This window comes from Scomber japonicus, chromosome 14, assembly GCF_027409825.1.
Source record: "Scomber japonicus isolate fScoJap1 chromosome 14, fScoJap1.pri, whole genome shotgun sequence".
Lineage (NCBI taxonomy): Eukaryota > Metazoa > Chordata > Actinopteri > Scombriformes > Scombridae > Scomber > Scomber japonicus.
The window spans coordinates 12,989,862-13,061,950 of record NC_070591.1 but is presented as its reverse complement, the minus strand read 5'-3'; the positions used below and the strand labels follow the sequence as shown (position 1 = coordinate 13,061,950).

Sequence of the window (72,089 nt, the reverse complement as noted above, 5' to 3'; positions counted from 1 at the left end):
AAGCAATAAGGTTGCTATGCTCTGTAACAATGTTAATGAGGTGCTCAATGGCGTTAAAAAGCACTGGGGGGTTGCTTATGTTAGAATTTATCCAGTTAGAAAAATAAAATTATCCTGCAGTCCGAAGTGCTTTATTATGATTTCTTAATTTTACTGATAAAAGCTTTTCATGCAAATGTAACTTGCCATCTGCACTCTGTGATCTAACAGTCCATTTTTAATTCAGTGGTTACATAATTCTTCCATGGCATGCTCCTATCGGTCTGTCTGTCTGTGATTTGCATATCTCTCGAATCGTTCATCCGATTGATGGCAGGTGACAGGTGTCTTGCTACGGGCACGAGTAAGTGCAGTGCCAAGTTTGATGTTGTCTGGATAAGAAATGTAAAAGATATAGATAAATATATCGATAAAAGAAGCACACATTTGCTGTTGCCGCTCTAGCCACTGGCCACTCCCCCTCTCACACAGCACACTGAGCACAGCGTAGGACCAGAGTTAGAGATGCTATAAGGCAGTGGAGCTTTGGCAGCTAAAATGGGAAATACACTTCAGACCTTCAAAAAAATGGATGAAACTGAAAACACTTTGAATAGCCCAGACAACTTTGTAGTAAAAACACATGCAGACATCTCAACTGTCCCGAAGTTCTGGAAGTCTCCTGCATATTGATAGCGGCTACTTGACGCCCAAAAATGAGATCCAATCTCCCAGAATCTGGATCGAGGAAGCAAGAGTACGCTGTAGAAAGTGACTGCGCACTTGTGTGTGTGTGTTTGTGTGACTATCAATGCAGAGCGTGTGAGAGCAAAACGTCCTGATAGCTCTGTGTTGCTGCTTATTAGAACAATCACACCCACTGGACCGACACCCCCCCTGGAACAGAGCTCGCTGAAATGACTTTTTGCAGGTTGGGATGTCACATGCAAAAAAAAATCCTAAATTTAAGAGCAACAGCATTACAGGCTGTAGCCAACATTAATGTTAATTGTATTGAGATGACAATTGAGTGGGAAATTTATATAATCTAGTTTCTAGAAATATATGCCAAGAAGTTTGAGCTCTCTTCAGGAGGAAAATAGTGTTTTTTGCCACTTGCCCTATAGAAGCTGGCAGTGTACAATAAAAGACCCATATGAAATTAACAGGTCCAAAGAGTGACCTCTGAAGAAAAGTGTTGCTGGTGCATCCAGTAAGAAACAGACAATCTAGCTCACTGTCAGCAATAAGGTCCTTATACAAAATGATTTGTTGGATACTCACCTTGCATTAAAACAGTCATATTTAATTTTGATGGCATTTGTACTATTCCTTATTAGCAATTTCAAGAGCTTGTGTTGTAGATGTACACAGGATTTTTCATGACAGTACCCTTAAGTCTCTTTGTCAGACAAGGCAGGTATTTGGTCTGGTGCCATCATATATTTATACAAGGTATTTTTTAAAATACCAGGAATATTCCCAAAAGAGATGGACAATTGACAATAAGAGATACATAGACAATCATTTATGTAAAGGAGTCCATGTGTGGAGCAGTGTGAGTGGGGCCATGTGTGCAATCAATCTGGCCAATTCAATGACCTGTTGTAGGAATTGGACCAGAGATAGAGAAACCTTTCCCATGGTGGCCTTTCACCAAGTTAAACAGAAAGGCTAAAATCAGATGTTATTTGTACCAATATGTAAGCCTATCACAAGCTTTTTTGCTGTGGCGTGGTTTTCCAAGACATTTTTTCAGCAAAATTGTTCACAGTAGCTCCAGAAAAGAAAAAAGTTTTTGCCCTGACATCTCTGATGGTGGAATCGCCAGTGACCAGTATTGTTGTAATAGGGGATTCGGAGGCTCGAGTTTCTGTGTGGAAGGGAGAGATTATTCCAGGTGTAACCTGCTGAGCTCTCCTGGTTATGATCCTCCGGGGGGGATGAGGTCTAGGTAAGGCACCTTAACTGCCAGGCCCAGGGTGCAGCAATTAGTGTAGCATGTGTGGAGTTGAGCAACCATCTGGGGAGAGATCAGATGGCATAGACCAGAATACCTGCCAATCAGAGGCAGTGGGGGTAAGAAACCAGTGGGCACAGCACCATTACGTCCCTTGTGTATGAAAGTTGGTATTGTTGGTTCTTCCAGCACAACAAAATTGTTGTCAACCCCTTGCCCAGAGAAGCTGAATTTCCTCACCTCCTCCAAAGCAGTGGACCAGTTACCTACCTGTGTGCGGTGGAGAGCGAGCCAGTGTTTGCTCTTCACTGAGACCCATGCCTCCTGTGTGTGTGGAGTGGAGCAGGTCTGGGCAAGGTAATCTGACAGAACCAGAGGCCCACAGGATGGAACAGGGTCTCCCTGGAGGTTATGGAGCTGGACCACAGCAGCATGACATCAAAGTCCTGGGAATCAGAGGAAACAGCGGGTAGGAGAGACGTGCTTCTGTCCATACAGCCAGATGCGCCCAAAGCAGTTGATATTCATTGTGTGAAAGGAATGCATGAGAGTTGTAGTTACATATTCAAGTTTCCTTCCACATTAATGGCCTCCTGATTCACTGAGGGTGACCTTTTTTGGGGGGTATTTTTGTAAAGTGAGTCTTGGAACACTACACTGTTGAATATTTTCTAGTAACCCTTTTTGGTGTTGCACTATTTAGATGGTCCCTACACTCTTCTCACAGCTGCTGTACAATAGAGACCAATGTTGTTAGTTCAGTATGAAAGACAGCTCGTTTGGGTAAAAATTAGGTTGTTGCTGGTTTCTACCTTACTACGCCAAGAAACAGACGTTGTTTGTATTTTAACAATGTTTCACTAATGATTTATTGATCCAGGAAGTTCAAATCTGTACATATTTTTCCAACTTTACAGAGGTGCTGTTTATTGCCTGCCACAGCTTGTGACATGTGTGTATGTATGAGACAACGCTGCAGTGTATAGTGACATTATGAGTCTATGCCATACTGTACAATCATTTTACTGAGCATACTAACTCAGTAGTGTTAAATGAGATAATATCTATCTATCTTTAGAAAAGTGACGCAGGAGTTGACTGTATATGGAGTCCTATACTCAGGGGCCATATTATAAAACAAGACTCCAAGGCCTCTCAAACTGAATCAATTTCAAATAAAAGTAATGTCAAAAACAGGTCATGAGCAGATAACTGGTAACTACCCTGTGGAGCAAGAGGGAAGAGGCAAGATTTTCTACATTTCATTGTCCCTAACCTCAGCTTTCTTTGGTGTGACAATAATAGGCTTCTGTTCCATTTTTGTTAATCTCTTATTGTACCTCTGTTGGCTCAGCTAGGACTCTGACAACAATCATACAGTAAAGTCATAAGTGGCAGCTTCTCCATAAAGGAGGTCACATACATCTAAGTCCAAAATTACAATGCACAGTTTTCACTCTACTCCTCAGTTTTTCACAGGTAATTAATGATTTCTCATGACTTTGACACTGGTAGTGTGTCTACGCATTGACATGGTGTAATGTGTCTCAAATCACATATGAAATAGGCCTACATAGTCTTAAACTGTTCTTTAAATTGCAGCTAATTGATGATGACAGCGAAAATGAAAGCTTCCACATTAATCATAGGCCAAACAGAGTCACAGTAGAAATTGATGATGAAAGCATAATTGCATCCCTTAGTGGTAGGTATTCAGATTGGGAGTGGGGATTAAAATGAGCTCTAAAAAATGCAATGAATGACTGCAATAAAATCACTTACGGCAACATTAACTCATGAACTTGCTTCCATTGCTTATTTCACCTGGAATTGCTGGGTCAAATCTTTAAAGGGAAAGGCACTGGCACCATTTGTGGCTCAGGGAGCTTGCTGAGAAGAAGCCCTTCATGTGCTATCAATGTCTGGAGAATCACCTTTGTCAGTGGCAGACACTCAGACTGAAATGGTATGCTACAACTCACCATTTACACAAGTGTCAGTGGGAATAGGGCCATAGGTGCAGTTCTACAACCTATGTATGTAAATGTAACGTTTAGTAAAAAATAAATAAATAAATGGAATGACCAGTATAACCTTTTCTTGATTAGTTTAATTGTTTAAAATTCCTGGCCTAGTCTTGATACTTAACTCATAATCTTGGCTGCATTGATTTATATTAGGTAAATCGAGACCATTGTTTGAGAATATTGTGGTTGTCAGTAAATACCACTCAGCTCACAGCTACCTAATATATTCTAAATAATGCTGATTTAACAATTGTTGACACTTTTTTTTCAATTTTCAGTGCTTAGTGCTGGAAAAGCATAACTAAATGAAGCTGCTTGATTAAGATTTGGCACTAGTACCCATATTATTTCTCATCTGTTTTTTTGATGTGCCAGATGGTTGTTACACAGAACCATCTGAGTGGTGATAGAGGTACTTGGCAGGTGATTGAATGAATCATCTGTCTATCATGTCTATTAATGTCTTACCTTGCAAAGCAGCTAGATTCGAGGGGCTGATTGGTCCAAACCACATAACCTCAAGCCCGACAAGATGGGTTCTCACCTGCCCTTGTGTTGTTGTGATCTCACAAATCCAACTGCCTCATAAAGGCAATTAACAAATGTAGTTATGGAAGAATTTCCAAATAAATCTGCTTCAGAAGTGCAGGCAGCAATGAAGTGAAAATTCCACAATGAGATGTTTGCAAAGAAAAAGTTTGATTTGCTTGGTATGTTCATTTAGATTTGGCAATGTGTCAAACAGTTTTGACTAAAAGGGGACTGTTTAATTATTTTAAGTGATATTCTTATGTGATATTGTGCTCAGAATATTCTTTCCTAACCCTTGCAACAGGTGAGCAGCAACAAGGTTAATGATCCACACATGACATTATAAAAGGAAGAGAAAATAGAAAACCGATCGTCTGTTTAAAGCTGCAGTTGGTAAGTCTTATAAAAGTAACTTTTTGTCATATTTGCTAAGACTGTCACTATGTAAAGACAGCATTACATGAAATTAGTAATCTGTAAAACCACTGGTCCACCGCGGCCAGACAAAAAGAACCAATCAGAGCCAGGATTGTGTCTGATGGAGTGTCTGACAACTGTCAATCACTGCTCACGCCCCCTCCCCCTTCCTTCTCAGCTCGGTCAAGCTCATATCTCCGAGAGCGGCTTAAGGAGCGTAGAGAAAGTAATGGCGCAGCAACAACCAGGGAGGGGGAGTGATCTGAAAGTTGTACTTCTTCAAATTTGATGCTAAGTCCTATCTCTCCTCAAAGTTACCAACTGCAGCTTTAATTATAGCTTTGCGAGACAAAATTCTCTTCGACGAGAAATATCATTGTGTTTTCGTCTCACGGCACGAGATCTCGTCACACCCCTAATAACTAGTGATGGCATTATTTGAATATAGTTTAACAAACAATGTATTGTGTAGTGTATTAAAAGATAGATGATGTAAGATGTAAAAGATAAAAAAAACATTACAATTTTCTGTACATAAATTACACTATTATCAATTAAGAAGTAAGACTTAAAACATGATGATTCAACCTTACCTAAGTGTACTTAAAAATAATTAGAAATCCCATAAATAACATTTTACAAGTGTATTTGTAAAATATTTCAAAATGTTGCACAGCATTGCATATATATCAGTTGTCTATTACAATACTAGTACATTTCCAGTATGCTTGAAGTGCAATTCTAATGTTATTGTTGTACTCATAAAATGTACTTCACTGCAAGTACAAGTACAGAATCTATGAAAATACACATTTGCAGTAGTATGTTTGAAGTAAGTGCGTCTGAAGAAAAGCATTGTGCTTGAAACATCACACTGGTGATATCCTAATAAATACCTGCTTTGGGAGCTACAGTGTGCTGACTTCTCTCTTGTCAAAGTTTTTTGATACCCAAGTATAGATGAAATAAACATCAGAGATGCTTTGCTACAAGCAGAAACTGCAGGAGCTACATCACTTATGGTCCAACCCATAGCCTGTACTTGCCTGAGTGGGGCAGTGAAGACTAAATCAGGCTTCACCTGCAGGCGGGTTCCAACTGCGGCTCTCATCAACCACAACCATCTTGAGCTGGTCTCAGCTGCCATGGCTATCTCCCCAGTGGTTTTCTTTAGTTGTTTTGGTTCCAAATATTCTGTAAGAAATAGCACACTGATGTTGCTGGGAAGCTGCAGCAGCTGACTTCAATGGGGAGTGAAGGCTGTGTGCCATCCTTTGACAAGAGTCTTATCGATTAAATCCTGGTACTTGACTTTCTTCAGTTCGTGAGTATTTGGTGGAAAACTTAAAACAGTCTCATTTTAGTTCAGTTTTATAGATATTATATAGGGATATATATATACTGTATATATATATATATAGGTTTTATAAATAAGCAATTACAATAAATTTAAATAACAAAGCAAAAGAAGACTCACCATTCTTCTTCCATGGATATTTCTTGCTACTCTTGACTGATTCCAACAGTTTTTTATCCTTCTGTGCAGCCAGGTAGAAGTCCTAACCCTCCCCATTGCCTGTTGTAGCTGCATAGTCTTTTTGGTTTATTGGAGAGGTTCAGGTCTGTTCATTTTGACAGTGGCACACTCGTGTCAACCGTCTGAGCGCACGCGTCTGTGTTGGCCACTTTAGCCAGTGATTCAAACACCGCCCCCCAAAATCAACTGTGACTCCTAGAAATGTTACGCAAGTTTGGGCACGTTAAATGTATACTGACCAACTATTGGCTAGCGAAGCTGCCTGTGACTTAAATTCAGGGCAGGAGCTGTCCCTGATGGGACAAATCAAAATCACCCAAAATACGGGATATCCCGGCCAATACGGGATATCCCGGCCAATGCGGGATATCCCGGCCAATGCGGGACGGTTGGCAACCCTAGGTACACTAACACTTAAAGTTAATCTTTTGTACTAGTTTTGTACAACTAATGCATATACTAATTATGAGTCTGTCTGCTAGTACACTTTAATGTGCTGTAGAATACTAACATTTAGTATACTTATACTATACAGAGGTATGACACTGTTGCAGATGCTTCATTGGTTGGTTGTTTATCACTCATACTTTTTGAATGCACAGCAGCAACCAAAAAACAAATGTGCCTCAGCCTATGCATTTGTCACCTTTTACCAACACATTTGTTTCTTTGCCCGCCGCTGCGCATTAGAAACACACTGTGATATGTTTTGCAAGTGCAGACAGTTCATCTTTCAAATGCTTTGAGTTGACCCAGCCATCTTTATTTAATGTGATCATTCATCATCTTGTGATGGCGCACAGGCCCAAAAACATAAAGGTTACTTCTGAACTATTGGTTTGGACCAGAAAAGCCCCGTTTCTGGTTAATGGTTGCCCACATGTAATATTAAATATTTTTATGGTTCTGGCTGAGCAGAAATCACAAGCAAAATGTGAGTGTACTATATATGCAATGCAAGAGAGAAAAGTCCACCCTTAGATGTTCTTAAAGCTTGTATCCACTTTTTGTTAAAATAAAGTATCTTCACCTGCATTAACACAAAAACCCACATTTACCATGGTTGGAGCTGCTCCTTATACCCAATAACATACTTATGATGCCAATATATTCAGGTTTCACACCATGTTTGTATTTTCACTCTTTAAAAATTGCTCTTCCTCAACCATCCACAACAACTCTGTCATTTTTGAACATTATTTCAATTATCACCACCACTACAGAAGATGATAATGTGCAGAAAGGACCCGATACCACAAATTTGTGAAGTATATTTTGGGATGTACTTTACTTTTCTCCACAAAATGTATTGTCTACATTTACTTCACAGTGACTCCCCACATTTCCTAGAATAACTTTCAACAAGGTGTAGACAAAAAAAAAAGTGTGAAATTGTTGAATTTATCTGTGAAGGGAGAAATAGCGATACTGACAGGTATAGCAATGGCATAATGAGACCTAGGCATTTGCAGTTTTTTTCCTGTCAATAAAAAAATGAAAAAAAGTGAGAGTCTTTTTACTCCCATGCCACACATCTTCTCAATTGCATCATGCTCTATTAAAGGTATTTTGCTGTTGGAGATACTGGCATCTGTACTTCTGTTATGATCTGTTATGTATAGTCTGTGATAGATTTCCTCCTGTATGATTCTTGACTATTGGTGCACAGTGCCAACTCTAAAAAAGAAAATCATTCTAAAAGTGGATGATTATGTTGCTTTAGATGACTAAGTGTATGTTTTAATCAGCACAATAGCTACAATGGAAATGTTTCATAGTTAAAATCCAGTTACAACACAAAAAAAATAGACTCATAACTGCAAAACGCATGACTAATAACTTTGTTTAACACCATTAAGGGAATGAGTTCCTGTAATTACACTTTTTATGCAGCATCAGTATACATTTCTTTACATAGCAGTTTTCCAGTGAAAACAATGTACTTTTTCTTAGGAGTATTAATAATTAGTAATTAAAACATAAATACTATATAATTTATATGAACTGATTCATGATTTTGTTGTGCCTGGGTCCAGGCCTTTGAATCCAACCACTCCACCAAGTTGAGATAACTGAATCTGTTGGTCTTGCATCATGACAGGGCGGTTGAAAAAACGATCAATCCAGAGTGCTATGGGGGTGACTAACAATTAGCCAATCAGCAACACAGGCGGGACCATTGTTAAGCTGGTGTCAAGCTGTGCACCAAAGCCAAGGAGGAGTAAAACTGGGCAGTGCTGATCAAATATGAATCAAGATTCTGTTAATGCATTGCCTATTTCTCGCCTGTAAAATGAGAAAGTTATAATATAAGAAAGTTTGCGACCCAGCAGCCACGTTAAAAACATACAAGCCAAAACCAGCCAACCAGAACTTGCAGCACATCACCAAAGTCATCACCGGCCAGAGCTTTTAGTGGTGATGGAATTGAATCACCTTCCTCCACGGAAATCGAAGTGTAGGCAATGTCAGACTGAACTTGGAAACGGACTGCAATGAGTTGACAATTCTGTCTGATATCAGGCAAGATTTAATCCCTTGGTGCCTGTAAATTGCAGTACATCACAGATTAAAATCTTCAATCTTTGATTTGTAGCCTTGAGAAAAGTCATCCGTGTTTACAAATTTGAATTACAGCTGCCTGAATTCATAAATAAACATGACTCATTCTTATTCATAATGGATCAATGCTTTAATTTTGATGGTGGAACAGTTCTTTCCAGCACATGTTGAATTTAAAATTTCCTCATTATGTGTTCCTGACCGGTGAAGACTGGAAAATGAGTTACCTGAAGATACAGAAGGTAACAATACTGAACTGAGAAGTATAACATGCCTGGAGGGTGCTCATCATCTCTTTATTCCATTCAGACTCTAATGAGCACACCAATCTTTTACTTTATACAAGTTTTCATGCTTGTCAATGCACAATAAGCACAGAAATGGCTAATTAAAAGACACTGCACCTTTTCCCTGGATTCCTTATTATACATCTGAAAGACATTTGGATTTTGATGATGAATGCAAAGAGGTAAAAGTTGTTTGCAGGACTTCTAATAAGGACTTGGGTTAGACCTGCATCACATACTGACATTAGACACTAGAATATGTACTGGAATTGTTGTGCTGTTAGGGGTTGTAATCAGTGAGGCTAGTAGCAAAATACCACACATGGGAGATGCAGCCCTGAAAGTTTGCCTCGCTCTGAACTGTTAACACTCTCACAGGGAATTAACTGCTTGTGTGCAAGTGTCATCAGCTTAAAGGAAAATCCAAAACAGGGTGGTGAAAGAAAAAAAAAAGTTTCTCAGAGTAAAAGCTCTTAGCAGGTTAGTTCAGTTTAGCGTGTTGAGAAAATCCTAAACTGTCTAGCTGTGAATCAATTCAGGCAAGATAAAATGCAAAATATTATTCCACTTGGCGACAGACAAGACAAAACAACTGATCGATGCTTTCCTTTGTTAAAAGCACAACCACAAACTTTTCCTCACCCTCAGGGGGCTAAACTATTTTATTTTTAAACTATAAAAAAGTTTCACGTTTCCTTTCTTCTTTATTTTCCCCTGCTCTACAGTAGCACCTTTGTAGCCAACAACATGCATCTCAGGAGTATCGCTCTCCCCAACCAACAAAGAATATGTGTATTTCCAAAGGAGTACCTGTTTTTCACAATAGTAAAGACATTCCACATAAACATATTGTCAGCTGTTTCTACATTTACCATTAGCCTGACTTCATCCTTTCATGCAGGCATTTCAAAACCTTTATCAACTGATATTAATAGAAAATAAGAAAGGGAAAAAAAGCTATAGTCCGAGCCTCCAGGCCTGTGATAATGGCTCCCTCTCATTTCCTTTACACATTTTACATTCAAAAGATTCAGCAAATCCCCCAGAAAATCTCATTCCCTTTACCCTTCCCTTTATAGAGCAAAGTGCTATAGTATCCTGGAAGTGCAGTGTTCACAAAATTGGCTCTATATGTAACTTCAACAGAATCTGCAGCCTGCACTTCACAGCACAAATATATGTACATGAATTCATTTGGCAACTTACACTTGCTGCTGCAGTTTTCTGATCTGTTGTAACATACATGCCACCCCTCCCCCCATTGAGCTCTCAAAAGGCTCTAAAGCACCATTTAGCCACTTTCCCTATGAAGCTGGATGTTTTACTTGAAGAGGATCTTGGCATGTTCTCCCCAGTGTGTCTCTATGTTCTTCCCCAGGCACTACAGCCTTGCAGGGCACCCTGCCACAGGAAAGGATTAATATTAATTCCCTTCAAATTACTAAGAGATTCAATTATGCAAGATAATGCAAATACTGACTCTTTCAGGTTTGTTTGACTTCCTGCGCACACATACACACACACAACATAAAAAATCTGCCAAGTGAAGCAGCATTGTCTGACTCTGCTATATCTTTTTTTTCTGCTTATTTGCACCTTTAGTGAGCTTTTTGTCTGTGTTCATAAAATATCAGGGGGTAAGGGTAATGACATTTGGGAGATATTGCCACACCTATTGTATAATGCAACTAAAATGTTGCCTTCAAAAGCAGCTTCAGTATCCAATGCCTTTTCGTCTCGTCATCTCTCAGTGCTGCACTGAAAGTTTTGCCTAGCTGAACGCCAGCCTCCAGGGAAGTATCACAGGGACCATTAGATCAGAAAAAAAGGAGGTCTTCACAAACTACCTTTAGAGGATTGTGCTGCCGACGTTTTGGTTTGCTTTTCTGAAGCCACAGGGGTATCCACTAGTTCAACTGGCATGCCCTCAAATGTTTCACAGTTAATCACTTAGATTTCAAGTAACAAAACTGGCCATGCCAAGTGAGAAGGAAATAAGATGAAAGACGAAAGAACATGACAGTCAGACAGAGAGACTAAAGGAAGAAATAATGCAGAAAAAGAGTTAAAGGAAAAAGACAGTAATTGTAAATGTGGCCAGTGCAAACAGATTGATAGCGTTTCTCTTTTAACCCTAATAAGTAATTGGGCCAGATGCAAGAAACACTTGTACGCAGGATTCGTTCTTAAATCATGCATATGAGTGACTTACAAGGATTTTCCGCATTCACCAATTTTCTTGTATTTTGGATTTTCTCTAAGGTACGAACAAAGCTAGCGCATTGTTTGAAATGATTGCTGCTATCTGAACAAGCAGAAAAATCAACACACATTTAATTGCCAATCAGTGGTGAGCTATCTTGCACCCTGGAAATTGCAATAGGAGCACTTCAGAGTTTTCTCTTCTGGACACAAACATGTCACCCAGTTACATTACGTGGCCTATTGTTTCAAGGAGAAAAACAACAAACTTTTAAAAGAGTGATGGTTTGCGCACAGTTATGAGATAGGAGTCGACGATACAAATATGTCTTCTGAACATAAAACCACAACACTGTCCCAAACGAGCTAATAAGCTAGTTTGTTAACACAGAGAGCTATTTTGCTTTCAAATGATGCACAAGCAAGAACAAAATGCCAGGGTGAAGTAAATGTCACAAAGAAATTACAGGATTGATAGGGCATCATTTTGGGTCCAGTATCCTCCAGCTTTATAAATACATCCATTGTGAAAATTGAAAGAAGCTATTGTTTTAACTTGTGCTAGCATATTCCCAGATGGGTAAAGTGTTAGCGGTTAGCTCGCCAATCTCAGTAGTTAACCAACTATCTGTGTGAGTTGTCACATCATGGAGATTCTCTAACCAAATATTTTGCAGATTAATTTTGCTTTCTGAGATAAGAGGGCCTTTAGTAAAGATGAGTTTCACCCAGCATGTAAAAACGCCTAGCTCATTCACTCATATGGTGCCTATTAATGATACACCTGGCACATGGGCCAAAAAGTTTTCCAAATTACCTGACAGACACAGAAAAAAAAACAAAAGACAATAACTTACCTTTCCTTACAGGAAAAAATAAGGTGAACAGAACTGAACTGGAAGTCAACCCATAGCTATTACCACAAAAGAAGCTAACACATTCAGGACCAAGACAGAATAAAATGTGGCTTGTTGCAAAATGAGTAATGCACCAATGCCATCTTGGTCTAAAAGTCTGAATCTCTCAGCCTCCCATACATTGATTTTTAAAATGTGTCTCTTGTGAGTCCCTTGACTTTATGGAAGTGCAATACTATATCACTGGAGTACCCCTTTAAAACTACCATAGCCCCAGTAAACAGAAATGATCTGGAAATGTTACGTTATCTGCTATCTACAGTGAAAATAAATGTGTTACCGAGGTTAAACATGGCAAGATAAATTATAAGTACAGGTGGTTAGCCTACCTATGGATCCAAGATACTTCTAAGATAATGATATCAGAGATAAAATACCCTGAAACAGCAATATCCCTGATTCCGATCTGAGCAGCCAGGAGCCTTTGTTCCACTTTATTCCCCACTGTTCCTCCTGGTACATTTCTCCTCAATCTCCATAAATCCTTCAAATGAAAGTGAAATAAGGGCACTTGATAGTGTGCAAAAATGTTGGCTCCAAATTAGTGGTATGGAACAGTTATGGTCTACAAAGAAGGATAAATCTTTATATGTGTCATTAATTACTATTAATACATTCTCTCTGTTGGACAAATTTCTCTCTATCTCTCTCTTGATCTTATGATCTTAGGATGCAATGCTGTGAATAAGAAAGTGTCCCTGAGCTCCACATAACATTCTTACAACCCAGCCCACACTCTTAGTCTCCTCTCACAGAAACCAGCCTCAGAATCAGGTATGTATAAAATCAGAGATAAATTATTGGCCTGCTGCTGATTTGTGGATGTGTATTCAGAGGGGTGTTCTGTAGGAATTGCCTTGTGTATGCAGGCAGTATATGTTTTTAGGCACAAACAGATGTGTGTCTGTGATATGTGCAATGAATTAAAAGAAACAATATCCGTGCCGCTGATCCAAGACCTGCCACTCAAAATCAGCTGAGCAAGCTTTCAATGATGTTGGTCTCTAATGAACAACCTCCTGTTCCCTTAACACACACAAACACACAGACACACAGCTGCACTGCCGACTCCACACTACACTTCTCAGCCGCCACCCTGCCGCCACAGACAGAGAGAAGGCTGACTGGTGCCTGGAGGTGGAGAATAGCAAAAGGCAAAGGCAGTGTGGGATAGTAATACTACCACTCTGCTCTGCTCCTCATCTGGCTCGCCTGTGGGCAAAGCCCATCCTTTAGAGTGCAGCTCACGTACACCAAGGAATACAGATGGGCTGGTGAGTCTCTTTACCCTGCCACTCAATGATTTAGGGGGTGAGATTAAACAAGAGGAGCTACCTACATGTGTATGAGCAGAGAGGGATGTGTGTACTGGCTTTGTTTTGTTAGTTGTTGTTTTGTTTTGTTGTTACACATTTGAGGTGATGCGCATGTACCTACAGTTGTGCCTTTGTCGAGTGCTTTTATTGTGAGGTGTTTGCAAGTGTGTGTGTGCATTTTTTTCATACACTTGGCTGCCTGTGTTTATACCTCCAAATGTGTCCATGCGTGTGTACTTGTGCCGGAGTAAACAAGACAACAATAAAAGCATCTATTCAGGCTGCAGTGTAAAAGTGTGCTGTGGTAGCTGAATAGGGCAGCACTGGTAGACAAACTGTTTGAATTTAAATCCTTTAGTAAAAGCAAAATAATACTTGTACACAAGTCATTGAGCGCCATCTCTATCCACACCCAGCAGTGTGGTCAAGTGCAAAGGTCTTCATTCAGTTGACAATATGGTGCTTAGGGTTGGTTCTAGGTTCTCCTGCAGTTTCAAGATAATATGCCCGGATCACCTTCAGTGTTTACCCTCTGACTCGATCTGTCTTGACATACAAATTGAGGAGCAAGATGTAGAGGGAATAAAGTTGGTGTTAACAGCAGTAGCAGAAAGTAACTACATACAGTTACCCAAGCACTGTTAGACACTTAAGTACAAATGTTACTACTTTACACTTCTACCACTGTAAATACTCCTCTTTTTACTTGATTTTATGTATTTTGCAGCTAGTTTCTTTGTGAATTAGGACAAATGACAGATCATAAAAACATTTATACAGGATTATTAACACACCAACAAAATACTATTTGCTTAGTTAAGATACTCCTTATGTTAATGCAGAAATTATAATAATCCAGTAAGACATAACACTCTGTCTGTATGAATGCTGTTACTTAAATTAAAATAATAATAATGATAAATGGGGTATTTTCAGAGATGTTTCAGTTTTTTCTTTTTGTTAACAAATCCCATGAAAAGATTAAAACCAACAATGAAGTGAACCACCTAATAAGTAGCCAAAGCAAGTGTGATATAGTTTATTTTTACTGTGCTGCAGATGTTCATTATTATCCACTATTAAACTATTAAAAACGCATCATTGAGTGACACTACACTGCTGCACTGGGAGACATGCTCCCTCATTTTAATAAACATGGGCACAGTCATAAATCAATTCCTAACACACTGTTCAGCTGCAGTTAATGCTCACAATCCACAGCTGACAGTCTCTGACAAATGCATAATTTATTCGTGTTTGAGTAAAGTTGACTAAAAACTACGGTACCCAGCTGTTTCGGACATCACTGACCCTTTAAAAAAAATAAAGCTACTACATGTATGTGTGCTCTCGTGTCTTCAGGAATCAATGAGCTTAGTGCTGTGAACAACAGGCAAGTAAGTCATTAAGTAAAATATTTTAGGTTTAAGCACATTTTGCAGGCAATATTTCTGTACTTCAGTAAAATGTTGAATGCAGGACTTTACTTATTGGAGTATTATTTTAAATGTTTACTTTAACAAATCCTGGTCAATGTGAGATGTTGGCTGTATAACTTCAGGTAATGGTTATTGAACTTGGCCACAGAAATAATTCACCAGTGTTTTATATTTCCTTTGATTAGGATTTTCTTAATACTAAATAAGAATGGGCTTGTATCCCCAAATCCTGAAACGGTTGTAAGCAATTCATCACACATCATTGAATCAACATTGGAGCTGTCTGTGTCACTTTGTTGGAGTCAGGAGAAGACTGTCCCCCCTTACATTTATGCCTAAAAACTTGAAAACTCTCAGCGCAGCTGTTCACGAGGGAGAAAGAAAGAGAGAGAGAGAGAGAAAGAGCGAGAGAGAGAGAGAGAGCTGCTACATCAACAGACACTGAACTCTAACTGCCCAACTGAGTTATTTGGTTGCTACGCAACAAGGGTAAGCTCCTGCAAGCCATGTTGCTCGCTTCCATTTTTAACTAGCTTCATTTTGGTTGACTAAGCTTAAAGGGGATACATTTATGTATGTTAAATATATTTTGTACTGTCACTGTACATAATATGAGAATATTTATAACTGTAACTATGTATAATAACTAATTGTTTGTAACTTGTATATCTCATGATTCTTGTGTAGTGTGTCAGGATTGGAGAGAAATGAGTCTGCCGCGCTTGGTGCTCTCTGCCAGTGTTGGTGTGCTTCCCATAAGCAGTGACATCATGCTTGAGAGAGAGGGGTTTGTGCCAGCAGGGCTTTCAGCAGTAAATGACAACAATGTAAATAATGGGCCCAGAGAAAGTTGTGCATATGATAATGTTTATTCTCAGAGTGGTTACAATGTAAATTCTGGTAGTGTAAATGATAGAATGGGGCAGAACACTTTATAATGCGAATCAGAGTACAGCACATGGGGGATAACTGCCTCAGATAATTCTGCAATTAGGGGCATTTATTGCTTCTCAGTTAATTGCTAATGGCTCCATTCAGCAAGGGAATAACTCCTCTCATAATAAACCCCCCAAACTCTGTCCCATGGGTTCAGTAATGGCACAACCAGTTCCAATGCACTCCATCTGTACAAAGACAATCTGGTGGTGAAACCACATATCAAAGAACCCCACATATAGAAGAGATCACACTGACAAATACACATATGAGTGGATAATGGAAGTGATGATAGTTTCACTAAGAAGTCTCTAAAACTTTGAGTATAATCCAGAGGCAGTGTTCAATGTTTTCAAACAGCACTTTAGTGAAGCCATCTCTTCATCAACTTCCATATTCAACTTCTATGCCACTCTGCCAAGCTCTGGTGAGAGTTTGATTATTGGCTCTGCCTTCATGTAACTATGGACCATGTTGTTGCTCAATTGATGAACCCGGAGTATCAATGCAGTTCATCTGTCATTGTGCTGATGAGCCTGAAGCAAGCCTTTTCGGAAAAATGGTCTGTGATTGAGGTGCAGGACATGCTTGAGAGCTGCCAGCAAGCGCTCAAGTAGAAGAAAATACATAATTCCACATCATTGCATGTCACAGCCAGAGTATACTGTGAATACTCAGTCCCTTGAGTAGCCAAGGCCTTGCCCCCATTGAGTGCACCTAGCCTCTTGTCTCACAGCTAGTCCCTCTGTCCAGCAACCAAGATGTTGCATTGCTGTCTTACTTGATAGACATGCTCTCCAAACTCCTTTGTGATCAGCAGGCTCAGAATAACAGGCTGAGTCTTTCCTTTAACCCTGAATTCCACAACCCCAGGCCCTGTAAAATATGTCATGTCTGTGACAGCATGAGTAACAGCACAAAAACACAGTGTGTTTGTGAATGCCTGTGCTTCTCATGCTTTTCAAAACACCACAGCATCAAAGACTGCCCCAGATGCCAGCACACTGTCAGTGCCTCTCCCGGTCATACTAATGCCAGTGCTACTCTGATGGAAAACTAGCCTGTCCATATTCAGACGGGGAGAGTGTGGGAATTGATTTTGCCCGAAGTTCAGATAAAGACGATCTTCAGTTTGTGTATAGTTATGTGAACAAGAAGATGATGATAAAATTATATTTAAAAGAACACAGCTCCAGTAGCCCACTGGTTAAGATGCCTGTCATACAACATCTGCAGTTTCAATTCTGGTTGCAGACCTTTGTTGCATGTCACTAAAGCCTTACAAAAGCCCCCTGAAAAACATATATATAAAAAAACAACTGTTGAGACAGCAAGCACAGTTCAGGACTTAAACACAGCAGCAGCGGCGCTATAAATGCTAAGACTAAATGTGTCCTCCTTAAGTGACATTTCCCATAGCAAAGACACAGAAGCAATTGTCATAGGCTGTGGATGAAACTTAAGTGCTTGTATGACTTGAAAATGATCATGTATGGCATTCAGATAATGGGTCCTTTTATCATAGGCACCAATGCCATAAAACATTTCCTGCATTGCATGAAAAATTACAAGGTTTATTGAAAACTTCTGAAAAACTGGAAATGTGGGAGAACGTGCCAAGTTTCTGGGATTGGTGGCAAACCTTGAGCGTGATGGCTAGGTTACAGCCCTCAACCCCTTGGATGAATCATTGACCTTGCAGCATAACTCAGAGGTGGCAGATGTGTCCCCTGTATTGCCCTTGAAGACCTTAATCTGTCAACCTGTGCTCGTAGCATTTCTCAGGAGACCCAACAGGAAGGCTTTGGTGGCATCAGAGTGACCCATGTGCATGTGAAGGACTGCTCCATACTCCAGAAGCTTGAGAAGGCTGGGCTGGATCTCTGCTCCTGTGAAGTGAGTGAGTCATGGAAAGCCAATGTCCAGACTTGATGTTAAAAACAAAATCGTCTTCAGATGATCCCTGATGGGTTAGATACATCGTGGATATCTGTTTATAGAGATTAGTGAGTGGGTGTCTCCTGTGATGTTAGTCTAGAAGAAGAATGAAGACCTTCAAGCGTGCCCTGATTTTAAGGAGTTAAACAGATGTAAAGATACAGTGGGGAGAACAAGCATTTGATACACTGCTGATTTTGCAGGTTTTCCCACTTACAAAGCATGTAGAGGTCTGTCATTTTTATCAGTGTATCAAATACTTGCTCTCCCCCACTGTACATGTCCTCTGTGGATGTCTCTGTGGTTAAAGATCATTTCACACACTTGTTAATTCCCTTGTGTGAATGAAACAGGTAGCCAAGTGGTTATGAAATTATTTATTTTGTGTATAGGACTTCCCAGAGAGGATCTATTCACACTGTGGCTCCGATTTTGAGTCTCAGCTCATCTGCGACCTCCTTGGCATAGCCCACATTCACAATTCATCAGCACCATAGCCTATCATCCCGCTAGAAATAGATGTGGAGCAGTTCAGCTGCCCCCTTTGCAGTATGCTATAAGATTTGTCCCCTTGTGTGGCCTCAGATAATTAACAATCTGACATTTTCAAACAATTACACCAGCCATAAGACAACAGGACAACAGATTATGCCCCTTTCTATTTCATGTTCAGAATAATTCCCAGTTTGCCAGTGAATGTCACGTTTGAGTCTGCTCTGGGAGATGAGTAGTTGACAAGACAATGATGCCTTTGTGTCTAAGCTGAAACTTGACCTGACATGGCCTTCCCAATAGAAGTTGCTCAATAGCACACAACCAGGCAGCAATCTTGTCAGAAACAGCAGTTTGATAAAAAGGTCAAACATTCTCCTGTTACTGTGGGCAACTGCGTATTCCTGGCAATCCACCTCATTCTTTAAAGTCTAGATGAAACAGCATTTAGATCGTATGGAACTTCCACATTGTGACGTATTTTTGAGTGAAACAAGATAGACAAGCAGGACATAATGTTAGGAGGAATTATGATTTGAACATTGAAAAGTAGGTACGTCATAATGAATCTTAGATCTGTGTCACTGACAGTTGAAGATTGATTGATGGGTGGATGGCACGATACTATTGGTTTAAATGGGTTGGTTCAAGCCTATGTACACAAACATACTTTGTTTTACAGGAAGACATGGTTGGATTTTGGTATAAAAATACAAAGAAATAGATTTATTTTGTATTTTTTTTACATATATTGTGAAATAGATGCACAATATGACTGGGGATCCGATCTTAAAGGGTTAAAAAGACATTTTTCATTTAATCTTGACTTAAATCTCCGTTATAATGTGAAATGCAGAGAGATTTAACTGGTCGTGATAGGCTTAATCAGCATTGTGTGAACTCGTTTGGGAAGGATTTGAAGGTAACGAACGTTCATTTATATGTAAAAGTTCTGCACTGAAGGTTTAATACAAATTGCATCTTTTATCCCAAGTACAATCTTTCCACAGACTGCAAAATGACTGACAGAGTGCCCTACCTCCCTGATGGTGTGTGATACTTTAAATTCTGAGCAATGGCAAACATGAACTCAATAAGAAGTTCCATCTGATAAAACTGCATAGGCATAATTGGGTGCTTTTCATTGGGGCCCAGTTCATTGCTTGTTGTTTTTTAAATTGCTAATTAAAACAACTTTTGTTTATGGATAGGATAGGAGAGTCTAGCTCTGCCCCTGTTATTTTCACCTGTAACTTTAGATGACTTGTTCTTGTTTAATTAGTCCTGGTCGGGACAAAATAATGTAACTGAACAAGCTGGCTGGAGGATAGTATCCAGTTACAAAAAACATTGCATACCTCTTAAATTATGAGCCCAGCTAAGCTGATATAGAAAACAGTTCTCCTACTATTAGGGCTCACATTTTGAGTGTTTGAGGTTTCATGTACAAAACAATGCATTATGCATTGTTAAGTAAGGATTTTTATGCAATATGAGAATTAAATAGATATGTTATTTTTATGTGATGCTTGAATTAAGTGTGGTTGGGATGTTACATATGTCTGTGCATCCTACAATATGTCTAATAGTAAAATCTTGTAATATAGAATTTAATTTTGTCAGTAATTTTACCTTCATTTGATATTTGTAAGGTGTACATATCTGTGTTATTCTCATATTTGTATGCTGTTATTTTGTATTTCATTTTTAAGCCATAAAAAAGTCAACATTGGATTAACATCACAACTATCTGTGTCTCTTCATTGGACTCAACACACTCTCACCACCATCATCAAAACACAATGCACAGACTTTTGGCTGTCACCACTACCAGTGATATGAAGAGATTCAACAGGGGTGTTAAACTATGTGTAGATAGCCAAAAGATCAACACATTTGACATTTAACAGTGTAAATAAAACTTGTCTGAAAGCAAAAATCCAAATTGCAGGAGTCTTTTTTAAACCATCATCTACACAACCGTCATCAAAATCACTCAGAGCTGCACAGATTTAGGAGGTGTATGGTTCTGTATGTTCCAGTCTGTGTTTCATGTGGTGGTACACATGCTGTAAAATGTCCCTTCATGCAGGGATTGTGCGAGTGTGTGTGGGACTGCATCAGTAAGACGAGGGCGTCTTGGGGACAAATCAGTAGACAACACCACTGATGAGAAAATACTTGTGTGTGCATATGTGTGTACTAGTACACAAAAAGTATGTAGTTGTCTGCACACACACTTTCAGCAAGGTTCAGGAACTGCGGTCAGAGGCTGAGTACTCACTCCACCTAGTGGCTTAAACCATCTATGGCACAGTGTTGCCCTCAGGCAACAAAACACCTTTTTGGACCTCACACTGCTGCTATACAATTTTTTTGAATAAAAACATAATACATATCACAAGACGTGTGTCCATTGAAATTAAAGACTTTAGTACGTTCGACATTTTGACTGAGATCATTTTGGGTATGGAAACAGGAAACTGTATGTACACAATCGCACATAAACCTACCCACACGTTAACTCCTACACACACACACATATACATATGCATGTTTGTTTGATGTTTGATGATTTAAACGATTTCTGGTTGGTATTTACCCTCATAGTACATTGTTGTTGCCCTGAGGTAATAAAACATCTGGTGTAGAGGTGGCAGGGGGTAAACAGTTTATGATGTAGATGTTATCAGGGAGCCACAAGCACCCAAAAAAAGGACTGAAATATTTCTTCCCACAAAAATAAAAATTCATGCCACAGAGCCTAAGATCCTATATTATTCAGTCTACAGAGTAAAACAGGAAGATTATGAAAAGAAACAAATCTATTCACTTACACCGGCAGATAAATCATCCATTCAATCTTCCCATTCACAACAAAGTGAGTTAATGTGATAAAACATTAAATGGAGTCATGTAGTGTTAAAGCTAAGACTTTAGCTGGAGTAACGCTCCCAATTAACACCACTGAAACAAGAAGAAAACAGGTTATGAAATAGTTAAACACCACGGCACACCCACAGGGGAGAGAGGCAAGGCTGGGGAGACAAATGAGTTGAGCCGAGGAAAAATGTGTCCAGAGACATAAGGAGATGAAAGGATGAATGCTGGGAAGTAGTGTAGTTACTTCTCCCTCTTAGGCTGTGCAGCTTCACTGAGGCTTTTGATTGACAGGTGGGAAATGTTAATCCCCTGTGCTCTGCATCCTTCCTCCCTCATTCTTCTCTCACATTCCCACTCAGTGGAGGACATCCCATCAAACACGTTAATGTTTTTTCCCCAGCTCGTGTTTATGCTCATCCACTTCCTTGCCACTGATCATCACAAGGCGAATGTGCTCTCTGCCTTTGACATCCAACAACTGAAGACCTGTCATGTATAATGTATGGAGGCGGATGAAAGGTGGAAGTGCTAGTCATCTACATGCAGGATTCCTATACTCATTGGAATTTAAATCTGTACTACCACCTCGAGTTTAATCATATATTTGCATGTTGTGTGAGAAGACATAAAGACATAATTACATGCTATTTGTCCTGTGTTTACTAAACCTACGCTGTCCTATCAATCCCTGACGTTTCAGACTTGAAGCGTGCATTTGTCGCCAGGCTTGTTGTATCACGGTTGACACAGCTGTCGCCTGCATGGAATCAGGGTTGTCAGATGGTATTTCCCATCGTTCCCCAGGCTCCCACAGCTATTTGTAAGTTTGACTCTCGGCTAGCAACTGCAACAAGAATCTTTTGTTTCCATTATGCAGCAGTCAGTCAAGCTGAGGGGCCGTGTCCACAAACTGTCACTGCTGAGTGCTGTTAAGTATACAATCCATGTTTTGGACTCTCACTCTATCCCAGCCAGTTTGTCAGGGATGAGAAAGAAAACAGGGTGCGTAGCCTACAGCAATGGTTCTCAAAGTGGGGTCCGCAGCGAATAGAGAACTCCATCCATAAGTGACACAATGACAGGATAGTATTATTTTGACTTTTTTGGTCATGGGTATTATATACCTCCCTGTAATTTAACATCTAAAAAGGACTAGTGGCCAAATTGGGTTAGTTTAGGGGGAAAAGTTTAAAACACTACTGGCCTGCACACACAAACTTTCACTTATAGCTATGAAAGATTACAGGCACTGAAATAAGCTAGAATACCAAGTTAAGCATTCAGCGTGTGCTACATGCATGAATACCAAAAGGAAATGAAACATTGTCTCTGTTTAGTAGTGTTCACCTCCCTTGGCTACGAATGCATAAGAAATGTTCAACTTATAAGTGTGGAAATGAAAGGCAGTGTTCCTGTTGTCCAAACAATTCAAGGAAGAAAAAACACATAGGGCATGTACTGAAAGTAGCAACTTTTTTTTCCATTTTTGAGATACAACTATTTACATGTAACCAAAGATAATGTCATTGAAACGGGTACAAACAATTTTTTTTTCTCTTCCTGCGATTTTTGTTTTTCCAAATGACAACTCAGAAATATTGTATAAAATAAAAATATCAGCTTCAGGGAAAAAAGTAGTCTAAGCATTTTTAAATGTCCATTAACCAGTATGTACAGGAGTATTTACATTCTAAAATTTCATTCAGACCAGAATTTTGCAAAGTAATTAACAGTAAACAGTTGCAGTTATGTTCACCGCAGCCCTACAAACCAGATAAAACTAATCTGCTTATACAGGTATGGCTGTCATTCAATCAGTGATCGTACATGTGAGCAGTACAAGACGTCAAAGGTTTCGAGGGTTCAGGTGCTTCGTTATGGGTAAAATGACACCACAAAAGAATAAATAAATGGGAGCTTAATGCATGTTGTCTAATACAGACACATCATGATACAATGAGTAAAAATATGACGCTACGAGGTGGCTGGACATACAGAAACATTAAACCATCAGGAAAGCACCAACGTTGATTAACATGAGCTTAAAACTTACATTTCCTATTTAATAAATGCAACCATTTAAAAAGAAAGTTTGTGTGGGTTTAAGCCAAAACCATAATTCAGCTAAATCTATCACATACATGTACTATGTCCAGCCACTGAGCTGCGTCACACGGGGTATATTTAAACAAAACATGATCATCTCACTAGGTAAAGATTTTGCATTTACAAAGGAGGAAGCATTAAATTAAATACATTAAAAAAAAATTAATTTGATTAAAAATTCAAAAAGGAAGCACAGCAATCAATTTTTAGAGTAATTCATCACATCTGTTATACCTGTGAGTTTGATGCATAATGTAATTACATATTGTTGAATTAATTAAAATTTAAATAAGCCTTACATACTAAAATATGTCCAGATTGATAATGGGGAAGAAGGGAATTCATAAATTTCATAACCGCCTATCATTTCCAAGTGCCATTATCAGTCAAATAAAGGACATCCTATTAAAGTTGGCGTATCGTTCAGTCCTGGTTTCTTTGAAATTCATCATTTGGGGAGGGAAAAAAAAGTCCTCAAAAGGGAAAAATCTTAAAAACATATCAAAGAGAACGCCTACGCGACTTGCTAACTCGCACGGTTTACAAAATTAATGGGCACGATGAGAACATAGAAATCAAACCTTAAAAATACTCTCTTTCCCTTAACATTCAAGCCAACTGCAAACGCGTAGGTAAATGGATGTATGCATTCAAAAATCATTCCACACAAGTTTACGTATAGAGACATCAATCCGACATCCATGAAAGTGATTGTTGTTGTTTTTTTCATGCTAATTGATGATTTTCACCCTTGGCTTTGAGGTGGACGAGCAGAGATTAAAATGTAATGATCCATGAAATTTGACTCAGAGGTTCACACTCCAGCTAAGCGACCAGGAATCGAGACCCGACAGTGGACGTGAGACTCCACCTTCGGCGGCCGGCTGCTGTTAAACCTTTTCACGTTTCACGGAGAGAGGTCCGCAGTTGAGTCCGTCTTCACATTTGACATTCCACAAAAGTGTTTTCGAAACTCGATGATTTAAGCCTCACTTCTGCCTGTTCCCAGTTACCTGAGGATGAAACTTGAACCTTCCCAGTTAATCTGACTCTTGAATGTGACGCTAGTCGAGTGGAACTGAAGGAATCTGTGTGTTTGTCAGCTAGCAGGGCTTTGGTTCAGGCTATGCTCCAGAGAGGAAGTGAAACTTTTTATATTTTTGTGTGTGTGTGCCTCTATTGGTGGAAAAAAAATCAAGAGCGATCACAACACATGGTGATCATCAGGTGAAGTCAAGGGAATGCTGCTGAGACTCCAATAACCCCTTGTGGCTCCAGTTGGGTGAGGGGGGGGCACCAGAATAGCCTTGGATCCCTTTAATGTGCAGTCAGAGTGAGAGTTTGCGGTCTAGCTTTCTGTTAAAGGTGCTCCAGGTAGTCAATGACCCGCGAGATGGACTTCTGTCCTGTGGTGCCCATTGCACACTGCGCGGGGAGACAAAACAAAAACAAGAGTGTGTGAGTGTACAAACATTTACTACTGTACTTGTGAGGTCTTGAGACACTGTGAGGAAGTGAGGGGATTTTTTTTGAGAGTGTTTGGAGATTCTGTTCACTTGAAATGGCGATTTAGGAAACAGATGGTTACAGTCTTCAGTTGTGACGGGATGAGTCAAAGCTGCTGCTAAATGCACATCTGTGACTGTTCAGTTTAATATTCATGCATGAAATCATTTTTACATTTATATTTCTGCTTGAATTATGCTGCTGAGATACACAAGAATCATGGTTAATAGATGACAATTTATCGATCACATTTTATATGTGTAACGGCACATTACTGCCAAGGTACTATATGGAAGTGAAGTGCACCTAGAGGCAGAGCAATTGATGATAGAGCTGCTCAGAAGCTATTCAGATGAGAGGCAATCAAGAAGACTTCACATATTGGTCTTTACAGCAGTTTCACATATTATCAATCTTTTAGTTAAAGAAAGAAAGAGAAATTGGAAAAAAAAAATGGAGGTGCAGGAGGGGAAAGGCCGTTTAAGAAAAAGACTGCAATTATATTTGAAACTGTAAAAAAAAGGGAACATATAAAAAACGATTATTTGATTTGTGCAACAACACTGCTAAAAAATGTGCTTCTGCTTAATGGATTCAATCAGACGCCTTTTGTGTAACCTTGATACAATTTGCCCTTAGCTTGGAATAGCATCAACATTATTAGGGGTTTTAAAATACCTCCTTCTAGTACTCTTTATATTGTTATAGCCTCTCTGCTTTTCACTAATGCTATGTTCTCTGTCTGCTGGAGCAGGTTCCTGATTAGCAAGCACACCGATCAGCAGGAAGGGATACACCTGGATGCAGTGTACCCCATGTATTAAACTAAAGAAGCTGCCAGTTCAGACTCTCTCTCCTCTCTCTCCTCCCCCCCCCCCACACACTCCTCTGTTGCTTTTTAGTTCTTTAACTAAGCGTGGTGTGTGGGTGTTAAACAGTGAAACACTCACTCATTTACTCCTGACATGACTGATTTCACAGACTAACCTAACCCAATTGTTGCTCTCTGTTTATTTTCAGTACTGTTTTAAATACATTTGCTTTTGTACTATTGACTAACTGTGACTCCCCTTTTTTGTCAAAGTCTATGTGCTGAGTTGTGACAGTATTTCATCACAAGAAAATTATACAGCATGTTTCTGAATGTCCTTTTTCTTTTTACATAATTAACACAGCCTCAGTATCATCATGCACAGCAGGTTTGTCTTTCCAGTCATACTCACAGTGAGGTTCATGAAACTCAAGAACTTCTTCAGCATTTCTGTCATGATGGAGAAATCCCCTTTAGGTAGGTTTTCCCTCACAGTAGTCACATTTACCTGAGACGGGCAGAGAGGTGAAGAAACATGGCTTAAATATCTTAGAGCAGGAGAAAAAATAAAAAATAAAATCATGTACAGTGAAGTGTCTATTCTCACCTGGCTGCCCTGGCAGAGGCAACCCAGCAGTAGAGCTGTGTAGGAGGCAACAATGCTGTCCTCCATATGCTTGCCTGCATGCTGCAGAGCTGCAGTGAACACAAGGGAGAAAGAAAAAGACAATTATAGATACATATGCTGCTTCTTTTAGAGGAGACGATTTCAAACTCTCATGGTAGGAACTGCTGAATAGATACAAATTTGACTTGGGAAAGAAAACCTTTATGAGAGCAGCTTTTTCTGTAGCTGTAATTCATTGCTCAGCTCCCGAGCAGGCTGTGCTGCGACTAAGACATTGCTAATAGTGCCAATAACTCTTAAATTGTTTTACTGCACTAACTGGTGGCTACATTAGAGTAACAACAGCAAGAAAGAGAACAGGTTTGAAGGTTTGAATAGGTGATTATGAGTACATGAACTTATAATACATGAGTTGTTTTTCATTGCAACATGATTTATTCTTTTTGTGGAAGGTAATGACACTCACTAGTTGTATGCTTGAGCAATTATACCCCCTCCCTATTTTGATTAATCATTTGGATTATAAGATGATCAGAAAATGGTGACAAATTTCAAGTTGAGAAGCAGGAATTAGGTAACGTCAGGTCAATTTTGCCTGAAAAATGACGAGCAATTAACTAATTATCAAAACTGTTGCAGTTTAATTTTCTGTCAAGCCATTAAACGACTAATTTTTCTTACTCCCACTCTAATAAGTTAAGACGCACAAAAAAGAAAGAGTTTCTGCCTGAGTCCTCATCAGACACATTCAGATCTGGATTGGGATTTTAGCAAAAGCTAAAAACAGCTCCTCTTACATGCACACAAACACAACATCAAACACACCAACTCCTACCTTTATTTAGGTCCAATTCTTCATCCTCCTCCTCTTTCTTCTCAGTCTGGTTGTTCTCGGTTTGGCTGTCGTTGGTTTCGGCTGCCACCCACTGGATCTCTCCTGACGTCTCCTGCCACTCGCCGCTTTGGTCCAGTGCCGGCTTGGGCGCCTCGCTGATGAGGTCGTCAGTCTTTGCCTCGGCCAGGATGGCGGCACGCTCTCTCTCCAGGAAGAGCTAGGATGTAGAAAGAAATAAACAGACTTGAACACCAAAACATAACTTTAACTAGAGCCAAGTTACCAAAGATTTTTAATATTTCAAATGCAATAAAGTAATAGCTGTTAAAAAGAAGTACCTTGGCTTACAAGCTTAAGTCAGAGACCAACTGGGTAATACGAAATATGCTGAAACAAGCCTTTAAGTCATGAAAGGCTGAAAATATTTTAGAGTTAATCACCAATTTATTCTCAAAGGTTCTTTTCAGGCTTCCTGAAAACTTTGTGCTAATAAGTCAGTTGAGCATACAGTTTAGTTAAAGCAAAATCAATAATACAGCAAAACATTAACAAAATGGCATTTCCAACTAGAAATTCAAATCCACAAATGTGCATTGATTTTCACCTGCTTAATTGGAGCTCAAACCGTTTGGAGACACAACTTCAGATTTAAAAAAGGACTGAAGGATATAGCTTACGAGGAAATTTGAAATGATGACTGTAATATAGCGTCATTCATATTCATCAGTTTTGCCAGAGAGATATTTAAACTATGTGACAGAAGGGTGGTTTATCTATACAAAACAACCATTATCCCTCATCATTGCTCACAACAGTCTCTGTTCACATTCCCACTTCAAAACAAATCATGAAAAACTCCAACCAAGAGAAAAAAAACCCACAATGTCTGCTAAAATATTCATTAATGAGTCCTGGCACAATTCCTACCTTCACCAGGGCAGCCAAAGCACCGAAGGTTTTGGATTTATTCGCCCCATCTCCCTGAGTCTCCGCTGTGCTTGGCGATGCTGACTGTGCTGCCGTGTCTGATTGCGTTGGGTCAGCAGGCTGCAGCAGGCTGTCTTCCAGACAGGTGTTGTCGACACTGTACTCCATGTCCACTAGACAGTGGCGGTTTCTGGAGCTGTACTCCACAAGGTTAATTAGTAGACCCAAACCCTGGTATACAGAACAGAATACACAAATAAGACACACAGGGATGGGCGCCAGTTGGTCTTTTCAACAATTATTTGGCGTTTTGTTAAAGGGTGCCTCACCAGTACTCGCACGTCAAAGCGCTGCTCCTGGGGGATGTAACGTGGGACCCGGAGGACGCAATTCAGAGCTGTTACTATTAGTTGGTCCTGCTCACCTGTCTTTGTGCTTCCCCACTCTGCAGACAAAAATGACACCATTATTAACCTTTGCTCATAACTCCCTGCTAAACACCTCACAAATGCATTAAACCATGAAATCTGCAAGTATATGAGCAGCATTATTATCACCATGCCCCAAAATGTGTACCAGAACCTTATTTCATTTATACTGTCAGCCGAGCTTAAAAAAAAAAGATGTAAAATATACATATATAACAAAAAAATAACTGCAAAGTACTCTAAGAGGGTTTGGCTGCGTCTCAGAAATAGCAGATGATAATACCGTTGTCGTGAGTAAGGTTGAGCAGCACTCCTATGATGGCTCTCATGCAGTCCTCCACCGCCTTTCCCACATTACTGAAGCTACAGTGGGGCAACGCTGCACACGATGATGACAGGGAGCTGTTGTTCAGCGCCCTGCTGTACCTCTGGATCATATCTTCACAGTACCGCAAAGCTCTGGAGAAAATCAGATATACATATTTATGAGAAAAACCAAAGAGCAAAGTCAAAGAAATGAAAAAGAATGACTGTACAGCACGGCTTTCACTGCTGCGGTATGTCCACAAATAAATGAAATATCAAACTAAGATTTATTAGTGGTGAAAAACACTTGGCTGTTTCAAATTTGCTGATTACTAGTATTAATGCAGCTTGCAAATTTTTACCAGCTCCTATGCTGACAATTATAGTAAACTAAGAGCTAGTTAGCTTTGCTATTTTTTATTACTTAATGAGTGTTACATGTATTATTCCTTTACCTTAATAAAGTGAATATGTTTTAAGTAACAAACATGTAATAAAAAAACACTAATACCCCCGAGGACATTATTAAACATTATAATTAGGACAAAAAGTATGAGATTATGCCAAGTGAAAACACTGCTGATCTGTTGTAACTAAGGATGCAACGATACGAGTTTGATAGTATAATTAAAGTAAGAAGGAAGAAAATTACTGTTTCACAATAAATATGTATAAACTTAGTTCATAACACTACTCAGGATGGGTATCATTAGGATCGTATTCATACTGATATCAATACTGATCCTGCTTATCGATAAATGCTTATCAATATGCTTATAGTTACTACTCTCCATATTTTGGTGCAGACAAGACATGACATGAAAAGATGTGAAAAAATTCAACAGTTATTTCATTAACTTTTTGCAGAAATAAGTTAGATAATTTCCTGTACATATAATGAGAAATAAAGCTCTGGTTGCTGGGAATATAAATTAGAAGTTCTGAAAACTGATGCAAACTGTGTCCTGAATTAATAACTACAGGCTTATGTTATAAAAATCAGTATTACCTTGACTTTACAAGTTTTATTTTAAATTTGACAAATCCCTTCAGCATCGGAGCCGGGGGTTGCACTGAGGATGTAGGCACGGCTAACTTTGCTAAAGCAGTCAAACATGCTGCACTGCTTCAGATTTATAGAAACTTGTATTTCTAAGCTTTGTTTCATGAGGTTACTGGTGGTACGCGCCCTACACACATTACATGAAACATAATTGCCTGACGCTGGCAACTTCATCATCATAAGGGGACAGTTAGGAATTTGAAAATGTCACTATGAAATGGTATCAATTCACTACTAATTCTTGATACTCATCCCTAAACACTGCAGATGGATTGAAAAAAAAAATAAAAATAAAAATCACATGAGCAATTTTAATTAGAGGTTTTATTGTAAGTTTTTCCCAGAGCATTTGTTGGCTTTCGTTTTTAACAGTTGCTCATTATAGATTGAGATTAACTTTATGGATCCCCAAAGGGAAAATATTACTGATGTAGGTAATACACTCAAGTGTTATTATCACCAACTCCGATCCATGGCTTATTTTTAATTCATTTTTAATAGTCTGTGTTAATAATTAATCTAATTTTACATGTGACCTGAGAAAATCCTGTCTATTTCTTTGGCAGTGAAAGTAAAAATTAAAGAAAAAAAAATGATACTATCTCCAATGCAGGTGTCCATCACTGAAATGCAATTAATTAGATCTGGTATAGTGCTGGATGTTAAGTTAAGTTTGTCTTTTACACCCGACATATTTACCTACCATACCTAGTGTTACTCAACACAGATGGAAGGAAGCAGCTGGATGTTGTTGCTGTTGGTTTATGTTGTTTATGTTGAAAGCTTAAATCTTGTCCTATCGCTCCTTCGTTGATTATGAGTGACACGTTTGTATTTAATTCCCTACCAACTCAATGTTTCATCAAGTAACTTGCCACCACTGTCATTATTTTTTAGTAATAACCAAGTTATTAAAAAGGTATTGGATCATTTAGCAGAGACTCTTCTGAGGCAAGTTTTACAAATAGGAGATCGGTCTTCTTGATCACCCACCCCCCCACATTCTTTATGTATCCAAAATACTCCCACACTAGCAATTTAACATGGATACACACTTCAATGTTTGGTCCCTCAGCCATTGTTAGAACATTTCTCCTTTAACTAATATAGACAAAAGTGTGCCTGAACTTGGTGCACTATGTGCCTATGGATTACTTGGTATAATTGTTTAAATTTTCCTCACTGTAACCATTGTTGTGAAAACATATCGTGTCAATGTCCCACTCAGTGTAGCCGAGCTTTTATGGTTACAAACCATGATGTTTTAAAGTGCGGTTAGTAGAGAAATCGCTGCATCCCTACATACAGCAGTCAGCCTAAGTGTGTCCGTGTGCAGTCAATAATAACTTAAAGCTGTATCTGGTACTCACCTGGCAGAGGAGACTATGAGCTGTGAGTCTTTGTAGGCAATCAGGTAACCCTGGTTTTCTGGGTTCTGCACTGTCACCTGTTGGCAGAAGATAAAAGAGAAGCAAAATCAATAAAAGGGGAAAAGTACATTGAAAGGCTCCAACAGGAGTCAAGAAACAGAAAACGAGGGAGACACTTATGTTTGGTTCAGACTTTTGATCAATGAGATTTTAAGAGGGATCATTGATCAGTGACATTCAGTGTTTAAAAAAAAAAAAGCCTTTCATACGATAACAATAAAAGTCGGCATCCAACTCCATCCAACAGTTCTCGGAACTCAATTACTCTTGTCTTTGAGGATCACTCGTGCATGAATTTGGTAAGAGAGAAAAACCAACTTGACAAGAGAAGTACTTACACTTTCAAGCACTCTCAGACATCTCTCAGCACCCCATAAAGACGCCACAAGGTTCTCCTTGTCATCCTCTTGGCTCAGGTTCTGCACACACTCTTTAACTGTGGCAACGCAACACAAAAAATACACTACTGTTACGCATCCTGGCAGCTACATCAAAGTCAACAGATGTGACACTCGACCTTGGAAAGCAATTTTTGCACATATACACAAGTACAGAAAACAAACCGCCCACCTTTTTACTTAAGCACAAGCACAACACCCATCCCTTACACCTACCTTTGTCTACAATATGGTCCAAACCGCTCAGGAGTCGCAGTTCTTCTTTGAACCAATCCCCGGCTCTCTTGGAGGTTAGAGAGAGCAATGTCTCCATAGCGAGGTGTCCTGTCTATAAAACATCAACAAACATTTTTAAAAATCTGCAATATCCAAACAGTATCTTTCAAATTTTGTTTCCCCCTTTGGGAAATCTGACAGTTTAATGAGGACATGAGCACATTTTTGATAATTATTTGATAGTACTGCGCTGGACCCCTGCAGCACAAGTTGACTGTTGTAGATAATAATTATCTACTCTCCAAATATAATTTGACTCTCATATCAATTTCAGACGGCTGATACGGATTATAAAGCCCCAGATATGGATATAAGCATCACTTTAACATAACAAGGGCATACAATGAAACTAATGCCTTATTGAGCCTATCTATATCTAAAAAGATGAGTACAGTTCGACAGAATAATCTTCATGGGAACAGTTCTCAATGTCAACGTCACATTAATCTCCACACCCACAACCGTGATTTTCCTAATCTCAAGAAATATATCTACATGCAGCCATTTTAAAGATAACAAAAGCTTTTCTCCAAACCTGGATTAAAAGGTGTGTGGAGCAGTAAAGCCAGATTAGATTGACATTTTGCAATTGATATTGTAACTAAAAACATTAGACCACAAATAAGAATGAACTCAGAGGGTTTTGTATTTTATTATTTAAGGACAACCCACCGTGATGTTTTCCAGGTCGAGGTGCTTGTTGTGCACAGTCTCACACAGCTTCCTGATCTTCTCTTTGACCTTTGCCACTTCCTTATCCGTGAGCTGATCCTTGTGGCCCGAGTAGTCCTGGTCCAGCTCTAGCAGCTTTATCATTAGCTCCAGACAGGCCCTGTCCAGATCCATGTTAAGACGATCCCGGCTCAGAATGTACATGAGGGCGGCCGTGCACAGAGCAAGATTCTGACAGGAACAACAAATGTGCCCAAGATTAATACACCCTATTTCAAAGTTTAAACTAGTTGAATTAAGTTTAATAAAATAAAGTTTGAAATACTACACAACAGGAATGGCTGCACTTAAATGATGACTAAAACTTAAATAAATACTTAAATACTGAAGACTTCAAGGCCTTGACTTGAATATAATTAAAATAAATTACAATTTTTAAATAACTGTAGGCAGTTAGAATTTAAACATCCTCCTCAGCAAATATTGCAGAGGTGCAAGACATTGGAGCAAACATCACTCTCCAAATTAAATTTAGTGTTTCTATAAAGAAAACCAACGACTGATGTCAAATAGAAAATAGACTCATTTGTGTGTGATTAATCAGTCCTGTGGAGATTGGAAAAGCAGATGACAGGACAGAGTTTTACTGACCGGGTGTTGAGGAGCATCACTGAGCATTTTGAAGACTTGTGCCACTTTCCCTCTGGCCCGCAGGTGCATCCTGAAGCCAGGCATGGCGCACCTCGTGGCCAGGCTGATTATACTGGAGCAGTGAGAGAGGGAAGGAGAGAAAGGAAGGATTACACAAATGTTGGTTCAAATATCAGTTGTGTGCTAAAAACCAAGATAAATGAGACAGACTGTGGCTCAGACTACTTCCAAATCTGCATCATCATTTGTAAATCCCATCTGCAACATGTTCTGTTTTGTTTTTCTAATCTTTTCACCCTGTTTTTCTCTGATTGTCTAAAGAAAATCATCCTAAAAGGAGGCTGGATTTCCTACAGCTTTTGTCTGATGAAATACTGCAGCCATCGTTGTCTTCCCTGAGTGGATTCCATTTTCATAGCAGAATGGCTGCATGCGTTATCGGACTACAGAAAAACACACTTTATCTCAGCCTATTACCACCAAAGATGATAGAAAGAAAAGTGAGAAGGATAAACACAGCAGAGAGGAAGGAAAAATATAGGAACATGATGTCTGTAGAGGGTTCATCAGTTTTGTTGTAGTCAAAACAAGCGAGCTTTGAATTAACAGGACACGAAAAAAAGACAATCGAATGTCACCATCAGCGTTACATTCACTGTGGTCTCTTTAAAAACATTAATTTTGTTTAACTACCTCATGCTGCTTCCTGATAGCATAATTATTATTGTTCGGTTGTGGATTGGTGCGGTTTTAAAAGCTTTGATCAACCAAAGCACCTGTTCCTCTAATTGCTTTATAAATAGCCTAATGCCAGGTGACATGAACAAATGTTAAGTGACAGGTGCTGCTGCCATTCACATCAATTTAGTCAGGTACTTGGCACTCGTACAAATCAGTACCATCAATGTGCCACCAAAAAAAAAAAAAAAAGTATGTCAGAGCAGACTTAGTGCATCTAATTGCTCCTCTGCAGAACATCGCCACGAAGGCAGCAGTAAGTGTTTTATTCCACTTACCTAAGGCATCTTGTGTTGAGTGGCTGGCTGCTCTTCAGCCCGGTCTCCAGGTACTCAAAGTCATCTGTGAACTCTTGATTCTCTCCGAACTCCACCACGTCATTGAAGTGCTTCACATGTTGCACCACCGTGTACAGCTGATGGAGGGGCGAATGGGGTTAATTACAGGTAATTGGGAAGCAGTGCATCTGTCCAGGGACACCATCAACTCACACACACACACACACATATAGATACACAAACCCACAGTGGGAGAAATGCTCTCATTGTTAAGTCCCCCTATAGTAAGTTCCATTAGAAGCAATAGCTGACTGTGCTAATACCTCTCATCAATAATAGCTCAGCATGTGGAGGTAGGGCCTGATCATCATTAGACTCATACGTTTACCAGTATCAACAGTCATGCTGTGTGTACACTCAGCATGCCACAGGAAGGAGGACCTGACTTTGTGTTGTGTAAGCTTAGCTGAAGCCATTTAACCTCAGGGGATCTGTGGCTGAAAGCCTGATCTGAGGCCAAAGGGCCCATCTGTAAATGACACCGGCTGTAGGGGAGTTTAAATTAACAGCAACAGTCCACACTGCTACCTCCAACTCGTACTGGGGATTCAAATAAACAATGGTGAGCTAGACATGCTTCAAAATGAATGCTAACTCCTTATTGTACAATCTAGATCAATGGGTAGAAGCAGTTTTGGTTGAATTAAAAAAACAGCAGGCAAACGAATACAGAGAGAATTGAACATAAATAGCTCCTACTTTCCTGTTTCCCAGAAGTAGGGACTTTACCACACATCTGAAAAGACAATATCTCAGTGTGCTCTAAACTCACCTCCTTGTGCTCCTTCCTGCATTTGAGAGCCGTGACAATATCCTGGTTGAGTCGCGTGGGGAGGGTCTCTGACTTAATGACTTTGGGCGGAGGTGGAGGGGCTTTGAACAAGCCATCATCTTTATGGGAGTTGCTGTCCTTGCTGCTGCTGCTGCTGCTGCTGCTGCTCGATAAAATGGCCTGAGGAGGAAAGAGGCGGAGAAAATGGAGCTCATACCACAGCAGCGAAATCTGTTTAATGACATGTCCGCTAGATTTACCACAGCTGAATAGTCTGTTAAGCACACAAGTCTTTAATAACTGTTGTTAACAGATGTCAGATGAGGAAGTGCAAAGTTAACAACTTTTAAATCCCAGTTGCCAGACTCTGATTAGCTCGTCTCTGAGAGAACATTTATTTCCATGAGGGAAATTACACACAGAATTAAGTATACGCTGGTCCACTTGTCTAACAACTCCAAGTGAACAGAAAGAGACTAATTAGAGCAATTAATAAAGACCTGTTGACTACTAAGTGAACAAAAAACAATATCCTGGATTGCTGACATTAGGCAATGGGGAATTCTTAAACAAATGGTACAGATTATTAACATTCGCTTTACATAGTACACCCTGTAATATTGTAATATTGCTTTGTGTATAAAACGAATGCATACATCTCAAATGAAAAATCTGAATACATCACAAATGCACAGTGGGCCCCGTTCCTGAAAAGCTGCCACATGATTAGTGTTATAAATAAACACACAAAGCCACACACACACAGTGCTGCGAACCACTAGGAGGCTCATATCTTACCTGAGAAGTTTGAGATTGAGAATTAGGAGGCGTGGGTATCTCTTCAGGCTCAGGTTGGTTCCAGTGGCGAGCGTTGTACACAGCTTTAGCGGGAGACTAAAACACAGCAAAGAATCAATTAGTAAATTAACGAAACCAGATTCAGTGATTCACATACATTCATTTACTGACAACTGTGAACTCTTGATTAACCCAAAGCAGCAAAAACAATGCCACAGGTGCTATAAAGGCTGTATAATAAAAACACTGGACACCCATGTTAATCTGAATAAACGTTTCGCACAAAGCTTAAGCTATTGTTGTTTATTAGCACGACTGAACACATAAATATCGTATACTGTAATCACGGTGATAGACTGAGACAACGGCAGCCTCGCTAGGGAGCACGAGAGTCCGCAAGCAGTGCAAAACATTTCCTGAAAATGACACATTGTTCGACTCAATTATGTAATGTGAAGGCAATGTGCAGGGTTGTGTTGATGACGTAGAAACAGTAAAGACACGGACAGGCCACAAATAACCCAAAGCAACAGCAAAAACCTAATGCAGATAAACAATGAACATTACACAAAACACAACAAACTGAAGCTGAGTGATTCTGATAATATGAACCTGACCAAGAGGTAATGCTAGTGAACACACATTTAACACATTGATCCGATACTGCTGTCACAAGTTAAAGTCAAGACTTCACCATTCATAAACTACAACTGTAGTTCCAGCACACATCACAAAACTATACAGCACTAAATGAAAACCAAAGATGGACTTGATTCTAGACCACTTGCTCCCCTTTTCTCTGTTGCTCACCTCTCCCATTATCTATTTTTAGACAGGGTGGGTATTATGTTACGTAAATGTCATTTAAACATCAATAACATTAAAAAGGATGCTTGTTCAAGGCCAAGTAGTGTCAGACTTGAGTTCAACCCTGGTCAGATAACGCGCCATGACCCACTCATATTGATCGCAGACTCCTGTTAACCGGGCATCAATCTGAATAGGTCAAGAGATTCTCGTCTGCGCTGTATTAGTTTGTGGAATTACAGAACAAGCTGACTAATGGGCAATTATCACAAAAGACACTGGATAAAACAATGTGAAAGCAGGCAAAGAAAAACAGAGTGAATTTCTAGCATAGTATAGCACCTTTTTGGGTCCACTGAAGATCTTTTTGAATCCAGTGCCAGATTTATCACCTGGCTTCCCTGAGCGTCCTTTCTGTCCCTCAGTGAGCCCAGGACTGCAGTCATCAGAGAAGTCAAAAGCATCTGTTGGAGAAACCAGATTGTTGATGGCAAGAAACAAGCATCAGAATGTTAATGTGCCTGGACATTAGCCACAGTGGGTCATCTTTCCTCTACAAAGCAGTAAACTATTATCACAGATCTCAGTCACCAAATCTGTTTCCATCTCAGTAACTTCAGAGCCAGCTCACCTGTGTTGCTGCTGGCCTGGCTGTCCTGGGAGTCACTGGTGTGGGGGCTGTCCACACTGGAGCTTAGAGCAGCCAAAGCTGCGGCCGCCTTCTTGGCCTTCTTCTCTTTGGCCTGAGTGCTCTCCTCATCGCTGTCACTCTCACTCAGATCATCGAAGCCGAAGTACTTGATCTTGTAGTTACTCTTGCCTGCCATGCCAACTTCTGAACCCTCCTCGCCTTCCTGGTCTTCTTTGTCCTCAAAGCCAAAGAACTCCAGCTTTGTCTCTGCCTTCGTCTTCTTTGTCTTGGTCTGGGTGGGTCTGAATCTTAGACGATACAGGGAGAGGATTAGTTTATCTGTTTGTTTACATTGTTTTTTTAAATCAACATTACTAAGACTGGAAGAAAGATGCAGAAACTGGAGCCAAAGCCAACAGCAGTTAAGGGATACAAAAACACAATGCTGCTGTTTCAGCAACTGCTTTCCACATTATGGACCCACTGAGAAGGGACACTCCATGTATTAGAGATACTGAAAGCAGTGTCTCCAAACAGAAGACCTAGACAATGTCTAAAATATACTCTATTCTACTTTCTGTCATTCAAGTCAATTCATCATCTAGATGTACAGATGCATATGTGATAGCTTCTGTTATTCTAAGTTTTGTTTAGGTAAAATGTTTCATTTATAAGACTGTCAAATTAAAGCCTCAGGCTGTAAGTAAGTCAATTCCTAGTCCTGTTTACAACATATCCACCTGACAAAGAAAGAGTAAAACAGTGTACAGATCATAAACTTTTATTGGATTTCTATTATCAAGCAACAACTTAGACTTGAGTAGCAGGTAAAACCTTAAAGTACGCACACGCCTTTAAAATAACAGCCTTGTCGCGTTTACACTTCAAAAACAAGTTTTTTTTAGTTTGACTCTGTTTTGTAAAAGCAGTAAGGCCATACTTGATAGCATAAGCTTAGTGGCAATCTGTTGCCATTTAGACATCCATATTAAGACCTACATCTATAAACGAGTGTGCATGTTATTCCTCAGCATCTGAGTAAATCATATTTCATACAATCCAGACCTGATGGTGGATCAAGTGTAGTTAAAGAAGCTTTGTTTAATGCTACACTCTTAAGAAGTGTGCATGGATAATTGCACAGTGAAGTACAAACAGTCATTTCATTGTCAATGCTGAGTACTAAAAAACTGAACAGTTCACACACGCAAACTCTCATCACATTAAATTATGAAAACTTATAAAGAAGATAAGAAGCTTTAATGTCATTAAAGCACACGAGATACAATGAAATTTCGTTTGGGAGCAATCCTTGTAGCAGCTACAATCAGTATAAATATAAATAAATATGTGTTTAAAATAAAAATAAATAAAACAAATCTAAAAGTATGTATAAAGATCAAGTAACAACAAGAACAAGTTAAAGTACAGGTAAAATTGCAGTATGAGATACAACTGTGTATTGATTTTGACAAACTGTGAGAAATGTTTAAGATATTTTTCCAACAATTATGAAACCAAAATGACTACAAATTTTTCCCCAGGAATTTTAAGGACAACACATGCTGTTAAGACGTGGAATTAAAAAAGAACTTACCTAGTAGATTTAGGTGGAGGAGCGTCTGACTTCTTCTTCATCTGGCCTGCTTCTCCAAGGTCAGGAGGTGCAGCCGGGGTGACCAGTTCATCAATGCTCCGCTCTATTGAATCCTGGATGGTGACGTTGCATACCGACAGACAGGAAGGGTGCAGAACTGTGTAGTCCCGTACCCTCCCACCTCCCCTGCCTGCGGGCTTGGCTGCTGTTTTAGTGTTGGCAGCAGTATTACTTGCACTAGCAGAAAGGACACTGTTGGGTTTATCTTGGGCAGTCGCTGTTGCAGGGGGCTTGCTGCTGTCATTTTCATGAGGCTCAGAGGACGTTTTGTTAAGCCGGCTGGGCCGCTGGTATTTCTTGGTGTTTGAGATCCTCAGGGTAAAAGGGGACGGGGGAATGTTATCCACTGTTTCTGGTGGAGGTTCTGTGGGAGGCTCCAGCTCAGTGCTTCTCATCTCTTCTGATGGGAATTCATCATAAGAGGAGGATGTTAGGAAGTCTCTGCTACCACCTGGTACATTAGTGGAGTGTTTAAAGGAGGTCTCTATATTAGTAGAGGAGAAGATGGACCTCTCGGTCCCTGAGGATTTATGAACATCAGAGGGGGTTGTGTTTGACAAAGAGGCCAGGTATCCAGGTTTCTGGTTGCTATCTGCTGTACTTTTGAACCAGGGCTTGCTATTTTTAACATCATTCTGTCCAGATATTTGTTTGCCTGTGAACGGAGAAGAAAATTACATATGGTCACACAAAAGAACTATCCACCAAAATTAACAGGTGTAATGAAATGGCAGGGGCACACTTAAAGGCACAGATACATTATTCTTATGTGTTGATTGCTTACTTGGGATTTTGGCTGTTGAGATTGCAGTAGACTGTGCAGAAGTCTTAACAGTGGCTGTCCCACTGCCCTGCAATGCAGCTGTCTTTGTGACGTCCCCTTCATTGACTTTCAACTGGGACACACTGTGAGAGGTCACAGTTTTGGACTCGTCGTCACTGTCAAACCCAAATGGGTCCTCCTCACTGTCGCTGTCCTCAAGCCTGGGCCTCTTGGGAAGCTCTGCAACTTCTTGTTTTAATAGAGGCCTTTTGGCCCCCAACTGAGCCTTGTAGGTGGTCTCCCCCCATTTGGTGGTCAAGGTGGGCTTTTTATTGGAGAAGACCTCTTCAAATTTCGAATTAGCCTCCCCTCCCTTGCGGTTGTATGTTTTCCCAAATCTGGATGTCATGTTGGTGTCTTTATGTTACATATTCCCTGTGAAAAGAGGCAGAGGAGATTGAACACAGTCATGCTTGGAAGAGGCAGACTTAGGTTTACTGTACAAATCTAAGTCTACGCAAAAATACGCTAAATATAACAATACTCATAAGTTACAGCAGTATCGAAACATTTACTAACACACAGAAGAGATCAAATATGCTCTGAACCAATCAAACTTAAGGTCGGATAAATCAATTCATGAACTATCGCCAAGTGAAGTGTCAACTATGGACTGATAGCACACAAAGTTAGCATAGCTAGCTGGCTCGCTAGCTGAATGAGAGCAGCTTCAAACAACATGATCGGTCATCTGTGAGCGACACGAAGGACGACTGGAGCGATGTACATCAACTTTAATGAGATCGGGGTTTGGCTATGGTCATACTCTGTCAGCAGAGTTAACTTACAGTCTGTTAACCCTCGCTAGGCCTCTTACTTGTAAAGTTACTATAAAAGTTAGCCATTAGCTCTGCCACGGCTAAACTACGCTAACGTTATAGGTTAGTCCCCTGTTTACATTTCACGTTTGACCTCATCAAACGTCGGGAATCTCGTATTTTTTAAAAATATGATCAAGCAATTAAACATATGCATATTCGGAAGCATAGATTCAAGTATGAATATCGTCGTGAATGCAGGAGAGCCGCAGCACTCAGTGTTACCTTTCAACTTGTTTTTTAGCCAGCCGGCTAAGGCCTGATCTCCCACTGGCGCACAAATCAAGCGGGTAAAGTCCGTAAATCGCTGCAGAAACAACTCTAGAAACACGTTTCTTGCCGGAATATGTCTCAAGGTTAATGCCCGTTACCAAAGAAAAGCAGCCTAAACGCACACGTAGCTAATATAGTCTAAATATAGTGGATAATCCGGACTTTTTGCATGTTGTAGTGCGATTGACGGCCATTAAAATATCCCCTCCCTCCTAGTTCCCTGGCAGGAGCCCCGCGTAGTGCGCCGCACGAAGGGAAGCGACCAATCCGCAGCCAGGATCTATGAGGCTGTGTCAGTAAGCGTGGCTCTGATTGGTTAAAAACTGAAACCATAATAAACGACAGGGGGCAGTGGAGGACCATATGAGTTAAAAACTGGAGACGTGCTGAAGGGAAACCATGCTGTTATTGATTATCAAAAGGAAAATGGAGATATTTTTCCAATTATTTTTTTGGTTTGTTAAATTTTACACACATGAATGTAAAATGTTTAATGTTCATTAAATATTAGGGCCATAATGAATGGGAAAAATCTGAGATTTCGAGAATTAAGAAAAAAAGGGGAAGAGTAATTATATCATAAAAAGACTTCACTTTATGAAATAACCTGTTATTATGAGGAAATTGTAATAGTTAAGATACGATAAGATGTAGCCTATCTTTACTGATCCCCCTTGGGATACATTCAAATTGACAGTAGCCTATAGTGGAGGGGGAAACTAGCAGTGCAAGTGTAAAATGAGATAAAATAAAATACTATATACAGTAAACAATCTCTGTGTAAATAAATCTGCAGTATTTACATGTGCAATATGCAGAAGTTCCTGAAGTTATATACATGTGTGCAATATCTTCCTCAGATTTACATAATAAGGACAGCATCAGTCTTTTTAAGTGGGAATGGGAGGTAGCCTACTGGGGGCTGTGAAGCATATGACTGCGTTTAGAGGTTATACTGTAGTATAGGTTTCACAAATAACAAAATACTTCATCTTTAAGCACATCAGCACCAGATTATTATAAATGATCAGGAAACAGAGAATTGTGTGTCTATTTGTTCACCAAAAAGTTCAACTATTCACAGGGAACATTAAACTTTTTTTCTGGTCATTGAAGTTAGTTTTTTGTTGTTGTTTATGTTGTAAGCTCCATAAACAAACATTCATTTGTGTCCCTTGTGTACAGTTGGTGTCAGATGTCTCAGACTGGCATTTGCATGGTTAAATTCTACTTGGCATTGTTTGTTTATAGCAGACCAGCTCGCATTGCCATCTTAAAAAACTATGAGATGGATCAAATTGCTTATTTTCATGATCCACAGAGGATGACTCCTACTGACATTAGTGATTTTCCCTGTACTGCCACCTAAAGGTCAAGGCTTTGTTTTACCAGTGAAATCTGTGGTGATCTACTTTTCTTTTAGTGACACCACCAGATTGACATCTATGACTTGCAGTGAAATGTCTTAACAACTACGGGATGGATTGCCATGAAATTTGGTACAAATATTAATGTCTGCACTAAAAGCTTAATGAGCCAACACCTGCAGAACTGATGACATCCCCATCAGCCTCAGCTGTCCTTTTTTAAATTCTAATTAGCAGTTAGTAACTAAGATGGGGAATGTGGTGAACATTATACCTGCTTAACATTAACATGCTGACATAAGCATTTAGCTCAAGCCGCCACGGTACTTAAAGCACAGCTTCCCAGAACTGGATAGTTCATGTACAAGTCACTTAACTGATATCAGTAAGAGATTCTGTTCCCAATAGTGTTAGTACATTGATTGCCCCATCAAAAATTCAATCAAATGAAAATGTATTACTTTGATAACACTATAAAGTATATAATCAATGAAAACTTGAATTTTATACAGCTAAGTTAGGTTATTGCATGCTCACTAGCCTGAGCAGCAAACACCTGCAGCATGCTGAAAACAGAAACCAGATAGATCACCAACACTGGCTCTCAGTCTGTAGTGCAGATGGTGTCAAATGAATGAATAGTGTGTTATAAAGAGCTCAGGTCTGCAGGGTAAATTGCTCCCAATTGTATCAACACTGAAATGGCCATTACTCAAACAGACATCACATCTTCAAAGCTCAGAAGTCCTCATAAGGATGGGATGCCAGGACAACTTTGCATTAATGGCTGGTGTCCAGTTAGAAACAGAGGGCTGCTAATTTCCCATGGGTGGCATTTGAAATATTTTTTTCAAGTAGGCTATCTCTGTGTAAGATTTTTTGCTGTATCACTCCAAGGAGCTACTGTCTCAGTTAATTATGTCTCAGGATCCCTGTTGAAACAAGTCACTTGCAGCTGCTGTCTATATTTTTTCAATGCCGAGAATAACGTATTAAATCCATGAACATGTTTCTCAGTTTTTGAGGAGTAGTCCTGTCTTAGATCATAATAAAACAGATGACCAAAGGCCATCATTATGCAACATTTGGGCGAAGATAAGAGTGTGAAAAATGCAGGCTGAACATACAGATTTCTGGCATCAGAAAGACTGTCACTCCACATCAAGGCTCAGAGGTGGTGAGGTAATACAGCCATGCCCTGGATGACTAATGGTTTTTTAGGTCTTGGCAGTCTGAGTCATGACTTCATTAACAAGCAACTTTTCAGCAGAGTCTAAGATGTAATCTCTCTGTATGTTTTGCAGTTTTGGAATAAACTTGTCAGGTGTAGCATCTGCCAAGACATTTGGCAACATAGTCAAAATGAACCAATGCTCAAGGTAAAATGATACACAGTCGTTTTACTGACAAGAAAATGAACATGAGCGATTGGTTGCAACACTGATACTGAGCCATGAGATGGCAGCAACACTTGCTGTCAAGCTGCTGTCTCACTACTTTTTCTTGCTGTTGTTGTCGGTTTTTGTTTGGTTATTTTCCCCCAAAAAATTGCACAATTAGTCTTTGACCAGAGATGTATATATCCATCAACAGAGTGCTTACTATGTGGTAATATTTCACCAGAGCAAGTACAAATATTTTTAAATGTCCAGTAGATCTTAAAAATATCGTGTGAATATGATACATGACTGCGGGCTACTTTGCATCATGGGAAAGCATTTTTCTGTAATGCAGCTTCCATGTGGAGTCTCGGGATGGAAAAAGGGGGTGATGGATAAACATCTACTGCTTATTTGAGGGATGGTCTGCAATTCAAATGTGAAACCCCAGTAGCCACAGTACTGAATGACAAAATGTCTTCTATTTTTTCACATACTTGTGAAGGTCCATTTAATCTAATTGTCGACAGTGGAGCATAACAAATCTTTAATTTGGTTCATGTAACTTACATAAGATTACAATAAAGAAAAGCACAGTTCGTTTTTAAATTGCAGAGGTCACATTTAGTAACTAAGTTTTTGGTAAGAGAGCTTCTTGTATATCTTCTTTGTAGTGTGTGGTAGTTTTTTCTACATCTTATGAGGTCTACTTCATCATCTTTAACCAAAATGCGCATGGTAAACAAAAAACTGTAAGTGTATTCATGCAAGCCCAACATCTGGGACCTCTGCATCAGGGATCGGATCTCTCTTTGGCTCGCTGTCCCGTCTCTGAGGTCAGCGTGCAGAGCCCTTGGCCCAACAATCACACCCGACCACTATCAAGCCCATATGAAGGCAATAAAATCAAATTTAAACCAGACCCCGATTGGTTTTATGTCCCCTCTGTGAGTGTGTGTGTGTGTGCGTGTGTGTGTGTGTGTGCATGAGCAATGGTTAAACAAATACTGCACAAACACAATGAAAATATTGTAATGTCAGCCTGGGTGCAGTCCATCTCAAAATGTGTGTGTGTGTGTGTGTGTGTGTGTGTGTGTGTGTGTGTGTGTGTGAAACTGAGTGAAAGGAAGATGGAAAGAAAATAGGGAAGCTAGAACAGCAAATGTCAAAACAAAAAGAAGTTAAACCCTTTATTTTCGTTTCAGTATACATCACATAATAAACAAAACATTCTACAGTACTTTTCAAAAGAAGTTTTAAAAAATAATTATACAAATCAGCTTTGCCCAGCGAGAGTCTAGAGGAAGGCCTGACTGAGGAAAAAGTCCACATTAAAAAAGACACAAAACGAGAGAAAGCAGATAAAAACAATATGCCAACGTTTGTGACCAAACAGTAGTAGCATTGATCAAAGCATTAAAGACTTAAAGTGAAAACACACATGGAAAACAAAGTACAGTGCTGCTTTTAGAGCATCTGTACAGTCATTCCTTTCAAGGCAGAGCCAGAATATTCCTGGATGTGTGGTGACACTGGCCTTCAGCCACAGGAGGAGGGCATGTCACTAGAAGCCCTCCTCCAATATTAGGTCCATTGGTGATAAGTAAAACCTAGCTCCAGCTGTGTTGTAAATCTGGAAAGGTCAAGGGTCGATCTCCATGGGAACAACAGTGAGGATAGCGTCCTCATTTCCGCGGCGCACAACTACTCTCAGATTGCCCTCCCTTTTGATGACAGTACTGACATCGGTCGCGGATGAGATCCTTTGGCCGTTGATCGAGATGATGACGTCATGCTCTTTGAGTCCAGCACTGGAAGAGAAAGAAAATACTTGTATGAAAAACAGCATAAATAATATGGGGTTTTTTTTGTGTGTTCTGGGCTGAAATGATATTTTTCAACCATTAAGGAGCTGCATGGGCCTGGAAGATAAACCTGGATTAGATGGAGGTTCTCAAAAATACCAGTGCTAGCGGCATCCTGTTTGCCAAGAGGTTTAAGACCCTGACCATGGGATCGCAAATTTACCAGTTCAAGTCCAACCATTGTATGCCATCCCCCATCTCACTAAGAAGTGTTGTCTGTGTAGCTAAAGCCTGATATAGTGACAATTTATGTGTGCTATTAAAATCACACAAATGTGTAGCACTGGATGTCATTATATGTAATTACCATAAGCATGGACACTGTAGTTTAATGCCATAATACCAACAGACCATCTGGCTGTTGTAAATACTCACTAAAACACCAAATGTGTTTGAATCCGCTGCTGAAAATAGTCCACACAACAATTGCATAATTTACTCCTGTTTGAATAACATTTACTAAAAACCAGTGTGCCTAGCTTTTTTTTTAGGAAATGGTATCTCACACACCATGTTGCCAACTTAGGAACTTTGTTACGAGATTTGGCAATTTTTAAAACCTCTTTAGTAACTTTATTTTTCTACAAAAAGTGCCTAGCAACAAATCTAGCGACTATTTGGGCAGACTTTAATTCCTTGGAAGGAGTCGCCAGTATTTCTTGGTGAATAAATGGCTTTGGCTCTCTGGAATGACTGTGTCCAATGGGTGTGACAGAGTAACAGCACATTAACTCAATCAATCATCAGAAAGATGTGAATCAGCTCTGAATGTGTGTACGGCCAATCACTGATCTGTATTGTTTGAACTCCTTCTTTGTTTTTATTCTGGATAATTTAACATGGCTATTTAAGCTTGATTTTATTTAAACAGTTCACAACAGTGAGTTTATTCCAGTTGTTTTTTCTTTCTTTTTTTTAATTCTTGTGGCGATGTCATGACCTCACAGATATGCAAATTGGCATGTGATATCATCTACCGACTTTTCAAGTAAGCCTTAGTTACTTTTTATGGGATTAGTTGACACCAACAAAATGATCATCAGACATATCCTTTAAAGATAAAATGATTAAATTGCTACTAGGACTTCCTCTGTAAATAGAGAATAAAAACTGATTTAATTAAGCTGTAAAAAACCCATGAACGACACATCAGTCACACAATAAAATAAAATAAAAATGGTATCATCAGGTATTTCACGTACATTGACTGTTTTATATAAGCATATGCTGCTTCTGTTTTGGTCAGGTTCGTTTACAGCTCTGTGAGGGCAACCTGGATGGCTCTAACATCTACTGTAAGAATGTTAATGATGGATCAATCATGATGGAATGACACTGCGTCGAGGTTTGAGCGCCACAAACATAAAAACACGTCAGGCAAACACACACCCATGATGAAAACAAACAAACTAGTAAACTTGAAATCACACACAGACCAAGGCGGTAACCAGCAGTGATATCAAAAGCCGACTCTCTGTGTAATCACAGCCACATGTACGCACAGACCACCACACCATCACTTGCAACAGCATCCATTTACACCACTGAAGCTCAGCATTCCCTTCATTATGCTCAGCTGCTCTGACACCTAAAATAAAGCAAATGGCAGGTTTTCCAAAGCCGGGTCATGCTTTCGAAAGAACATAAATGGACACGAAAAAGAGATCAAAAACATGAAAGTGCAGCCTAGAAAATAATGCACCACCAGATTTTAAAAAGAGCCACACAAGTGTTATTACGCAAAAAGCAGGGTGATTTAAGCAATGAGTAAAGTCTGACATGGCCTTGTAGCAGAGACCACTCTGGAGTGGGCTGGGTGAGCAGGCGCAGGAAAACCACAGCGCAGCTTGTAACCTCCCTGCATGAGGTTTGAAGGAAATAGCTGACCTCAGCGTCTCCCAAGCTCCACTCTGTTGGAGCTGCGGTGGTGGCTGATTGGAGTGGGCTGCCATTGTGGGAGGAGGAGGGGGGGGGGATACTTTATAGGTCCAGGCACTCCAGGCATGCTGGAGTGAGCCATGAATTTATGTTCTGAATTTACAGTTGTGTAGGAGGCCGTGAGTATGTGCGCACATGACAGTTAGAGGAGAGAAATAAAATGAAGGAAGGAAATGAAATATAATGTCTATTTGCATTGCATGAAGAGAGTAGGAGCTGCATGCAGAGTGATGAGAGTCTCGTGTGACTTTGGTGCACGTGTGTAGCATTAAGTGCCAAAGACAATATCACGTTGCTGAGAAAGAGTCTTAACTGAAAACCATGATATTATAACCAAGTTCGTTTGTACTTTTGGAGCCATGTGGGAAAAATATATTATACTTACACTGCAGCTGGTGTCTTCGCAATGACTTCCATAACGTAAGCTCCAGATGTGATGTCAGGGAAGTCACGGTGTCGAGTCTTCAGCTCTTTGGCCAATCTAGAGGTGGAAAAGAGGGATATAATTAGTCGCCATTTTTATATTGCAAAAAACTTTTAAAAATAACATTTCTTTCAAGTGTGCAACTCACGCTGCAGTGAGAGTCATCATCCTGACACCAATGTACTTCTTTTTAGCAGCTGCTCTCCCTAGAGACAGAAAACAACAGAATGTAAATAAAATGAATCATCTGCTTGCCTGCAACAGTCCAGGTTCATAGTTTTAGGAGGCTCAAAAAAATAAAAAGAATAAGTGAGAGAAAGAGTTATTGCTTCAGATCAGACAGTGGATCATAGATTGTCTCATTAATCTTGCACGTGTCGTACAGGACAGCATGCACGTCTACACACTCCATCCTTCGTGTGTTTCGTCGTAAATTTTGAGTCTTGTTTTCGAGTTATTTCATCAAAAAGACATATCATATTATGTTGGAAGCCACAGATAAAATTCATGAGTGTGCTGCTCCAGAATATATACCAGGCAAGGGCAAAAGTAGCGAATATATATATAAATAAATAAACGAATCCTGACATATACTGGTATTTTCTTCTCTGTAGTTTATTTGCAATGTCATAATCCTGTTAGGTAATGCTGGGCAAAGATTGGCAAGAGTAAGAAATGCAGTAAATAAATCTCAAGAGAGCACACAGAGGTGAAAAATAACAACCACAGGGATGGTATGCTGAATTATATGCCAATTAACTGTGTGGGCACAAGGCCTCCTCATCCAACTCTTGCAGCCAGTTTTAAAAATGTGCCTCCTGCATTTTGCCTTGGTGATTGAATAAAAGCAATAAAATGAAGAAATAATCAGCTGTGTCAGTGTGAGCTCATACCTCTGGACTGCCTGTCATAGGACTCTGCCAGGAACTCTCGAATCTTGTCTGAGGGTATGGCAAAGGAAATGCCAGCCGTCACTTTCAATGTGTTGATTCCAATCACCTCGCCATCCTATAACAGTAAACCTGAGCTTAATGTCTGAAAACAAACAACTAACCAATTATATGAATTTCATCATGTCATAGATGTAAAAATGGTTTGTATTGTCTCACCAGATTTAACAAAGGGCCTCCAGAGTTGCCATACTGCAAACCAAGAAAGATACATCATTATTTTGTACACATACACTTACAGTGTAACATATGTCAGTGTGTGTAATGATAATGCATTTTGTTTTCACTCACATTGATGATAGCATCAGTCTGGATGTAGTCCATGTCAGAGTTACGAAGGCCCAGCTCCTTGCCCCCTCGCTGAGTGGTGCTGACAATTCCTGTGGTAACTGTGTTCTGGAGGGAAAACGGGCTGCCAATAGCAACCACAAACTCCCCTGGTCTCAGGTCTGATGAGTGGCCAAGCAACAGCACAGGAAGCTTGGTCTGCAAGTGAGAAACAGAGGGAGAACATACTCATGTTACTGGGATCCAAAGTTTATGAGAAAAATGTCAAATGAACAAGTATATTTTCTTTCCTGCCATTTTTGGAATGTGACATGCAGTATTTTATGGAAAAACGTCTCTAAAATAGTATGGCACAGATTTGACAGTGCACGCCTATAACATTGTTGGACTCACGATGGACACTGAGCCAATTTATTAGACTTTGTGCAGCTCCCTCTAGAGCCAGAAATACATTTTATACAACTTTGATGTGTAAAATTAGCAGAGTTCCCCTAAGACTGAGTTCAGAAAACACATAAGGACAAATCATTAATATACTTTATTCAAGAGTGTTTCATTATTTGATACTGTACTGCAAAGCATGTATGAAAATGTTTTGCAGTTTAAAACAAAATTTTCTAAATCAAAACTGCATTAATGTCTTTTTACAATACATTCATATTGTATGTCTTTTACAATAAATGTATATTGAACGTATGTTTTGATGATTGATTGTACTATCATGACAAATGGATGCATTTCAGACTTTTCAAACAAGCAGAGCTCTGAAAGAGAATCACAAAGCAAGAATCGCTTGAGCTCAATTATTCTGAACTTTAAGGACTTGTCATTATGTGTTTTATGAGTGGACAGTAGGAAAATAATTACCACAAAACCACAAGTCTCCTAAACACAGCCCACTCAATACATGGCAATGCTCCCACACAAAACAATTACTCCTTTTCCACAGCAAGGATAAGTGACATTTAAGCCAAACAACTCAGACTCAAAATGCTAATAATACAGATCAAAAGCTTATTTGTTGGACTGAAAGTGTAGCCTTGCAGACAAATCAAGCCTAATGGCATGTGTGTGCCAACAGACCACAGATGCTGGAAAATTGACTGATAGAGGTAAATAATGACTACCTTAAGCTCTGGCTTGCTGTGTTACGTTGAGCAGTGGAAACCAGGCCTCTGCATATACACACAGAAAGGATATATTTATCCATCCGCAGTGACAGTTTCCTTTTCTGAATGAAATTATCTCTTACATGGCAGCCCGCAGTCAAAGCCCACACGTCGCCACATCACGTTGTCTCTGTGCACTGACTGTACCCATTGCCCTGACAGCAGGCAAGCCCTATCTCAGAAAACGAAAACCTGTCCCGAGAGCTCCTCCTGTGTATCCATTTTGTTTACTCAGGGATATAAATAGGAGCCAGAGGAGGCTTCAAGGTAACTGAGACAGCAGCACAAGTTGGCTCACAGACAAAGGGATATATGTGAGCAATGCAGTCAAACACTGCAAATTAGTTATTATTGTCAGTCAAAACACTTGACAGCTCACTGCCCGTTTATGCACACACACAACATGTGGCCTTGTGTTTATATGGATGTCTGCAGACTAACTGATAGCAGTCATGTGCTTCACAATCCTGATTAATTGAAATTAGAAAAATGGTGTGTGGGAAAACTTTTGAAGCGCACCTTTGAGTCAGTCACATGTCTGTTAAACTTGGCTGTAAACAATCTCGACCCATGAGGTGAAGTTATTATTAGAAGATGACAAAGATAGTGATAGCCAGTAACTGAGGACGAGAACCTTTCAACCCGACTTTCCACCTTACCTTGCATGCGTGCACGTACCCAAATGTCTGATTCCTGCAGGCTTATTTGGACATTGTTGGGTGTTACAAGCAAATATGGGACACACAAAAAGGCCGCAAAGTGTGCACATGAACCAGAAATCACGCATTTACATGTGCAAACACAGACACAAACAGACACCTAACACAGGAGTAGCAGTCTGTATAATCACCCCTGCTCTCCTTTTCCCTTCACACTCAACATGAGATAAGAGTATAACCAGATGGAGAGAGGAAGCGAGAGACACACACACAGCTGAGAGAGCGGACGTCAGGTGGATGTGAGACACTGCCAAGACATTCGGGACTCGGCCAAGGCCGGTCATGATTATTATAAGATGAGCTATTGATACTGGTGGTGTCATTTAGACTGTTGTCATCAGATGAACACCTTTTATCTCCACAGTGTCAACTTTAAGGAACGCTTTGTTTTTAGCTTGACCACTGTGTGTTTTTCAGGTGATCCTAATGGATTCTGACAGGGTTTAACTTAATGCCAGCAACTCAGCGACTAGTCTCATGCTCTCACAGACCCGCACAAAATGCATCAGTTTGCAGAAAACTAAATATCAACTAGGTGTGAAGGCAGAACAAACACTGAACACGCAGACTGCTCAACATTTTTGAAAGACTCCTGGCTTACATATCACTTACTAATCATTACTAGTCAGCAATCTGGAAGGACTTGTGGAAAATCATCTCGCAATGTGAGTCCGCCTCTCCTGACCACCCAAGTGACTCACGCTGCTATTTCAGATGAAGGTTATGATGCACTGGTACTTCACCCAAAGACTCTATAGCCACACTTAAAGGAAGTAGGCAAGGTGAAACGAAGGGAACAACAAAAACCACAAACCACAGGAAGGGAGTTTGAGAATGTGAGACGAATTAGTCAAACGTTGTTTTGTTTGATATGACGTTGATGCATGCAACCCTTCTTGGCAGAAAACCTTATGACCAACAAATATTTTTGGTTTAAACCCCAAAAGAGCACCAATTTGAGAATATCTCAGAAAAATAAACCATTGCCGCTGCAGTCACAGAAAAAGTCTGATCTGATGTGGTTCTGAAAATGAAAGCATCTTGTTTAAATAGGCAGGAGACCACTTCATTGCAGCCTCTTATCATTGTTGTTGAACTTCAGTGTGATAGCATCGATTCTGTCCCACATGTCACAAAGGAAATCATGTTTTCCAAGATCTCTAGTGTTTATACAGGAGAACAAAAGTGGGGCATCAAATTAAACATGGGAGTATTACACAGCTTTGTTTGTTGTGACCAAATGAGCAGTTTGCAAGGGGTGTGTGCTGAAAAGCATTACAGACATTTTTCCCCATTTTTTGTCACTGCACTGAGTTTTGATCCCAGCATGCAGACAGATTTTGTCACAGTTAGTTCATCAGGGACACCATGGAGAAGGAACAACGAGACAGATGGACGGATGAGCAGGAAGACAAGCAGACGGATCGCCTTGTAAATAGCTGCAGAGCTGCTACAGAGATCTGTCATTGTTTAATGTTACAGCCTTGGTTGTTTGGAGGCTCATTTAAAAGCCATTACACTAACTGCCGTTTTATGACTAAAGTGCCAGGTGCAAACTGCAGTGAAGCTGGGATGGACTATGGCTTAATAGTTCCTATAGACAGACATACGAACACACAGAGAGAGGGAGGAGGTTGCCTGGGCATGAACCCTCACAAGCTCAAGTCTATAAATTAAAATCCACACACCTGGCACTGGTTAGATATACAGCCAGACCACTTCAAAATACACAAATACAGACAGAGAAGCCGCTTTGGTTGGGTTAGTCTGTGACCTGAACTGTATATGAGCTCAACTGCAGTCACTTAATCTCAGCTGTTCCTTTCTTGCAGCTGACTTCAAAGTAGGAAACACATTTTTATAAAGTCTACCTTGCAAAATTCATAGGTACACTAAGGTATAGGATTTTACTGCCGATGTCTGAACTTGTGCCCTTGAGCTTTCGCTAATGCAGATAAAACTGGGGCAGGATTCAGCATGCTCATACATAACATCAAGTCAGAGGATCAGAAGATCAGGCTCAGGGGTGGGAGAAAGGGGGCAGTGAGTGTGTTTCCGTCTGGAAAATCTGAATGCTTGTTTGGTGTGTAAGTGGCTCATTTAAGTGTATATGCATTCCTGTTAGTGCATGTTTGGTAGACTGAAAATAAAACGCATCTAAGTGAACGTTGCAACTGTACAGCAGCTGAGTGTCTAAATGCAGCACACAGTGTAAATATCACAGAGGTAGGTGCTAATCAGAGCACGAAGAAGGTCTTTGCTTGGCTGAGCAATTCCTCACACTGTAGGTAACATCAACATGGCCAAATCATGCTGGGTAAACCATATCCTCACTGACACCAGCAGGGAAACCAATATAGTTTCCATATGTTGTTAGGAAGGTTAGTCACTATAAGAGCAAACATATGTCTGTGAGCTTCATGTGTATGTTCCACTCAATGTAGTTTTGCATGAGAGTTTGGACGACTTGAGGGCATCTTAACTCTGGCGACAGACCACAACACTTTGAACTGCACGAGTCACAATGATGAGAGGAGATGAGGTCTTAAGTTCTCATTTGCTTCAGGGAGATTGCATACAGTATATGGACTTCACTTGTCTTTTACATTAGTATTAGGTCATACTTTTACTGAACTGTTTAACTGTACTCCGTGAGGACTGGTGACCCCCATCTCTTGCCCGGTGTGTGATGGGAAATGCTCCAGATCTGTGACCGTGAACAGGATGAGAAGTTTAGAAAATGGATAAATGTTTAACTGTGCATGGAAAGCCTGAAACCTATGATGGTAACAGTAATGCCTATAGATTTTATTTGTCTAGTATATTGCAGTCTGGACTATTCTTTAGATGGCTAGAGGAGCACACTGGAATCTTCTCAAGAAACTCAAAGGGTCTCTTTGTCCCAGTTTAAGAACCAGAGCCTTATAGACCTTGGCTGTTTTTTCAATTTACTAAATGCTATTCCTAAGTTTAGTTGCAATAAATGAGTCTGTAGATAATAAAGCTGACAGTTCACCAAAATTACAAAAAGTTATCATTATTAAACACTTACTTCTGGCAGTACATTGTTTGCAGAAAAGTTTGGGTTTAGTTGCATATGTGTTCCCCAGAACAAAGTCAGGAAAAATGGCAGCACCCCATTGAGCAAAAAAAAAATCGCCTCATGTATTTGTCTTTTAGATGAATTTAAAATGTTGAATGTAAACGTCTGTCTAGAAACAACAGTTTTCATGAGGACAAATATCTTCTTTAGAAAGTGGTTCCACAGAAAAGTCTCCACAGGTACCCCTTTTCCACCAAAGCAGTTCCAGTGGTGGTGCTGGGCTGGTGCTGCTGGTGGTTAGGGAGCCACGTCATTACGTCACATACGTCAGTTACGCCGCTGCCTTCCCCTTAAGGTTTGCACCAACTTCGAAGCAACAACAACGATGGCAGACTACGCGTTTGTACAGCTGTTGCTCTTGGCTCTACAGGCTTCATTGGCATCCGAACACGTCAGATACGACATATTTATGCTGCTCGACAGGATTGAGACGGTTAGCAAACTCACAACGCAAATGTGTATGAATTTCACCATAGGTCAAATGTCCAAGGCATAATTCACTCCTTATCTATTCACCAAATGGTATTGTTTGTTGTGGTTAGTCTCAATAACCCCGCCCCCTACCCCCTAATGTAAGCGGTTCTTTCTTCTAGTCCAGCAAAGAACTGGTGCCACTCTGGAACCGTTTTTTCTGGCTGAGTGCCGATTCTTTGTCTTTCAAAACAGGAAAATTAAGCACTGGCCCAGTACCAGCACTGGAACTGCTTTGGTGGAAAAGGGGTAAGGGAGATCTGTGAATTATGCAGAGTAAACTAGTTTCTGGAAAGACATGTTGCTGCTGATTCTTTAATGTCAATGCTGTGAGCACCATGAAAAAAACCTCCATTCAACTCCACTGAGGATCATAAAAAATAAAAATAGCTATGTATAGCTACTTATAGCTAGGGCTAAGTTTGAAAACGTGTGGGAATTTTTATCATTTGGTGAACTAGCCCTTTAGATGGAATTCTTTAGGACCCCAACTCTCTAATGACATAGAATTGCATTGCCAGATATTTCACTGTTGGTCTCCTCTGACCAACAGTGAATGTCTTCAATGCACTTCATCCACCATCTGGTTATAACCCGTTCCTTGCAATCAGCTCTATTTGCAGTAAAATGTACTGGTTTGAGTCTAAGTGAGTAACGTTAAGTAAGTAAGTAAAGTTAGTCACTGGTAAGCTGCCACAGTTTACAAGCATGGCTGCTGCCTGTTGGGTTGGACCGGGAAACAACTACACAGTCAGAAAGTAGGCCAAGACAAAGTGCATCAAGACCCAGCAGGGCAAATGTGTCTGTTTTCTGATTATGTCCTAATTTTCTTATTATTATGTATTCACCGCAGTGACTTTTGTTACAGCTGCCAAACACAGAGTTTAATCAATTCCTCGTGTGTTTTTGGTGTTGGAAAGTATTAAAAAATGACACCACTCTCCAAACTCACTTATGCAAAGAAACCCTTTTACTTGAGCCTCATGCACTCTGCAGCATGTGGAAAAAAGCAAAAGGTTGATGGGACTGCTGAGCCTTATGGTGGCTAAGTTATGATTGGATAATTGCTGTTTGGGGAAAGGGTTTAAAAAATGGCTGATACAACCAGTAAAACAAGTTTTCATCTGCAGTTAATGCAGTATAATGTATTGGTATGCATCTAAGTGACGTCATTGACTAGTAAGCTGCCACAGTTTTAGGCACGGCTGCTGCTGAGCTGGACTGGGAAACAGCTACGCAGCCAAAAAGTAGGCCAAGACAAAGTGCATCGAGACCCAGCAGGGCAAACATGTGTGTGACTGTGTGTATTTTCATTGGCTCTTTTCCCACCAAACTGCTCCCTCAAGCATGGGAACCATTTTGGTTACATGTACAAGGGATGAGGGAGAAAGGATGGGTCAGGAGGAAAGGAGGATGTGATTCATTTCCCTCCCGTCTGACTCTGAAGGACAACATGCGGTGTCTTTCCACCGACAGTGGAGCATGTCCTCCACATCACCAAGTCGGAGCCAGTGAGCCATCTTAAGCCCATGCTTACGCACATGCACACGTTCATACAGACACATAATTTTGAATCACTGATTGCCAGTTTGCATTTATCTGTCGGCACTCCTCATCTGGGGACAACTGATTACATGTATAAATGGTATACTTCCTGGGGAAACACTTACCCAGTGTTGCTGATAAGCAAATAGATAAATGGAGGAGCACATTGCTACATAAAAACACATTCCCTCTCTTTCCCCTCCACACATAAACACAGACAGACACACATATATTCCAATAATAATCTAGTCCAAAAAAGCACCAGGCAAATTTCCCAGAGAGAATGGTTTGAGACTTAATACTAGGTGATGGGCAGTACAGAGACAAACAGTGCCATTGTTACAAGGGGACCATATGGGAAACATGAGGCCAGATTTGCTACCACACTGCAACAGTTGTAAAGCTGATTTTAGCAGAGGGTTAGGGTTAGGGTTCGACCTTTAAACTATCTTTAAACTATCTGATGAAAATAGGATAAAAATATCAACTGAACCTTTGCTTAGCCCCCAATTCCCTTAGTTGCTGTTGCTTGGTCTGTCAACCATTCAGTTTTAGCACTGGACATATAGAGTTTACATTTACAACAGTGGAAGATTAACCACTATTTGAAAAAACGCATCTTTTATTTCAGATAGCAGTATACAAAACCTGCTTTTCTATATTAGTCAGCGTCTGTCAGTTTTGCCAGCTGTCACGGGTACATAGTTTGCCTGTGAGTAACAAGCTAAACTCCATGAGTTGGTTGAAAGCTATTTCTAGCTGACTTGTTTAAAAACCTCTTAGATATACAAATCCAGGCCTACGTGTATGATATACAGTGGGGAGAAGTATTTGATACACTGCTGATTTTGCAGGTTTTCCCACTTACAAAGCATGTAGAAGTCTGTAATTTTTACATTTTTGCACACACTGCAGCAGGAATTTTGGCCCACTCCTCAATACAGATCTTCTCCAGATCCTTCAGGCTTTGCGGCTGTCGCTGGGCAATACAGACTTTCAGCTCCCTTCAAAGATTTTCTATTGGGTTCAGGTCTGGAGACTGGCGAGACCACTCCAGGACCTTGAGATGCTTCTTACGGAGCCACTCCTTAGTTGCCCTGGCTGTGTGTTTCGGTTCCTTGTCATGCAGTCGTCCTGTCCCCTTTGCAGAGAAGCATCCCCAAAGAATGATGTTTCCACCTCCATGCTTCACGGTTGGGATGGTGTTCTTGGGGTTGTACTCATCCTTCTTCTTCCTCCAAACACGGCGAGTGGAGTTTAGAACAAAAAGCTCTATTTTTGTCTCATCAGACCACATGACCTTCTCCCATTCCTACTCTGGATCATCCAGATGGTCATTGGCAAACCTCAGACGGGCCTGGACATGCGCTGGCTTGAGTAGGGGGACCTTGCGTGCGCTGCAGGATTTTAATCCATGACGGCGTAGTGTGTTACTAATGGTTTTCTTTGAGACTGTGGTCCCAGCTCTCTTCAAGTCATTGACCATGTCCTGCCGTGTAGTTCTGGGCTGATCCCTCACCTTCGTCATGATCATTGATGCCCCACAAGGTGAGATCTTGCATGGAGCCCCAGACCGAGGGAGATTGACCAGCATCTTGAACTTTCTAATAATTGCGCCAACAGTTGTTGCCTTCTCACCAAGCTGCTTGCCTATTGTCCTGTAGCCCATCCCAGCCTTGTGCAGGTCTACAATTTTATCCCTGATGTCCTTACACAACTCTCTGGTCTTGGTCATTGTGGAGAGGTTGGAGTCTGTTTGATTGAGTGTGTGGACATGGGTCTTTTATACAGGTTATGTGTTCAAACAGGTGCAGTTAATACAGGTAATGAGTGGAGAACAGGAGGGCTTCTTAAAGAAAAACTAACAGGTCTGTGAGAGCCGGAATTCTTACTGGTTGGTAGGTGATCAAATATTTATGTCATGCAATAAAATGCAAATTCATTATTTAAAAATCATACAATGTGATTTTCTGGATTTTTGTTTTAGATTCCGTCTCCAACAGTTGAAGTGTACCTATGATAAAAATTACAGACCTCTACATGCTTTGTAAGTGGGACAACCTGCAAAATCGGCAGTGTATCAAATACTTGTTCTCCCCACTGTATGTGTAGCTAAGACTTCATGTCTGTCAGCATAAATTCAGCACCTTCACCAGATGATGATCCATTTCAAAGACATGGAAATGAAGGATCAGCATTGCTCTTTCACTGTGGTTCTATATCATGGTTAAGAAAGATATCCTTGATATTTTCAAACACTGTTTACACTTTTGAGAGAGAAAAGGCTTTGTGGATAAAGGCTAACCGATGTGTTTGACTAACATAAAACTAGAACTGGATACCAGACTCAAAGATGGCCACAGATGGGCCACAGAGGATTCTTTTTGCAGGAATACTGCAAGTGTCCACTTGGCAGTGATGCTAAGTGGTAGCACCATATCCAGTTCTTATTATGCATCCATGGTAGCATCTTATGTTACAGCTAACTGTTACAGAATTCCTTACACTCTGCTCTTGGTGTTGGAAAGGCTGAAAAAAAATGACACCACTCTTTTTATATGCTGATGCCCATACACTCTGCAGCATATGGAAAAATCCAAAGCTTGATAGTACTGCTGAGCCTTATGGTTGCTAAGCTATGATTGGATAGCAAACAGTCAATTCTATAAGTGAAATTATCTTTCATTTGCAGTGTGAACAAAGTAAAGGATCAATGAGTTCACTGCATTCAGCTGACTGCACAGGGCAAGTTTTGAATTATATGGAAAATTCACTGCACAGTACATCTGAGTTTTTGAAGTCATTCCAGGACATTTCAGTTGCCTCCAAGTCTGCGGGGGTCAACATAAGTCAATACGATTAAATCAATGTTTTCCAAGCTGGCAAGCTTTAAAATCAAAGTGAGTCCTTCCAGGTAAAAGTGGCCGAGTCCAACTCAGTGTGAGCACTTCCAAGTAAATGAGACTGTGTCCAAGTTAGAGAGAGTGAGTAAGAGAATGAGGTTAATGAGAGGCCTTTTAAAACGGAACAGGATGAGTTCTATCTTTATCATGCCGTTGCCACATCACACAGTGCACTCATTAGCCTATTAGCTCACATAGTCCTCCAGACATATGGATCCATTTTCCAGGCCTTGACCACATTGCTCCCTCTTTCTCTGTCCCTCTGTCTTTCTCTTTTCCCCCCATACTCTCTACAGGAACAAGTGAGTACAGCACTTTTTCCCTCTGCCCGTCTCTTCTGAAGTTCCAGCTGCTGTAGACAGACTAATGTATTCCCCAGAGCGGAGGGGCAGACCACAGCCCCAGCCCCTGGAACGGCCCTGCTACCAATAAACTCCAATTTCACATACAAAAGGAAAGAGAAATAAGAGAGAAAGGAGTCATTACGCTCAGGGAAAAGTTAACTTTCAACTTTCTCACTCATAAACTGGTGCAATTGTTTATTAATAATCTGTTGCGGCTTCTGGAGTGCTGACTTTTTGTTTGCTAAAGAGAAAACTATGAGGAAAACAATAAGGAGCAAAGGGAGACTGTGGTGGCAGACAGAAATGAGGAAGAAACCTTTTCTTATGGCAAAAATTTCAACATGTCAGGGCCTTCATGTTGTGCATGCTGGCTCACTGTCATGGCTTACTAAGATGCATAAATGGGGCCGAGCCATCGTTAATGTTATGAATTACACCTTGTGCCTTTTTTTTTAAAGACAAGTCAAAATGTCTGTTGTGAAAAAGGTCTATGCAGTATAATAATTTCTAAACCACAAATGGTTATTTTATCATAAGATAGCCCAATTCATGTGTTTGGGTTAAATTTGGGTAATATTTATAATTTCCTGCTCCATTGCAGTTGCTATTCCATCAGGTTTTGTAGCTATTTGAGTTGAAACTTGAGATTTGGACTTAAGTCAGACTTGAGTAACAAAAATGGGGACTTGAGGGTTCACTTGACTCAGACTTTACAGCTGTGAAACTTGGCCTACTTGAGCCTTGACTTTAGGCTTGAGAGCAATAGCCAGCCTGAGCTACTGACCTGGTAAAATGAGAACAAAAAAACAAATAAGACAGTAACAAGCAGACCTTGCGCACACACACACACACCCAGCTTTTAAATGCATTACCCGACATAGACATTACCATGCATATTTCATAGGCCTGTAAATTAAAAGGAGCTGGTCTTTGCTATGTAAAAACACTTTTAACACATTAACATGAATAGTTGTTCAAACTTTCCATTATTCACTTTCAAAACTTTGTGTCCATGTTGCTGTAAAAGTTGAGCTTGACAGTTTTTTCTTGGAAATGACAGTTGACAAAACTGACTCAAGAAGACACTCAAACCAGTATAGCGCCCCAGTAGCTGAGTGGTTACAGTGCATGCCACAATGTCCCTGGTTTGTTTCTTTCAAAGGACCTTTTTGCATGTCATACCCATTTCTCTCTACCTTGTTTACTGTCAGTCTCTTTGCACTGTCAAATAAAGTGAAAAGTGTTGACTGTTTTGTCAACTATTAGCACAGCTTTGAGAGGAAAATATTAAGAAACTTGAAGACAACTGACTTGCAATTTGCTTGTGAAGACTTTAAACTTGATTTGTACCTGCAATGTAACTTTGACTTTGAACAAAAATTCAAAAAGGTTGTGGTAACTTAATTGATTTGGCCTTCAATAAAGAAAGAGTATTTCAAAGCTGAAACTCACAATTTTTCGTCTTTAGGTGCCCAAATTAAATACACTGTAGCTGTAGGTTTAGATGACTATATTTTCCCTTTTCTATGTAATCCAAAATGACAACTTTACTCCCCCTTCTGCCCTCTAATTATAACCCACTCATCCTTTAATTTCCCGCTGTATTAATTCCAAATATCTCTCTCAAACACACACACATACCAGCTTCCCCCAATTAGCACAAATGCCAGTTCCATCTAAATCATGTGGCCTTTTCCAAAGGGACCACAGGTCTTACAGGGCTGCCTCACTGACTCGTGGCCTGGATAACATCCTCCAACTACACACAATGACTTGTACACTTTATCAAGACAACTATACTCATGATGCTGAATGTGTTTTGCATCACACTCTGAGACTACAGCTGCCTGTCACTTGATTACAATTAACCTGTTTTATTACAATCACTTGTTGTTCACCAACCAGTTAAGTCGTGGTGTCATGCAGTGGAATGCAGTAAATACATTTAAGGGGGAAATGGGGGAAACATCTCTGTATACATAAACAAGGACATCTGCAGACACAGACACATATATTATTTATGCTTTTACAACAAATCCCTCATTCTTAAATATGCAGCAGCTGAAAGGATGGGATGCAACAAACACAAGAAAGCCTCTCAAATCAAGAACGGCCTGTCATCAACAGACGGAACAGCTTCTATTATAGGATGAACAAAAACAAAGCGTCTGTCACTGCTCTTTTCCACACTCTTCGCTCACATTGTAGGCCGAACAAAACATGAATGTTTCATCCTCCTTTCAGAATTGGAGGTCTTTGTAATACACCTCGTGTTGCTGTCATGAACATCTATTCAGCTGTGTCACCCAGCCATGAGTGTGAGCCCCATAATGCACTCTGCCCTGCGATAACTCCCAGTCAATTGACACTGGCTTTCTGCCACACATTCCTTCACATGACTGTTGGCTGCGATTAATGTGTAACGTAGATCCCTCTAGTCCAGCAGACAGAGACATAAACACAGACGGAAAAGGACGTGGGGAGAAAAGCGGAGAAAATGTAGCAAACATGTCCAGAAAAGCAAAATGTAAAAAGATTAGAATAATTTGATCTTTTTCCCATAAAAGAAAAACACTGATATCTGAATTTTAAACTGAACAACGCCACAGGTTATCATCTGTCAGTAATAAGTGATTATCTCTACAAGCTGCTTTTGAGTTGAGGAGTTGCATAATTTGACAGTTTCTGGTGCGCGTTGTGTCTAAGAACCAAAAAGATCTGAACTGCCTGCCAGCCAGCTGTCTTTTACAGGCTCGTTTGGCTGCACCTGCATTCTCACTTTACTTCACTTGCACTCTGAATAATCTCCTAGATTTAGAACGCTTTATTGCCAGGCTTCAATACTCCAGTCTTCAAATTTCCCAACAGTTTAATTGGAAAGTTACAAAACGGAAAGTTAATTTTTTGATTTTGTTGCACTGGCTGAAAGAAAGCATAAAACTGGGTTTGTTAAAGAGCACATTTTCCAAATCTCTGTAAAAGCTAATTTATGAGACCAACATTTGCTCTAGGGCAACAACGAGCGATTATTTTCATTATAGATTAATCTGTTGGTTATTTTTTCAAATAATACATTAGTCATTTGGTCTTTACAATGTTAAATCATGAAAAATGATGAAAAATGTCAATCACAGTTTCCCTAGGCCTCAGATGCAACCTAAAATGTAATATTTTTTCTTTAACTATAGTCCACAATCCATAGATATTCAGTTTACTATCATAGAGGATTATAATAAACCAGAAAATAGAGAATTTTAGTATATATTTAGTATATATTCTTAAAAATAGTTAATCAAGGAGCATCTTGGTAGTCGAGTGGTTACCCCACATGCCACATAATGGCAGCATCCCTGGTTCAATTTCGGCAGGGGACTTATACTGCAGGTCATTCCCCACTGTCAGCCTCTTTGATGATGATCGCCGTTTTTTTCATTACAAAAGTAAACTAACCAGGATCAAAATCACATTCATATTGACTTGCATTAGTGGTTCTACTGACCGGTGCATCAATTTTGATGAGAGCGATGTCAGATTTTTCGTCCACATCTTTGATTTTAGCATCGTAGGAGGCTCCGCTCTTCAGCTCCACCTTCACACGGTGCTTATTGGCCACTACATGGGCGTTGGTCACAATCTGGCCATCTTCTGCCACAACGAAGCCAGAGCCACTGGCCACTGCCACCTCTCGCTTGGAATAAGTCATCCTGCAGGGAGGGAGGGGAGATGTGTTAGAGGGGATTAGTGTACTGTTATTCACCTTGTTCTTTCACCGCGTCTCCCTTTAGAAAAACAAACTGAAATATATCAGAGCTCATGATGCAACAGTAGTGTAAATGTGGAAAGCAAATGAAATTTAAAGCCCATGAGTGTCTGCACAGGTAAAACCAGCTAGGAAGGTAAGAATTCAAAGTATTCAAATGGTTCTTACTTGCGGTAAAGTTCAATGTGAACCACAGACGGAGCAATTCTCTCCACCACGTCGGCAATGAAGTTGTATTTGTGTCTTGGGCTGTCTGGGTTGTCCTGAGCTGGAAATACAACACAGACACACACACATGCACACGGTAAATGTCAGACAAGTAAAAAGAAACAGGAAACACACTGAAATACTGTATGATGTAAGAAACTGTGTTAGAATAGAAAACCACCAAATAAAACTGCCCTTTATCATAACACACTGGGAAAAAGAGACGATGACAGTTCATCTGTGGTTGAGACTGTCTACGTCCGGTCTGACACATGCACACACACACACACACACACACACACACACACACACACACACACACACACACACACACACACACACACACACACACTAATTTCTAAACACTCAACCCTGGCCATAAACATTACAATTGAATACTTAACCTTAACCTTCACCCTTATCTTACCTCATGGTTTATTGTAAACACAGACTTGAAATTCTTATACCATCAACAGTTTTTTTTTGTCAAGACTCAACTATTCTTCATAAACACCACTCTCATACACTGGCTCACACTGTAAGCATGTGAGCTGCCAAATTCACTGATTCACCCATCCCACGTCTATCCAATATTGGGCAAGTCAGGAAATGTTGACTGATTTACCTGGTAATTAAGTCCAACCCATTAGACACATAACAGAGGCTATGAATCAAGAATCCCCAGACCTTTCCCAGTCATTTTTCCATTTGTAAACGCCTATTTTGCCACGTAACTTGAACTATTTTGTCTCACAAGGACAATTTTCAGTCATTACATTCTTCTATGGGACAGAATTTGCCAACGTCAAAGGCACCCAAAAGCCCTGGGATATAATTTATTGCAGTGAAGGGTTAAGGGAGAGAAAGAGACTTTTCCACTTGAGGTGCAGTTAAGCTAACGCAACCATGGAATGAGCACCACCTTGTTGTGATGAATGTCAGTAAATTATATAGTATGTAACGATTTGTCAACCCGCAGGGGGAAAATTCTTGTGTTATATGATCACAGAATCACTCTCATCTGTCAGATGCATTCAATGTACTGTATGTATTGTATATCCATCAATCTAGAGCAATGCTAGCAGCTCTGTAAAGCTGTTCTTGGATACAGTGCTTTGAGCTAAGTGCTAACATCAGCATGTTAATGAGCTCAAAATGACAATGTAGATTATGCTTACTATGTTCACCAGTTTGTTTATTGTGGTACTATGCTAACATTTGCTTGTACAACTGAGGTTGAAAGAAATGTCTTTGCATAAACCAGACTGAACAAATTTGAATTTTTACTTGATGATGATGCTAGTGGTAAAGTGAAGGGATTGCCAATGTTAAAATAATGAATCCTGTTGGGAACACAAATGTATTGTCAAGGCAATCCATTGAAGAGTTGCTGAGACATTTCACAAACACAAATAAAGTGTCATGGTGGCGCTCAAGGAAAAGACGGTGGGTCACCAAAGTCAGCAGGATTCATCATCTAAGTTTCATGAATGTTTGTACAAAATTTCATTGCAGCCAGACTGACCGATTGACACTATCCATCCCCTGCGTCGTGACGCTAGACAGGCACAACTCTAGAAAGAAATGGAACTACTTTTTTCCACACATATTTTCCTTTTTAAACTTCATATATTAAATCCGATAAAAGTTACACCACAGTAAGAGAGATAGGTAATGGAAAGGCTGCAGTCATTTTCCCCATGCTAGCTTCACACTAGGGGATGGTGGGGGCTGGTTGGTGGTCAGCTCCAATAGGATTATGGTTAGAGAGAGCAGGACTTGTCCAGAACTTAAGTTTGCTCTGGAGCTTCAATACAGTCTCTCGCTCTTCACCATGTTATCATGAGACCTACAGAAATGTACTGCCAGAGATACACTGTGACCACTTCAAAATTGCAAAACTGCAAAAACAATGATAATAAACTTGGTCCAGTGGTGATGGATTTGGGAGATGGGACATCATAAATCAGATGCGCACAGCTCAGCTTAGAGAGCTTGGCCAGACTATTGTTGTCTGATTCATATACTGTGACAGATTATTTCACAGTTGAAGTGAGCTTAGAAAGGCTTTACTATGATACAATTAGGTGGATTTATGAGCCAAAATTAAAAGCAGCTTTCAATTTAAATGCCTAAATGCCTTACTTTTAAGTCCTCAATATCATTGATGTGTGGAGAGAAAGTGCAGCCATAAAGCATTGTGATTAGTGTCTAATCCACATATTGCTTTTCTAACATCTCTCAGTCTACTAAATTGTTGCAGGAGGCTGACTCTAAAGATGTGTAGTTGATTCAACCATCATACACCATCATATAAAGAAAGATTTGGCAAGTGCAAACTGTGTCTCAACATGAATATAAAAGGGAAAAACTTGTAGGTGGTGATTAGTTCAGAAGTGTTTCAAGTAAAAGCAAACAGTAGAATTGCTTAGTTGTGGGTCAATACACCCAAAACTGCTCCCAGCCCCTAATACAGGGTAGTGTCATTCAACAGTTGAGCAGCTCAAGTTCAACAGCTCATTAGACATTTTAGTTAGGTGACTAGATAGCAGGCATTAAGTTACAAACCTTTATCTATAATTAGCCTGTACAAATGTGGTAGTGTGTACTTGTTTCGTTAACTAATGTGGAAATTATCCTGTGGTCAATGAATGAGAATCTGTAGCCAGACAACAAGCTGTGATCTTGAAATGTAAAAGGAAGGAAAAATATGTTATGGGTCGCTAACTGCTTCACAAATTCATAAAAGCAGGACAAAACAAAAAATAACTAATAGGACACAACACAAAATATCTACAAAAGCCATGTCTGTAAAAGATAGTTTTAAAACATTGCTGATCAATAAAGTGTCCCTGAGTCGGATGACAAAAGTTTGTTCACCCTTGAGTTTTGACAAAAAGACAGCCAAGAAGCCAAATACATTCACATTGTTAAAGCATACAAACTAATTAGAAAAGGCATGAATGATGAACTCACAACAACTAACAACAAAAAAAATGAGGACACTAATTTAGAAATTGTTGGAGAAAATGAAAACATGATAACTTCACAAGTTGTGCTGTTAAAAAGTAACTTCTAGGTGCTTGATGATTGTAGGCTGCAAGCAAACTAAGGCTTAACTGAAACTGTGACACAATGATATTAGTGCCCATATTGAATGCTTCTTTCTTTTTAACCAAGGAATGTTATTGGCCATCAAATTCTAAATCGCACAAAAGCAGACTTGAAAGACTGCTAATGAGTCAGTTTAAAAGGAATAAATGTTACTGTGCTAGGAAATGCCACCAAAAATGTTAATAATGTGTCCAAGTGGGAACATGTGAACAGCAAACAAAAGAGGACCAAGTGTTAAGCCCTGAGGAACACCACAGAGGAGCAGTAAAGCAGAGAACCTAACCTCCCCTAGTCCCTTAGTTCTCTACAGACTCAAAAAAACACCTGCCCTACAGATAGGCTACTTCAGCTTATCACTGACAATTTTTTTTTTCTTCTTTAAACATTTAACAAGTGTTTAAAGATTGTTGTACACATGGTATGGTTCAAAGCTAGCCATTTTAAGAAAAAGCTGAGCTATTTCTGGTTTGAAATGTGGCCCCAGAAAAAAGGGGGGCACTTAAAATATGGGGTAGTTACGGGAAATGGCATTTAAAAGGAGACATGTGGTGCAGATGTTATAAAGGTGAAATGGTTAAAATGATTCAAGACTCTAGTCTTATGCAGGAAATGATCAAAAACCCTGCAGTAACTTAAAGGCTCTGACTTAAGTGAGTCAAATAAAGTGTCTGCAGAGGTCTTTGGCAGACTCATGATCACAAAACAGGCCTATACTGTATGTCAGCATGTCAGTTTTACCGACATGCTGACATATAGAGGTGAATTAGCTTTAGGCTGATTTGAACTGATGAAGTTAAAATTTCACCCAAATGGAAGACACACTGAGAGAATGATGGGAAAATTACTTGCAATAAAATATCCTAATAAAGTAACGCATCAGTTAATAAAACACAGATGTCTGAAAGATTATTTCTGGATCAAATCAGGCATTCAGTGAGGGGAAACCATTCAAACACAACATCTTAAAAGAGAAGATTCATATAAAGGCACACTTTTTCTCTCTCTTTCAGACACACACACACACCTTCACCACAAGGGTTCCAGCTCAAGATCTCAACTTCTATTATGCTTCAATTTTCCCATACATAGTACCCGCTGTTTTATTGGCGGCTGCAGGCGGAAGCAGCCTTTTCTTACCCTCTAGAGAAACTAGATGTGAATACAGTACGGTCAGTGCGTCTTCTTCATACTCTGACATTCATAGATTTGCTACTGTTGGGCAAAACGATGCCCATCAAAGCCAGTGTCATGCAAAGCATCTTAAACAGAAGAAAATAACTTTCTATAGTGGTACGATTTAATGTCAAGGAAGTGTGAAATTAGATTTTGAGAAAGGCGAATAATATGCAAGTTGTGGTGTCTCCTCTTGTAGAGCTTCTGAGGCTGAGAGTCACAGCAGACACACTATAGTTATGAGTATGCTATTATAAAATCATTTCCAGTAAGTCATTGATTTTGGCTCAGTACAGATGCTACAATGACTCACCAGATGTGAATGTTAGGGCACTGAAGTCATGACTCATTTAGTTTTGATGAAGCTCTGCTTTTCCGCAGTTAAGAAGATATAGTCCAGCATTGCTGCAGTTTATAATATTACAATGACAAGTTGGCAACAGTGTGAGGTGACTCTGCAGTGTAACTCTGTGAGTAAACCTAAGTAATCTAATTTTTCCATTTCTAATTCTGATTTATATTAATTCAATTCAAGTAGCAGAACTTTCTTTTTTCCTATAGGAATTTTACCTGTGGATGCAGCATAGTAGTAAATCAGAGACATGCACACCAAAAAACCCCTCAAAAACACAACATCACTCCAGACAGCTGGATATCTTATTTAGAGTGAAGACAGTCATTCTTCCTTTATTATATGGCTAGTTGAGAACAAAGTAGTGTGATTTTTTTGTGTAGTTTTGAGGAAATTATTAAAATTATGTCTTCAAATGTGTTTATATGATTCTTCTGAAAGGTTTTAGTGCCAATAAAACAGTCAATCCAAAGTTAAGTAAAAGTTATTGTAATCCAGCAGAAACAGTGGTATCATGGGCTTCAGAAGTGACATCAGGTTTGTTCGCCTTGTCACTGTTATCTGGGAAAAGGGGTATGGAAATATTCTCTTGTTTTAGGAAGAATGACATTAAATGCAAAAAACTGCCTAAGAGTCAGGGAGTGTCTTCGGAGGGATGGCCATGCGTATAGAGAAACAAGCCAATAATGATTAAGATAATTAAAAGCATCGTTAATTGTTGACAAAGTGGATGAGCATGAAGGAAAAAAGACAGCCATGCAGAAACAGGAGCGGAGATTGATTGATAGAACAACATGCACAAAAAAAAAGGAAAACACACGTGCACAAACATAATCGTTTAATATTATGAGCAGCTGGGACAAGTCGGGGAAGAATGTGCATATTCAGCGCATGTCACTGGCTGGAGTCATAGAGTGCACTCTGCAGCAGTGAAGAAATAAGAGCAGCGCAGTCACTCAGCAGCTACTAACTGTAACTGGACTACAGTGAAAACATATTATTAGGAAACTAATACTGCTAGCATCATCTACATGCTCAAACCTTTATTGATCCACAATTGTACCTCTAAATTACTCACATCAGCTTTCTGTGTCAAAAATTGGTAATTTGGGGTGTTTTAGTAGTCTTGTAGACATATACTGTACTATGTAAGCGTCCTGGTTAAATTCAGTTCTGCCTCCTTATTGTTCCGGTCTGGTTCTCTGCTATCAATATCAATAAGGGTTTAAAACTGCCAAAAATGTTATGTTTATTTATTTTAAAAAGATTGGGTCGTTTTAAGCAAATACAACCCCCGGGACAAGGCAACATTTGACCTAATTTTACTTGCCAAAATGAACAACTTGCATAATCAACATCTTTACAGTCCAGACACGAAATGACATCATTCAAAGTGAGCATGCATGTGTTTTCTTAACGTGGGGCCAGGTTGCAGGGTAGTTAATAAAAGATGCTTCGAGGGGGTTTTGTGTTTCTCTTTAGGGTAAAGTCCTCCAACTGTGTCTGCTGCCTCGATCAAATCTTCTTTTTCTAAAGTTACTTTAAAAAAAGGAGAGATGTTACCACACAGACAGCATTATTCACCAACAGGCTGGACAGAGGCACATCTGAAGTGAAATGAGTCTGGTTTTATTGCGGCTATGGAAATTTTCACTGGGAGATTTGGAAAATCAGTAGCAATCACCGCAGTCTTGCTCTGTGGCACTTTCAGAGATGGTTAGCTGCTGAGGAACGTCTTCACCATTCAAAGTTGCTTACACGACTGACAAACAAATGTGGTGATACAGTCTGCCCCACCACTGCGCCCACACACTTTTAGATGTGCATGTAAACCTTTCTCAAAAATATGGGTTGCTAATTTTGTGTTTTCCTCTGTGTCTCCTGCCTGTTTTAAACTGTCTTCAACAGAGGGAGAATTGCGGCTTTGAATCAGCGCCAGGCATTCCTTCATGTGACTGTTAAGTGTGATTTATGAGTGACAACAGACACACACAGACAGAAAGAAGAGCAAAGAAGGAGTGGAGGGGTGGAGGGGTGGTGGGAGGGGAGGTAAGTGCAGTAAGTTTCCAAGTTTTAAAGTAAGTTATAGGTCTTTGAGGCAACAGGTGTTGAAGTTCTCCATCCAGAAGTCTTCAACTGCACATGTGGTGCCCACTTCAGATGGACATATGTAAAACACATGCACACACAAAAGTAGAAAATGATACAATGCCTTTACCACCTGTTTGAATATGACCATTTTTCAACCCTGAGCCTGTCATGTGATGTTCTGAGACATATCAAACACACACACAGCGCTGATGATGATAAATGCCTCACTGTTTACATTGTACAGATTACTCCGTCTCAGTTGGACTGTTCTGTTTCACGCAGCAACAGAAGTGAAGAATGATGTCTATTTATTATTACATTGCACTGATTAGGGTGAAATACTTTTCACATGACACCCTGATAAAGTGCAGGTCTGCACTGAAACACTCACATATACCTATTATTACAAAAGTATCACTTCAGTATTGTTAATAACAGCCTATATCATACTTCAATTCCTTACTGTTCTGGTAATGCTCTGGTGTGGCTTGTATTTTATAAACCATCAAGCAGATTATGGCCATGTGACTGCTGGTTATGCATGCCAGAGATAATCCAAAAGGCCCACATCAAGCTTTACATCAGCCGAGAGCTCATGACTTCATCAAGCTGGTAAAAGTGAAAACGGGTCTAATTGTAATGCAGTAACAAGAGGAGAAAAAACACTTGAATGGTGGCTCTTGTTATCCTAGACACATAGGGATTGTGTGCCACCCAGTGCAGCTGTGTTACATCTGTGTCAAGTTCACACCCTAATACACGTCCAGTTAGAATTTAAAAGGTTCAAGATCAAGGGCAAGTTGAGAAGAATCTAGGTGAAATCACACACACACACACACACACACACACACACACACACACACACACACACACACACACACAAACAGACACCCAGTATACTATACTTAATCTAGCCAATCTGAACATGCTGTGACTGGCCTACAGCATTTTTGGATAAACTTTTGAATGTGGATAAACTTGATTCAGGGTGTTGAATGTTGATTTCTTGGTTAGTTAAAGTCAGCAAAAACTTTTCTAAACAGAGATTGTTCAACCCACTGACATGAGCAATAACTGCTATTACATGAACACTAATCATCTAACTTTCTTACACATGAGCCGACCTATCTGAGCGTTACCTTTCCCGCAGGCTCCCCTCTGAATGAAAAGAACAGGTGGCTGTTGCAGCTTCTGTGCCCGGCGGCTGACCCTCTTCAGCTCGCAGATATTCCGGTAGGACACCCCATCGCTTCCACAAACCGGGTCGGTGGCTTTGCACACGCAAACCCCACTCTTGCTTCTCCTCCTGACCGTGACGCTGTACCCCACCCCGCCGGACACCGAGCACTCCAGACCCTCTCCGCACAACGGGTCCCCGAGTTTCCCGCTGCCACCGCAGGCTTCGCCCTCACTGGACCCGCACACCTGGCAGCAGTGGCAGGCGTCGAAAGTCTGTCCCGCCGGGCAGTCCGCCGGTAGCCGAGGACACATTGACTTGTCACACCGAGCGGGACATCCGATAACATAACGGCTGGAGATTTGCGCATCAGCCGGCACGGACGCAAAGGCGACGATTACGCAGAGCAACAGTGACCAAAACATGATTTAGAGTTTAAAAAAAGTATTAAAAAACGTTAAATAGAAAGTTCAAGAGAGTTTAAAAAAAAGTTCGCTGTGTGCTTGCAGTGTTATGGGATGAGAGAGCTCAGTAGTGCTGCTGTGCTGAAGGGGGGAGTCACTTCAGCTGGAGAGGCATTTAACTTAGACTCTGCTGCACAGCCATTTACGCGACTTTACGTCTTTGGCTGGCAC

General features: G+C 40.1%; 2 protein-coding genes across 2 annotated transcripts; both read right to left on the bottom strand.

The window, feature by feature from the left end:
- Positions 1–22,889: 22,889 nt before the first annotated feature.
- Positions 22,890–41,298, bottom strand: wapla (WAPL cohesin release factor a). Its single transcript, XM_053333076.1, has 20 exons — positions 41,068–41,298; positions 39,986–40,399; positions 39,142–39,856; positions 37,545–37,852; positions 37,256–37,377; positions 36,107–36,202; positions 35,309–35,488; positions 34,477–34,613; positions 33,461–33,572; positions 32,810–33,040; positions 32,078–32,189; positions 31,802–31,899; positions 31,404–31,480; positions 28,948–29,123; positions 28,566–28,681; positions 28,237–28,467; positions 27,310–27,526; positions 26,454–26,542; positions 26,259–26,354; positions 22,890–24,954 (listed from the first exon to the last, which is right to left on the bottom strand). Exons 2-20 carry the CDS (start codon positions 40,371–40,373, stop codon positions 24,889–24,891), a joined length of 3,567 nt encoding a protein of 1,188 aa, XP_053189051.1. The 5' UTR covers positions 40,374–40,399; positions 41,068–41,298; the 3' UTR covers positions 22,890–24,888.
- Positions 41,299–45,467: 4,169 nt separating this feature from the next.
- LOC128372716 (serine protease HTRA1A-like) lies at positions 45,468–71,879 on the bottom strand. Its single transcript, XM_053332851.1, has 9 exons — positions 71,417–71,879; positions 63,509–63,608; positions 63,080–63,284; positions 49,330–49,524; positions 49,198–49,230; positions 48,982–49,096; positions 48,237–48,294; positions 48,050–48,145; positions 45,468–45,672 (listed from the first exon to the last, which is right to left on the bottom strand). The coding sequence occupies exons 1-9, from the start codon at positions 71,877–71,879 to the stop codon at positions 45,504–45,506; spliced, it is 1,434 nt and encodes a 477-aa protein (XP_053188826.1). The 3' UTR covers positions 45,468–45,503.
- Positions 71,880–72,089: the final 210 nt, after the last annotated feature.

Excerpts from the sequence above, each read along its gene's own strand:
- LOC128372716 (XM_053332851.1), bottom strand. The coding sequence starts at position 71,879 with ATGTTTTGGTCACTGTTGCTCTGCGTAATCGTCGCCTTTGCGTCCGTG. Across the intron at positions 63,609-71,416 it reads GAGGGGAGCCTGCGGGAAAG|CTCAGGACAACCCAGACAGC; the intron begins GTAACGCTCAGA and ends TTGTATTTCCAG. Across the intron at positions 45,673-48,049 it reads GCGAAGACACCAGCTGCAGT|TGCTGGACTCAAAGAGCATG; the intron begins GTAAGTATAATA and ends TTTCTCTTCCAG.
- wapla (XM_053333076.1), bottom strand. The coding sequence starts at position 40,373 with ATGACATCCAGATTTGGGAAAACATACAACCGCAAGGGAGGGGAGGCT. Across the intron at positions 28,468-28,565 it reads GCTTTGACGTGCGAGTACTG|GGTTTGGGTCTACTAATTAA; the intron begins GTGAGGCACCCT and ends TCTGTATACCAG. Across the intron at positions 24,955-26,258 it reads TGAGTTTCATGAACCTCACT|TGTGCAATGGGCACCACAGG; the intron begins GTGAGTATGACT and ends CTCCCCGCGCAG.